Source organism: Musca autumnalis, unplaced genomic scaffold (assembly GCF_047663935.1).
Source record: "Musca autumnalis isolate F117 unplaced genomic scaffold, ASM4766393v1 scaffold_31, whole genome shotgun sequence".
In the NCBI taxonomy this organism is placed as follows: domain Eukaryota; kingdom Metazoa; phylum Arthropoda; class Insecta; order Diptera; family Muscidae; genus Musca; species Musca autumnalis.
Window position 1 is genome coordinate 154,076 of NW_027411878.1, and position 72,089 is coordinate 226,164.

Consider the following 72,089-nt stretch of genomic DNA (forward strand, 5'->3'; position numbering starts at 1 on the left):
TTCCCAATACAAAAGTTCACCGGGCATGACTTTCCCAATACAAAAGTTCACCGGGCATGACTTTCCCAATACAAAAGTTCACCGGGCATGACTTTCCCAATACAAAAGTTCACCGGGCATGACTTTTCCCATACAAAAGTTCACCGGGCATGACTTTCCCAATACAAAAGTTCACCGGGCATGACTTTCCCAATACAAAAGTTCACCGGGCATGACTTTCCCAGTACAAAAGATCACCGGGCATGAATTTTCAAATACAAAAGTTCACCGGGCATGACTTTCCCAGTACAAAAGATCACCGGGCATGACTTTCCCAATACAAAAGTTCACCGGGCATGACTTTCCCAATACAAAAGTTGACCGGGCATGACTTTCCCAGTACAAAAGATCACCGGGCATGACTTTCCCAATACAAAAGTTGACCGGGCATGACTTTCCCATACAAAAGTTCCCCGGGCATGACTTTTCCCATACAAGGGCATGACTTTTCCCATACAAAAGTTCACCGGGCATGACTTTCCCAATACAAAAGTTCACCGGGCATGACTTTCCCAATACAAAAGTTCACCGGGCACGACTTTCCCAATACAAAAGATCACCGGGCATGACTTTCCCAATACAAAAGTTCACCGGGCATGACTTTTTCCATACAAAAGTTGACCGGGCATGACTTTCCCAGTACAAAAGTTCACCGGGCATGACTTTCCCAGTACAAAAGTTGACCGGGCATGACTTTCCCAGTACAAAAGTTCACCGGGCATGACTTTTCCAGTACAAAAGTTCACCGGGCATGACTTTCCCAATACAAAAGTTCACCGGGCATGACTTTCCCAATACAAAAGTTCACCGGGCATGACTTTCCCAGTACAAAAGATCACCGGGCATGACTTTCCTAATACAAAAGTTGACCGGGCATGACTTTCCCAATACAAAAGTTCACCGGGCATGACTTTTCCCATACAAAAATTCACCGGGCATGACTTTTCCCATACAAAAGTTGACCGGGCATGACTTTCCCAATACAAAAGTTCACCGGGCATGACTTTTCCCATACAAAAGTTGACCGGGCATGACTTTCCCAATACAAAAGTTCACCGGGCAATACTTTCCCAATACAAAAGTTCACCGGGCATGACTTTTCCCATACAAAAGTTCACCGGGCATGACTTTCCTAATACAAAAGTTGACCGGGCATGACTTTCCCAATACAAAAGATCACCGGGCATGACTTTCCTAATACAAAAGTTCACCGGGCATGACTTTCCCAGTACAAAAGATCACCGGGCATGATTTTCCCAATACAAAAGTGGACCGGGCATGACTTTCCCAGTACAAAAGATCACCGGGCATGACTTTCCCAATACAAAAGTTGACCGGGCATGACTTTCCCAATACAAAAGATCACCGGGCATGACTTTCCCATTACAAAAGATCACCGGGCATGACTTTCCCAATACAAAAGTTGACCGGGCATGACTTTCCCAATACAAAAGTTCACCGGGCATGACTTTCCCATACAAAAGTTCACCGGGCATGACTTTCCCAATACAAAAGTTCACCGGGCATGACTTTTCCCATACAAAAGTTCACCGGGCATGACTTTTCCCATACAAAAGTTCACCGGGCATGACTTTCCCAATACAAAAGTTCACCGGGCATGGCTTTCCCAATACAAAAGTTCACCGGGCATGACTTTCCCAGTACAAAAGTTCACCGGGCATGACTTTCCCAATACAAAAGTTCACCGGGCATGACTTTCCCAATACAAAAGTTCACCGGGCATGACTTTCCCAGTACAAAAGATCACCGGGCATGACTTTCCCAATACAAAAGTTGACCGGGCATGACTTTCCCAATACAAAAGTTCACCGGGCATGACTTTCCCAGTACAAAAGTTCACCGGGCATGACTTTCCCAGTACAAAAGTTGACCGGGCATGACTTTCCCAATACAAAAGTTGACCGGGCATGACTTTCCCAATACAAAAGTTCACCGGGCATGACTTTCCCAATACAAAAGTTCACCGGGCATGACTTTCCCAATACAAAAGTTGACCGGGCATGACTTTCCCAATACAAAAGTTCACCGGGCATGACTTTCCCAATACAAAAGTTCACCGGGCATGACTTTCCCAGTACAAAAGTTCACCGGGCATGACTTTGCCAATACAAAAGTTCACCGGGCATGACTTTCCCAATACAAAAGTTCACCGGGCATGACTTTCCCAGTACAAAAGTTCACCGGGCATGACTTTCCCAATACAAAAGTTCACCGGGCATGACTTTCCCAATACAAAAGTTCACCGGGCATGACTTTCCCAGTACAAAAGATCACCGGGCATGACTTTCCCAATACAAAAGTTGAGCGGGCATGACTTTCCCAATACAAAAGTTGACCGGGCATGACTTTCCCAATACAAAAGTTGACCGGGCATGACTTTCCCAGTACAAAAGTTCACCGGGCATGACTTTCCCAATACAAAAGTTCACCGGGCATGACTTTCCCAATACAAAAGTTGACCGGGCATGACTTTCCCAATACAAAAGTTCACCGGGCATGACTTTCCCAATACAAAAGTTCACCGGGCATGACTTTCCCAGTACAAAAGATCACCGGGCATGACTTTCCCAATACAAAAGTTCACCGGGCATGACTTTCCCAATACAAAAGTTCACCGGGCATGACTTTCCCGGTACAAAAGATCACCGGGCATGACTTTCCCAATACAAAAGTTCACCGGGCATGACTTTCCCAATACAAAAGTTGACCGGGCATGACTTTCCCAGTACAAAAGATCACCGGGCATGACTTTCCCAATACAAAAGTTCACCGGGCATGACTTTCCCATACAAAAGTTCACCGGGCATGACTTTCCCAATACAAAAGTTCACCGGGCATGACTTTCCCAATACAAAAGTTCACCGGGTATGACTTTCCCAATACAAAAGTTCACCGGGCATGACTTTTCCCATACAAAAGTTCACCGGGCATGACTTTTCCCATACAAAAATTCACCGGGCATGACTTTTCCCATACAAAAGTTGACCGGGCATGACTTTCCCAATACAAAAGTTCACCGGGCATGACTTTCCCAATACAAAAGTTCACCGGGTATGACTTTTCCACTACAAAAGATCACCGGGCATGACTTTCCCAATACAAAAGTTCACCGGGCATGACTTTCCCAATACAAAAGATCACCGGGCATGACTTTCCCAATACAAAAGTTCACCGGGCATGACTTTCCCAATACAAAAGTTCACCGGGCATGACTTTTCCCATACAAAAGTTCACCGGGCATGACTTTTCCCATACAAAAATTCACCGGGCATGACTTTTCCCATACAAAAGTTGACCGGGCATGACTTTCCCAATACAAAAGTTCACCGGGCATGACTTTTCCCATACAAAAGTTGACCGGGCATGACCTTCCCAATACAAAAGTTCACCGGGCAATACTTTCCCAATACAAAAGTTCACCGGGCATGACTTTTCCCATACAAAAGTTCACCGGGCATGACTTTCCCAATACAAAAGTTCACCGGGCATGACTTTCCCAGTACAAAAGATCACCGGGCATGACTTTCCCAATACAAAAGTTCACCGGGCATGACTTTCCCAATACAAAAGTTCACCGGGCATGACTTTCCCGGTACAAAAGATCACCGGGCATGACTTTCCCAATACAAAAGTTCACCGGGCATGACTTTCCCAATACAAAAGTTGACCGGGCATGACTTTCCCAGTACAAAAGATCACCGGGCATGACTTTCCCAATACAAAAGTTCACCGGGCATGACTTTCCCATACAAAAGTTCACCGGGCATGACTTTCCCAATACAAAAGTTCACCGGGCATGACTTTCCCAATACAAAAGTTCACCGGGTATGACTTTCCCACTACAAAAGATCACCGGGCATGACTTTCCCAATACAAAAGTTCACCGGGCATGACTTTCCCAATACAAAAGATCACCGGGCATGACTTTCCCAATACAAAAGTTCACCGGGCATGACTTTCCCAATACAAAAGTTCACCGGGCATGACTTTTCCCATACAAAAGTTCACCGGGCATGACTTTTCCCATACAAAAGTTCACCGGGCATGACTTTCCCAATACAAAAGTTGACCGGGCATGACTTTCCCAGTACCAAAGATCACCGGGCATGACTTTCCCAATACAAAAGTTGACGGGCATGACTTTTCCAATACAAAAGTTCACCGGGCATGACTTTCCCAATACAAAAGATCACCGGGCTGACTTTCCCAATACAAAAGTTGACCGGGCATGACTTTCCCAGTACAAAAGTTCACCGGGCATGACTTTCCCAATACAAAAGTTCACCGGGCATGACTTTCCCAATACAAAAGATCACCGGGCATGACTTTCCCAATACAAAAGATCACCGGGCATGACTTTCCCAATACAAAAGTTCACCGGGCATGACTTTTCCCATACAAAAGTTCACCGGGCATGACTTTTCCAATACAAAAGTTCACGGGGCATGACTTTTCCCATACAAAAGTTCACCGGGCATGACTTTCCCAGTACAAAAGATCACCGGGCATGACTTTCCCAGTACAAAAGATCACCGGGCATGACTTTCCCAATACAAAAGTTCACCGGGCATGACTTTCCCAGTACAAAAGTTCACCGGGCATGACTTTCCCAATACAAAAGATCACCGGGCATGACTTTCCCAATACAAAAGTTCACCGGGCATGACTTTCCCAATACAAAAGTTCACCGGGCATGACTTTCCCAATACAAAAGTTCACCGGGCATGACTTTCCCAATACAAAAGTTCACCGGACATGACTTTCCCAATACAAAAGTTCACCGGGCATGACTTTCCCAATACAAAAGTTCACCGGGCATGACTTTCCCAATACAAAAGTTCACCGGGCATGACTTTCCCAATACAAAAGTTCACCGGGCATGACTTTCCCAATACAAAAGTTCACCGGGCATGACTTTTCCCATACAAAAGTTCACCGGGCATGACTTTCCCAATACAAAAGTTGACCGGGCATGACTTTCCCAGTACAAAAGATCACCGGGCATGACTTTCCCAATACAAAAGTTGACGGGCATGACTTTTCCAATACAAAAGTTCACCGGGCATGACTTTCCCAATACAAAAGATCACCGGGCTGACTTTCCCAATACAAAAGTTGACCGGGCATGACTTTCCCAGTACAAAAGTTCACCGGGCATGACTTTCCCAATACAAAAGATCACCGGGCATGACTTTCCCAATACAAAAGTTCACCGGGCATGACTTTCCCAATACAAAAGTTCACCGGGCATGACTTTTCCCATACAAAAGTTCACCGGGCATGACTTTTCCCATACAAAAGTTCACCGGGCATGACTTTTCCCATACAAAAGTTCACCGGGCATGACTTTCCCAGTACAAAAGATCACCGGGCATGACTTTCCCAGTACAAAAGATCACCGGGCATGACTTTCCCAATACAAAAGTTGACGGGCATGACTTTTCCAATACAAAAGTTCACCGGGCATGACTTTCCCAATACAAAAGATCACCGGGCTGACTTTCCCAATACAAAAGTTGACCGGGCATGACTTTCCCAGTACAAAAGTTCACCGGGCATGACTTTCCCAATACAAAAGATCACCGGGCATGACTTTCCCAATACAAAAGTTCACCGGGCATGACTTTCCCAATACAAAAGTTCACCGGGCATGACTTTTCCCATACAAAAGTTCACCGGGCATGACTTTTCCCATACAAAAGTTCACCGGGCATGACTTTTCCCATACAAAAGTTCACCGGGCATGACTTTCCCAGTACAAAAGATCACCGGGCATGACTTTCCCAGTACAAAAGATCACCGGGCATGACTTTCCCAATACAAAAGTTCACCGGGCATGACTTTCCCAATACAAAAGTTCACCGGGCATGACTTTCCCAATACAAAAGTTCACCGGGCATGACTTTCCCAATACAAAAGTTCACCGGGCATGACTTTCCCAATACAAAAGTTCACCGGGCATGACTTTTCCCATACAAAAGTTCACCGGGCATGACTTTCCCAGTACAAAAGATCACCGGGCATGACTTTCCCAGTACAAAAGATCACCGGGCATGACTTTCCCAATACAAAAGTTCACCGGGCATGACTTTTCCCATACAAAAGTTCACCGGGCATGACTTTCCCAGTACAAAAGTTGACCGGGCATGACTTTCCCAGTACAAAAGTTCACCGGGCATGACTTTTCCAGTACAAAAGTTCACCGGGCATGACTTTCCCAATACAAAAGTTGACCGGGCATGACTTTCCCATACAAAAGTTCCCCGGGCATGACTTTTCCCATACAAAAGATCACCGGGCATGACTTTCCCAATACAAAAGTTGACCGGGCATGACTTTCCCATACAAAAGTTCCCCGGGCATGACTTTTCCCATACAAGGGCATGACTTTTCCCATACAAAAGTTCACCGGGCATGACTTTCCCAATACAAAAGTTCACCGGGCATGACTTTCCCAATACAAAAGTTCACCGGGCACGACTTTCCCAATACAAAAGTTCACCGGGCATGACTTTCCCAATACAAAAGTTCACCGGGCATGACTTTTTCCATACAAAAGTTGACCGGGCATGACTTTCCCAGTACAAAAGTTCACCGGGCATGACTTTCCCAGTACAAAAGTTCACCGGGCATGACTTTTCCAGTACAAAAGTTCACCGGGCATGACTTTCCCAATACAAAAGTTCACCGGGCATGACTTTCCCAATACAAAAGTTCACCGGGCATGACTTTCCCAGTACAAAAGATCACCGGGCATGACTTTCCTAATACAAAAGTTGGCCGGGCATGACTTTCCCAATACAAAAGTTCACCGGGCTTGACTTTTCCCATACAAAAATTCACCGGGCATGACTTTTCCCATACAAAAGTTGACCGGGAATGACTTTCCCAATACAAAAGTTCACCGGGCATGACTTTTCCCATACAAAAGTTGACCGGGCATGACTTTCCCAATACAAAAGTTCACCGGGCATGACTTTCCCAATACAAAAGTTTACCGGGCATGACTTTTCCCATACAAAAGTTCACCGGGCATGACTTTCCTAATACAAAAGTTGACCGGGCATGACTTTCCCAATACAAAAGATCACCGGGCATGACTTTCCTAACACAAAAGTTCACCGGGCATGACTTTCCCAGTACAAAAGATCACCGGGCATGACTTTCCCAATACAAAAGTGGACCGGGCATGACTTTCCCAGTACAAAAGATCACCGGGCATGACTTTCCCAATACAAAAGTTGACCGGGCATGACTTTCCCAATACAAAAGATCACCGGGCATGATTTTCCCATTACAAAAGATCACCGGGCATGACTTTCCCAATACAAAAGTTGACCGGGCATGACTTTCCCAATACAAAAGTTCACCGGGCATGACTTTCCCATACAAAAGTTCACCGGGCATGACTTTCCCAATACAAAAGTTCACCGGGCATGACTTTTCCCATACAAAAGTTCACCGGGCATGACTTTTCCCATACAAAAGTTCACCGGGCATGACTTTCCCAATACAAAAGTTCACCGGGCATGGCTTTCCCAATACAAAAGTTCACCGGGCATGACTTTCCCAGTACAAAAGTTCACCGGGCATGACTTTCCCAATACAAAAGTTCACCGGGCATGACTTTCCCAATACAAAAGTTCACCGGGCATGACTTTCCCAGTACAAAAGATCACCGGGCATGACTTTCCCAATACAAAAGTTGACCGGGCATGACTTTCCCATACAAAAGTTCCCCGGGCATGACTTTTCCCATACAAAAGATCACCGGGCATGACTTTCCCAATACAAAAGTTGACCGGGCATGACTTTCCCATACAAAAGTTCCCCGGGCATGACTTTCCCAATACAAAAGTTCACCGGGCATGACTTTCCCAGTACAAAAGATCACCGGGCATGACTTTCCCAATACAAAAGTTGACCGGGCATGACTTTCCCAATACAAAAGTTCACCGGGCATGACTTTCCCATACAAAAGTTCACCGGGCATGACTTTCCCAATACAAAAGATCACCGGGCATGACTTTCCCAATACAAAAGTTCACCGGGCATGACTTTCCCAATACAAAAGTTCACCGGGCATGACTTTCCCAATACAAAAGTTCACCGGGCATGACTTTCCCAATACAAAAGTTCACCGGGCATGACTTTTCCCATACAAAAGTTCACCGGGCATGACTTTCCCAGTACAAAAGATCACCGGGCATGACTTTCCCAGTACAAAAGATCACCGGGCATGACTTTCCCAATACAAAAGTTCACCGGGCATGACTTTTCCCATACAAAAGTTCACCGGGCATGACTTTCCCAGTACAAAAGTTGACCGGGCATGACTTTCCCAGTACAAAAGTTCACCGGGCATGACTTTTCCAGTACAAAAGTTCACCGGGCATGACTTTCCCAATACAAAAGTTGACCGGGCATGACTTTCCCATACAAAAGTTCCCCGGGCATGACTTTTCCCATACAAAAGATCACCGGGCATGACTTTCCCAATACAAAAGTTGACCGGGCATGACTTTCCCATACAAAAGTTCCCCGGGCATGACTTTTCCCATACAAGGGCATGACTTTTCCCATACAAAAGTTCACCGGGCATGACTTTCCCAATACAAAAGTTCACCGGGCATGACTTTCCCAATACAAAAGTTCACCGGGCACGACTTTCCCAATACAAAAGTTCACCGGGCATGACTTTCCCAATACAAAAGTTCACCGGGCATGACTTTTTCCATACAAAAGTTGACCGGGCATGACTTTCCCAGTACAAAAGTTCACCGGGCATGACTTTCCCAGTACAAAAGTTCACCGGGCATGACTTTTCCAGTACAAAAGTTCACCGGGCATGACTTTCCCAATACAAAAGTTCACCGGGCATGACTTTCCCAATACAAAAGTTCACCGGGCATGACTTTCCCAGTACAAAAGATCACCGGGCATGACTTTCCTAATACAAAAGTTGGCCGGGCATGACTTTCCCAATACAAAAGTTCACCGGGCATGACTTTTCCCATACAAAAATTCACCGGGCATGACTTTTCCCATACAAAAGTTGACCGGGCATGACTTTCCCAATACAAAAGTTCACCGGGCATGACTTTTCCCATACAAAAGTTGACCGGGCATGACTTTCCCAATACAAAAGTTCACCGGGCATGACTTTCCCAATACAAAAGTTTACCGGGCATGACTTTTCCCATACAAAAGTTCACCGGGCATGACTTTCCTAATACAAAAGTTGACCGGGCATGACTTTCCCAATACAAAAGATCACCGGGCATGACTTTCCTAACACAAAAGTTCACCGGGCATGACTTTCCCAGTACAAAAGATCACCGGGCATGACTTTCCCAATACAAAAGTGGACCGGGCATGACTTTCCCAGTACAAAAGATCACCGGGCATGACTTTCCCAATACAAAAGTTGACCGGGCATGACTTTCCCAATACAAAAGATCACCGGGCATGATTTTCCCATTACAAAAGATCACCGGGCATGACTTTCCCAATACAAAAGTTGACCGGGCATGACTTTCCCAATACAAAAGTTCACCGGGCATGACTTTCCCATACAAAAGTTCACCGGGCATGACTTTCCCAATACAAAAGTTCACCGGGCATGACTTTTCCCATACAAAAGTTCACCGGGCATGACTTTTCCCATACAAAAGTTCACCGGGCATGACTTTCCCAATACAAAAGTTCACCGGGCATGGCTTTCCCAATACAAAAGTTCACCGGGCATGACTTTCCCAGTACAAAAGTTCACCGGGCATGACTTTCCCAATACAAAAGTTCACCGGGCATGACTTTCCCAATACAAAAGTTCACCGGGCATGACTTTCCCAGTACAAAAGATCACCGGGCATGACTTACCCAATACAAAAGTTGACCGGGCATGACTTTCCCAATACAAAAGTTGACCGGGCATGACTTTCCCAATACAAAAGTTCACCGGGCATGACTTTCCCAGTACAAAAGTTCACCGGGCATGACTTTCCCAGTACAAAAGTTGACCGGGCATGACTTTCCCAATACAAAAGTTGACCGGGCATGACTTTCCCAATACAAAAGTTCACCGGGCATGACTTTCCCAGTACAAAAGTTCACCGGGCATGACTTTCCCAGTACAAAAGATCACCGGGCATGACTTTCCTAACACAAAAGTTCACCGGGCATGACTTTCCCAGTACAAAAGATCACCGGGCATGACTTTCCCAATACAAAAGTGGACCGGGCATGACTTTCCCAGTACAAAAGATCACCGGGCATGACTTTCCCAATACAAAAGTTGACCGGGCATGACTTTCCCAATACAAAAGATCACCGGGCATGATTTTCCCATTACAAAAGATCACCGGGCATGACTTTCCCAATACAAAAGTTGACCGGGCATGACTTTCCCAATACAAAAGTTCACCGGGCATGACTTTCCCATACAAAAGTTCACCGGGCATGACTTTCCCAATACAAAAGTTCACCGGGCATGACTTTTCCCATACAAAAGTTCACCGGGCATGACTTTTCCCATACAAAAGTTCACCGGGCATGACTTTCCCAATACAAAAGTTCACCGGGCATGACTTTCCCAGTACAAAAGTTCACCGGGCATGACTTTGCCAATACAAAAGTTCACCGGGCATGACTTTCCCAATACAAAAGTTCACCGGGCATGACTTTCCCAGTACAAAAGTTCACCGGGCATGACTTTCCCAATACAAAAGTTCACCGGGCATGACTTTCCCAATACAAAAGTTCACCGGGCATGACTTTCCCAGTACAAAAGATCACCGGGCATGACTTTCCCAATACAAAAGTTGAGCGGGCATGACTTTCCCAATACAAAAGTTGACCGGGCATGACTTTCCCAGTACAAAAGTTGACCGGGCATGACTTTCCCAGTACAAAAGTTCACCGGGCATGACTTTCCCAATACAAAAGTTCACCGGGCATGACTTTCCCAATACAAAAGTTGACCGGGCATGACTTTCCCAATACAAAAGTTCACCGGGCATGACTTTCCCAGTACAAAAGATCACCGGGCATGACTTTCCCAATACAAAAGTTCACCGGGCATGACTTTCCCAATACAAAAGTTCACCGGGCATGACTTTCCCAGTACAAAAGATCACCGGGCATGACTTTCCCAATACAAAAGTTCACCGGGCATGACTTTCCCAATACAAAAGTTGACCGGGCATGACTTTCCCAGTACAAAAGATCACCGGGCATGACTTTCCCAATACAAAAGTTCACCGGGCATGACTTTCCCATACAAAAGTTCACCGGGCATGACTTTCCCAATACAAAAGTTCACCGGGCATGACTTTCCCAATACAAAAGTTCACCGGGCATGACTTTCCCACTACAAAAGATCACCGGGCATGACTTTCCCAATACAAAAGTTCACCGGGCATGACTTCCCAATACAAAAGATCACCGGGCATGACTTTCCCAATACAAAAGTTCACCGGGCATGACTTTCCCAATACAAAAGTTCACCGGGCATGACTTTTCCCATACAAAAGTTCACCGGGCATGACTTTTCCCATACAAAAGTTCACCGGGCATGACTTTCCCAATACAAAAGTTGACCGGGCATGACTTTCCCAGTACAAAAGATCACCGGGCATGACTTTCCCAATACAAAAGTTGACGGGCATGACTTTTCCCATACAAAAGTTCACCGGGCATGACTTTTCCCATACAAAAGTTCACCGGGCATGACTTTCCCAATACAAAAGTTGACCGGGCATGACTTTCCCAGTACAAAAGATCACCGGGCATGACTTTCCCAATACAAAAGTTGACGGGCATGACTTTTCCAATACAAAAGTTCACCGGGCATGACTTTCCCAATACAAAAGATCACCGGACTGACTTTCCCAATACAAAAGTTGACCGGGCATGACTTTCCCAGTACAAAAGTTCACCGGGCATGACTTTCCCAATACAAAAGTTCACCGGGCATGACTTTCCCATACAAAAGTTCACCGGGCATGACTTTCCCATTACAAAAGATCACCGGGCATGACTTTCCCAATACAAAAGATCACCGGGCATGACTTTCCCAATACAAAAGTTCACCGGGCATGACTTTCCCAATACAAAAGTTCACCGGGCATGACTTTCCCAATACAAAAGTTCACCGGGCATGACTTTCCCAATACAAAAGTTCACCGGGCATGACTTTCCCAATACAAAAGTTCACCGGGCATGACTTTTCCCATACAAAAGTTCACCGGGCATGACTTTCCCAGTACAAAAGATCACCGGGCATGACTTTCCCAGTACAAAAGATCACCGGGCATGACTTTCCCAATACAAAAGTTCACCGGGCATGACTTTCCCAATACAAAAGTTCACCGGGCATGACTTTCCCAATACAAAAGTTCACCGGGCATGACTTTCCCAATACAAAAGTTCACCGGACATGACTTTCCCAATACAAAAGTTCACCGGGCATGACTTTCCCAATACAAAAGTTCACCGGGCATGACTTTCCCAGTACAAAAGATCACCGGGCATGACTTTCCCAATACAAAAGTTGAGCGGGCATGACTTTCCCAATACAAACGTTGACCGGGCATGACTTTCCCAATACAAAATATGACCGGGCATGACTTTCCCAGTACAAAAGTTCACCGGGCATGACTTTCCCAATACAAAAGTTCACCGGGCATGACTTTTCCCATACAAAAGTTCACCGGGCATGACTTTCCCAATACAAAAGTTGACCGGGCATGACTTTCCCAATACAAAAGTTGACCGGGCATGACTTTCCCAGTACAAAAGATCACCGGGCATGACTTTCCCAGTACAAAAGATCACCGGGCATGACTTTCCCAATACAAAAGTTCACCGGGCATGACTTTCCCAATACAAAAGTTCACCGGGCATGACTTTCCCAATACAAAAGTTCACCGGGCATGACTTTCCCAATACAAAAGTTCACCGGGCATGACTTTCCCAATACAAAAGTTCACCGGGCATGACTTTCCCAATGACTTTCCCAATACAAAAGTTCACCGGGCATGACTTTCCCAGTACAAAAGATCACCGGGCATGACTTTCCCAATACAAAAGTTGAGCGGGCATGACTTTCCCAATACAAACGTTGACCGGGCATGACTTTCCCAATACAAAATATGACCGGGCATGACTTTCCCAGTACAAAAGTTCACCGGGCATGACTTTCCCAATACAAAAGTTCACCGGGCATGACTTTTCCCATACAAAAGTTCACCGGGCATGACTTTCCCAACACAAAAGTTGACCGGGCATGACTTTCCCAGTACAAAAGATCACCGGGCATGACTTTCCCAATACAAAAGTTGACGGGCATGACTTTTCCAATACAAAAGTTCACCGGGCATGACTTTCCCAATACAAAAGATCACCGGGCTGACTTTCCCAATACAAAAGTTGACCGGGCATGACTTTCCCAGTACAAAAGTTCACCGGGCATGACTTTCCCAATACAAAAGTTCACCGGGCATGACTTTCCCAATACAAAAGATCACCGGGCATGACTTTCCCAATACAAAAGTTCACCGGGCATGACTTTCCCAATACAAAAGTTCACCGGGCATGACTTTTCCCATACAAAAGTTCACCGGGCATGACTTTTCCCATACAAAAGTTCACCGGGCATGACTTTTCCCATACAAAAGTTCACCGGGCATGACTTTCCCAGTACAAAAGATCACCGGGCATGACTTTCCCAGTACAAAAGATCACCGGGCATGACTTTCCCAATACAAAAGTTCACCGGGCATGACTTTCCCAATACAAAAGTTCACCGGGCATGACTTTCCCAATACAAAAGTTCACCGGGCATGACTTTCCCAATACAAAAGTTCACCGGGCATGACTTTCCCAATACAAAAGTTCACCGGGCATGACTTTTCCCATACAAAAGTTCACCGGGCATGACTTTCCCAGTACAAAAGATCACCGGGCATGACTTTCCCAGTACAAAAGATCACCGGGCATGACTTTCCCAATACAAAAGTTCACCGGGCATGACTTTCCCAATACAAAAGTTCACCGGGCATGACTTTCCCAATACAAAAGTTCACCGGGCATGACTTTCCCAATACAAAAGTTCACCGGGCATGACTTTCCCAATACAAAAGTTCACCGGGCATGACTTTCCCAGTACAAAAGATCACCGGGCATGACTTTCCCAATACAAAAGTTGAGCGGGCATGACTTTCCCAATACAAACGTTGACCGGGCATGACTTTCCCAATACAAAATATGACCGGGCATGTCTTTCCCAGTACAAAAGTTCACCGGGCATGACTTTCCCAATACAAAAGTTCACCGGGCATGACTTTCCCAATACAAAAGTTGACCGGGCATGACTTTCCCAATACAAAAGTTCACCGGTCATGACTTTCCCAATACAAAAGTTCACCGGGCATGACTTTCCCATTACAAAAGATCACCGGGCATGACTTTCCCAATACAAAAGATCACCGGGCATGACTTTCCCAATACAAAAGTTCACCGGGCATGACTTTCCCAATACAAAAGTTGAGCGGGCATGACTTTCCCAATACAAACGTTGACCGGGCATGACTTTCCCAATACAAAATATGACCGGGCATGTCTTTCCCAGTACAAAAGTTCACCGGGCATGACTTTCCCAATACAAAAGTTCACCGGGCATGACTTTCCCAATACAAAAGTTGACCGGGCATGACTTTCCCAATACAAAAGTTCACCGGTCATGACTTTCCCAATACAAAAGTTCACCGGGCATGACTTTCCCAGTACAAAAGATCACCGGGCATGACTTTCCCAATACAAAAGTTCACCGGGCATGACTTTCCCAATACAAAAGTTCACCGGGCATGACTTTCCCAATACAAAAGTTCACCGGGCATGACTTTCCCAGTACAAAAGATCACCGGGCATGACTTTCCCAATACAAAAGTTCACCGGGCATGACTTTCCCAATACAAAAGTTGACCGGGCATGACTTTCCCAGTACAAAAGATCACCGGGCATGACTTTCCCAATACAAAAGTTCACCGGGCATGACTTTCCCATACAAAAGTTTACCGGGCATGACTTTCCCAATACAAAAGTTCACCGGGCATGACTTTCCCAATACAAAAGTTCACCGGGCATGACTTTCCCAGTACAAAAGATCACCGGGCATGACTTTCCCAATACAAAAGTTCACCGGGCATGACTTTCCCAATACAAAAGATCACCGGGCATGACTTTCCCAATACAAAAGTTCACCGGGCATGACTTTCCCAATACAAAAGATCACCGGGCATGACTTTCCCAATACAAAAGTTCACCGGGCATGACTTTCCCAATACAAAAGTTCACCGGGCATGACTTTTCCCATACAAAAGTTCACCGGGCATGACTTTTCCCATACAAAAGTTCACCGGGCATGACTTTCCCAATACAAAAGTTGACCGGGCATGACTTTCCCAGTACAAAAGATCACCGGGCATGACTTTCCCAATACAAAAGATCACCGGGCATGACTTTCCCAATACAAAAGTTGACGGGCATGACTTTTCCAATACAAAAGTTCACCGGGCATGACTTTCTCAATACAAAAGATCACCGCATGACTTTCCCAATACAAAAGTTCACCGGGCATGACTTTCCCAATACAATAGTTCACCGGGCATGACTTTCCCAATACAAAAGATCACCGGGCATGACTTTCCCAATACAAAAGTTCACCGGGCATGACTTTCCCAATACAAAAGTTCACCGGGCATGACTTTCCCAGTACAAAAGATCACCGGGCATGACTTTCCCAATACAAAAGTTCACCGGGCATGACTTTCCCATACAAAAGTTTACCGGGCATGACTTTCCCAATACAAAAGTTCACCGGGCATGACTTTCCCAATACAAAAGTTCACCGGGCATGACTTTCCCAGTACAAAAGATCACCGGGCATGACTTTCCCAATACAAAAGTTCACCGGGCATGACTTTCCCAATACAAAAGATCACCGGGCATGACTTTCCCAATACAAAAGTTCACCGGGCATGACTTTCCCAATACAAAAGTTCACCGGGCATGACTTTTCCCATACAAAAGTTCACCGGGCATGACTTTTCCCATACAAAAGTTCACCGGGCATGACTTTCCCAATACAAAAGTTGACCGGGCATGACTTTCCCAGTACAAAATATCACCGGGCATGACTTTCCCAATACAAAAGATCACCGGCATGACTTTCCCAATACAAAAGTTGACGGGCATGACTTTTCCAATACAAAAGTTCACCGGGCATGACTTTCCCAATACAAAAGTTGACCGGGCATGACTTTCCCAATACAAAAGTTGACCGGGCATGACTTTCCCAATACAAAAGATCACCGGGCATGACTTTCCCAATACAAAATTTGACCGGGCATGACTTTCCCAGTACAAAAGTTGACCGGGCATGACTTTCCCAATACAAAAGTTCACCGGGCATGACTTTCCCAATACAAAAGATCACCGGGCATGACTTTCCCAATACAAAAGTTCACCGGGCATGACTTTCCCAATACAAAAGTTCACCGGGCATGACTTTTCCCATACAAAAGTTCATCGGGCATGACTTTTCCCATACAAAAGTTCACCGGGCATGACTTTCCCAGTACAAAAGATCACCGGGCATGACTTCCCCAATACAAAAGTTCACCGGGCATGACTTTCCCAATACAAAAGTTCACCGGGCATGACTTTCCCAATACAAAAGTTCACCGGGCATGACTTTCCCAATACAAAAGTTCACCGGGCATGACTTTTCCCATACAAAAGTTCACCGGGCATGACTTTCCCAGTACAAAAGATCACCGGGCATGACTTTCCCAGTACAAAAGATCACCGGGCATGACTTTCCCAATACAAAAGTTCACCGGGCATGACTTTCCCAATACAAAAGTTCACCGGGCATGACTTTCCCAATACAAAAGTTCACCGGGCATGACTTTCCCAATACAAAAGTTCACCGGGCATGACTTTCCCAATACAAAAGTTCACCGGGCATGACTTTCCCAATACAAAAGTTCACCGGGCATGACTTTCCCAATACAAAAGTTCACCGGGCATGACTTTCCCAATACAAAAGTTCACCGGGCATGACTTTTCCCATACAAAAGTTCACCGGGCATGACTTTCCCAGTACAAAAGATCACCGGGCATGACTTTCCTAATACAAAAGTTCACCGGGCATGACTTTCCCAATACAAAAGTTCACCGGGCATGACTTTCCCAGTACAAAAGATCACCGGGCATGACTTTCCCAATACAAAAGTTGACCGGGCATGACTTTTCCAGTACAAATGTTCACCGGGCATGACTTTCCCAATACAAAAGTTCACCGGGCATGACTTTCCCAATACAAAAGTTCACCGGGCATGACTTTCCCAGTACAAAAGATCACCGGGCATGACTTTCCCAGTACAAATGTTCACCGGGCATGACTTTCCCAATACAAAAGTTCACCGGGCATGACTTTCCCAATATAAAAGTTCACCGGGCATGACTTTCCCAGTACAAAAGATCACCGGGCATGACTTTCCCAATACAAAAGTTGACGGACATGACTTTTCCAATACAAAAGTTCACCGGGCATGACTTTCCCAATACAAAAGTTCACCGGGCATGACTTTCCCAATACAAAAGTTCACCGGGCATGACTTTCCCAATACAAAAGTTCACCGGGCATGACTTTCCCAATACAAAAGTTCACCGGGCATGGCTTTTCCCATACAAAAGTTCACCGGGCATGACTTTCCCAATACAAAAGTTGACCGGGCATGACTTTCCCAGTACAAAAGATCACCGGGCATGACTTTCCCAATACAAAAGTTGACGGGCATGACTTTTCCAATACAAAAGTTCACCGGGCATGACTTTCCCAATACAAAAGATCACCGGGCATGACTTTCCCAATACAAAAGTTGACCGGGCATGACTTTCCCAGTACAAAAGTTCACCGGGCATGACTTTCCCAATACAAAAGTTCACCGGGCATGACTTTTCCCATACAAAAGTTCACCGGGCATTACTTTCCCAGTACAAAAGATCACCGGGCATGACTTTCCCAGTACAAAAGTTCACCGGGCATGACTTTCCTAATACAAAAGTTCACCGGGCATGACTTTCCCTGTACAAAAGTTCACCGGGCATGACTTTCCTAATACAAAAGTTGACCGGGCATGACTTTCCCAATACAAAAGTTCACCGGGCATGACTTTCCCAGTACAAAAGTTCTCCGGGCATGACTTTCCCAATACAAAAGATCACCGGGCATGACTTTCCCAATACAAAAGTTGACCGGGCATGAATTTCCCAATACAAAAGTTCACCGGGCATGACTTTCCCAGTACAAAAGTTCACCGGGCATGACTTTCCTAATACAAAAGTTCACCGGGCATGACTTTCCCAATACAAAAGTTCACCGGGCATGACTTTCCCAATACAAAAGTTCACCGGGCATGACTTTCCCAGTACAAAAGTTCACCGGGCATGACTTTCCCAATACAAAAGTTCACCGGGCATGACTTTCCAAATACAAAAGTTCACCGGGTATGACTTTCCCAATACAAAAGTTCACCGGGCATGACTTTCCCAATACAAAAGTTCACCGGGCATGACTTTCCCAATACAAAAGTTGACCGGGCATGACTTTCCCAATACAAAAGTTGACCGGGCATGACTTTCCCAATACAAAAGTTCACCGGGCATGACTTTTCCCATACAAAAGTTCACCGGGCATGACTTTCCCAATACAAAAGTTCACCGGGCATGACTTTCCCAATACAAAAGTTCACCGGGCATGACTTTCCCAATACAAAAGTTCACCGGGCATGACTTTTCCAATACAAAAGTTCACCGGGCATGACTTTCCCAATACAAAAGTTGACCGGGCATGACTTTCCCAATACAAAAGTTCACCGGGCATGACTTTCCCAATACAAAAGTTCACCGGGCATGACTTTTCCCATGCAAAATTTCACCGGGCATGACTTTCCCAATACAAAAGTTCACCGGGCATGACTTTCCCAATACAAAAGTTCACCGGGCATGACTTTCCTATACAAAAGTTCACCGGGCATGACTTTCCCAATACAAAAGTTCACCGGGCATGACTTTCCCAGTACAAAAGATCACCGGGCATGACTTTCCCAATACAAAAGTTGACCGGGCATGAATTTCCCAATACAAAAGTTCACCGGGCATGACTTTCCCAATACAAAAGTTCACCGGGCATGACTTTCCCAGTACAAAAGATCACCGGGCATGACTTTCCCAATACAAAAGTTGACCGGGCATGACTTTCCCAATACAAAAGTTGACCGGGCATGACTTTCCCAATACAAAAGTTCACCGGGCATGACTTTCCCAATACAAAAGTTCACCGGGCATGACTTTCCCAGTACAAAAGTTCACCGGGCATGACTTTCCCAATACAAAAGTTGACCGGGCATGACTTTCCCAGTACAAAAGATCACCGGGCATGACTTTTCCCATACAAAAGTTCACCGGGCATGACTTTCCCAGTAAAAAAGATCACCGGGCATGACTTTCCCAATACAAAAGTTCACCGGGCATGACTTTCCCAATACAAAAGTTGACCGGGCATGACTTTTCCCATACAAAAGTTCACCGGGCATGACTTTCCCAATACAAAAGATCACCGGGCATGACTTTCCCAATACAAAAGTTCACCGGGCATGACTTTCCCAATACAAAAGTTCACCGGGCATGACTTTCCCAGTACAAAAGATCACCGGGCATGACTTTCCCAATACAAAAGTTCACCAGGCATGACTTTTCCCATACAAAAGTTGACCGGGCATGACTTTTCCCATACAAAAGTTGACCGGGCATGACTTTCCCAGTACAAAATTTCACCGGGCATGACTTTCCCAATACAAAAGTTCACCGGGCATGACTTTCCCAGTACAAAAGTTCACCGGGCATGACTTTCCCACTACAAAAGTTCACCGGGCATGACTTTCCCAATACAAAAGTTCACCGGGCATGACTTTCCCAGTACAAAAGTTCACCCGGCATGACTTTCCCAATACAAAAGTTCACCGGGCATGACTTTCCCAGTACAAAAGTTCACCGGGCATGACTTTCCCACTACAAAAGTTCACCGGGCATGACTTTCCCAATACAAAAGTTCACCGGGCATGACTTTCCCAATACAAAAGTTGACCGGGCATGACTTTCCCAGTACAAATGTTCACCGGGCATGACTTTCCCAATACAAAAGTTCACCGGACATGACTTTCCCAATACAAAAGTTCACCGGGCATGACTTTCCCAGTACAAAAGATCACCGGACATGACTTTCCCAATGCAAAAGTTCACCGGGCATGACTTTCCCAATACAAAAGTTCACCGGGCATGACTTTCCCAATACAAAAGTTCACCGGGCATGACTTTCCCAGTACAAAAGTTCACCCGGCATGACTTTCCCAATACAAAAGTTCACCGGGCATGACTTTCCCAGTACAAAAGTTCACCGGGCATGACTTTCCCAATACAAAAGTTCACCGGGCATGACTTTCCCAATACAAAAGTTCACCGGGCATGACTTTCCCAATACAAAAGTTCACCGACCATGACTTTCCCAGTACAAAAGTTCACCGGGCATGACTTTCCCAATACAAAAGTTCACCGGGCATGACTTTCCCAATACAAAAGTTCACCGGGCATGACTTTCCCATACAAAAGTTCACCGGGCATGACTTTTCCCATACAAAAGTTCACAGGGCATGACTTTCCCAATACAAAAGTTCACCGGGCATGACTTTCCCAGTACAAAAGATCACCGGGCATGACTTTCCCAATACAAAAGTTCACCGGGCATGACTTTCCCAGTACAAAAGTTCACCGGGCATGACTTTCCCAATACAAAAGTTGACCGGGCATGACTTTTCCCATACAAAAGTTCACCGGGCATGACTTTTCCCATACAAAAGTTCACCGGGCATGACTTTCCCAATACAAAAGTTCACCGGGCATGACTTTCCCAATACAAAAGTTCACCGGGCATGACTTTCCCAATACAAAAGTTCACCGGGCATGACTTTTCCCATACAAAAGTTGACCGGGCATGACTTTCCCAATACAAAAGATCACCGGGCATGACTTTCCCAATACAAAAGTTCACCAGGCATGACTTTTCCCATACAAAAGTTGACCGGGCATGACTTTTCCCATACAAAAGTTGACCGGGCATGACTTTCCCAGTACAAAATTTCACCGGGCATGACTTTCCCAATACAAAAGTTCACCGGGCATGACTTTCCCAGTACAAAAGTTCACCGGGCATGACTTTCCCACTACAAAAGTTCACCGGGCATGACTTTCCCAATACAAAAGTTCACCGGGCATGACTTTCCCATACAAAAGTTCAACGGGCATGACTTTTCCCATACAAAAGTTCACCGGGCATGACTTTCCCAATACAAAAGTTCACCGGGCATGACTTTCCCAGTACAAAAGATCACCGGGCATGACTTTCCCAATACAAAAGTTCACCGGGCATGACTTTCCCAGTACAAAAGTTCACCGGGCATGACTTTCCCAATACAAGAGTTGACCGGGCATGACTTTTCCCATACAAAAGTTCACCGGGCATGACTTTTCCCATACAAAAGTTCACCGGGCATGACTTTCCCAATACAAAAGTTCACCGGGCATGACTTTCCCAATCCAAAGTTCACCGGGCATGACTTTCCCAATACAAAAGTTCACCGGGCATGACTTTTCCCATACAAAAGTTGACCGGGCATGACTTTCCCAATACAAAAGTTCACCGGGCATGACTTTCCCAATACAAAAGTTCACCGCGCATGACTTTTCCCATACAAAAGTTCCCCGGGCATGACTTTCCCAATACAAAAGTTCACCGGGCATGACTTTCCCAATACAAAAGTTCACCGGGCATGATTTTCCCAGTACAAAAGTTCACCGGGCATGACTTTCCCAATACAAAAGTTCACCGGGCATGACTTTCCCAATACAAAAGTTCACGGGGCATGACTTTCCCAGTACAAAAGTTCACCGGGCATGACTTTCCCAATACAAAAGTTCACCGGGCATGACTTTCCCAGTACAAAAGTTCACCGGGCATGACTTTCCCAGTACAAAAGTTCACCGGGCATGACTTTCCCAATACGATAGTTCACCGGGCATGACTTTCCCAGTACAAAAGTTCACCGGGCATGACTTTCCCAATACAAAAGTTCACCGGGCATGACTTTCCCAATACAAAAGTTCACCGGGCATGACTTTCCCAGTACAAAAGATCACCGGGCATGACTTTCCCAATACAAAAGTTGACCGGGCATGACTTTCCCAATACAAAAGTTGACCGGGCATGACTTTCCCAATACAAAAGTTCACCGGGCATGACTTTCCCAGTACAAAAGATCACCGGGCATGACTTTTCCAATACAAAAGTTCACCGGGCATGACTTTCCCAATACAAAAGTTCACCGGGCATGACTTTCCCAATACAAAAGTTGACCGGGCATGACTTTCCCAATACAAAAGTTGACCGGGCATGACTTTCCCAATACAAAAGTTCACCGGGCATGACTTTTCCCATACAAAAGTTGACCGGGCATGACTTTCCCAATACAAAAGTTGACCGGGCATGACTTTTCCCATACAAAAGTTCACCGGGCATGACTTTCCCAATACAAAAGTTGACCGGGCATGACTTTCCCAGTACAAAAGATCACCGGGCATGACTTTCCCAATACAAAAGTTCACCGGTCATGACTTTCCCAATACAAAAGTTTACCGGGCATGACTTTCCCAATACAAAAGTTCACCGGGCATGACTTTCCCAATACAAAAGTTCATCGGTCATGACTTTCCCAGTACAAAAGTTCACCGGGCATGACTTTCCCAATACAAAAGTTCACCGGGCATGACTTTCCCAATACAAAAGTTCACCGGGCATGACTTTCCCAATACAAAAGATCACCGGGCATGACTTTCCCAGTACAAAAGTTCACCGGGCATGACTTTCCCAATACAAAAGTTGACCGGGCATGACTTTCCCAACACAAAAGTTCACCGGGCATGACTTTCCCAATACAAAAGTTCACCGGGCATGACTTTCCCAATACAAAAGTTCACCGGGCATGACTTTCCCAATACAAAAGTTTACCGGGCATGACTTTCCCAATACAAAAGTTCACCGGGCATGACTTTCCCAATACAAAAGTTCACCGGGCATGACTTTCCCAGTACAAAAGTTCACCGGGCATGACTTTCCCAATACAAAAGTTCACCGGGCATGACTTTCCCAATACAAAAGTTCACCGGGCATGACTTTCCCAATACAAAAGTTCACCGGGCATGATTTTCCCAATACAAAAGTTCACCGGGCATGACTTTTCCCATACAAAAGTTCACCGGGCATGACTTTCCCAATACAAAAGTTCACCGGGCATGACTTTCCCAATACAAAAGTTCACCGGGCATGACTTTCCCAGTACAAAAGATCACCGGGCATGAATTTCCCAATACAAAAGTTGACCGGGCATGACTTTCCCAATACAAAAGTTCACCGGGCATGACTTTTCCAATACAAAAGTTCACCGGGCATGACTTTTCCCATACAAAAGTTCACCGGGCATGACTTTTCCCATTCAAAAGTTCACCGGGCATGACTTTCCCAATACAAAAGTTCACCGGGCATGACTTTTCCCATACAAAAGTTCACTGGGCATGACTTTCCCAATACAATAGATCACCGGGCATGACTTTCCCAATACAAAAGTTCACCGGGCATGACTTTCCCAATACAAAAGTTCACCGGGCATGACTTTCCCAATACAAAAGTTCACCGGGCATGACTTTTCCCTTACAAAAGTTCACCGGGCAAGACTTTCCCAATACAAAAGTTCACCGGGCATGACTTTCCCAATACAAAAGTTCACCGGGCATGACTTTCCCAATAGAAAAGTTCACCGGGCATGACTTTCCCAGTACAAAAGTTCACCGGGCATGACTTTCCCAATACAAAAGTTCACCGGGCATGACTTTCCCAGTACAAAAGATCACCGGACATGACTTTCCCAATACAAAAGTTGACCGGGCATGACTTTCCCAATACAAAAGTTGACCGGGCATGAATTTCCCAATACAAAAGTTCACCGGGCATGACTTTTCCCATACAAAAGTTCACCGGGCATGACTTTTCCCATACAAAAGTTCACCGGGCATGACTTTCCCAATACAAAAGTTCACCGGGCATGACTTTCCCAGTACAAAAGTTCACCGGGCATGACTTTCCCAATACAAAAGTTCACCGGGCATGACTTTCCCAATACAAAAGATCACCGGGCATGACTTTCCCAGTACAAAAGTTCACCGGGCATGACTTTCCCAATACAAAAGTTCACCGGGCATGACTTTCCCAATACAAAAGTTGACCGGGCATGACTTTCCCAATACAAAAGATCACCGGGCATGACTTTCCCAATACAAAAGTTCACCGGACATGACTTTCCCAATACAAAAGTTGACCGGGCATGACTTTCCCAATACAAAAGTTCACCGGGCATGACATTCCCAATACAAAAGTTCACCGGGCATGACTTTCCCAATACAAAAGTTCACCGGGCATGACTTTCCCAGTACAAAAGTTTACCGGGCATGACTTTCCCAGTACAAAAGTTCACCGTGCATGACTTTCCCAATACAAAAGTTCACCGGGCATGACTTTCCCAGTACAAAAGATCACCGGGCATGACTTTCCCAGTACAAAAGTTCACCGGGCATGACTTTCCCAATACAAAAGTTCACCGGGCATGACTTTCCCAATACAAAAGTTCACCGGGCATGACTTTCCCAGTACAAAAGATCACCGGGCATGACTTTCCCAATACAAAAGTTCGCCGGGCATGACTTTCCCAATACAAAAGTTGACCGGGCATGACTTTCCCAATACAAAAGATCACCGGGCATGACTTTCCCAATACAAAAGTTCACCGGGCATGACTTTGCCCATACAAAAGTTCACCGGGCATGACTTTCCCAATACAAAAGTTCACCGGGCATGACTTTTCCCATACAAAAGTTCACCGGGCATGACTTTTCCCATACAAAAGTTCACCGGGCATGACTTTCCCAATACAAAAGTTCACCGGGCATGACTTTCCCAGTACAAAAGTTCACCGGGCATGACTTTCCCAATACAAAAGTTCACCGGGCATGACTTTCCCAATACAAAAGATCACCGGGCATGACTTTCCCAGTACAAAAGTTCACCGGGCATGACTTTCCCAATACAAAAGTTCACCGGGCATGACTTTCCCAATACAAAAGTTGACCGGGCATGACTTTCCCAATACAAAAGATCACCGGGCATGACTTTCCCAATACAAAAGTTCACTGGACATGACTTTCCCAATACAAAAGTTGACCGGGCATGACTTTCCCAATACAAAAGTTCACCGGGCATGACATTCCCAATACAAAAGTTCACCGGGCATGACTTTCCCAATACAAAAGTTCACCGGGCATGACTTTCCCAGTACAAAAGTTCACCGGGCATGACTTTCCCAGTACAAAAGTTCACCGTGCATGACTTTCCCAATACAAAAGTTCACCGGGCATGACTTTCCCAGTAAAAAAGATCACCGGGCATGACTTTCCCAGTACAAAAGATCACCGGGCATGACTTTCCCAATACAAAAGTTCGCCGGGCATGACTTTCCCAATACAAAAGTTGACCGGGCATGACTTTCCCAATACAAAAGATCACCGGGCATGACTTTCCCAATACAAAAGTTCACCGGGCATGACTTTGCCCATACAAAAGTTCACCGGGCATGACTTTCCCAGTACAAAAGATCACCGGGCATGACTTTTCCCATACAAAAGTTCACCGGGCATGACTTTCCCAGTACAAAAGATCACCGGGCATGACTTTCCCAATACAAAAGTTGACCGGGCATGACTTTCCCAATACAAAAGTTCACCGGGCATGACTTTCCCAATACAAAAGTTCACCGGGCATGACTTTTCCCATACAAAAGTTCACCGGGCATGACTTTCCCAGTACAAAAGATCACCGGGCATGACTTTCCCAATACAAAAGTTGACCGGGCATGACTTTCCCAATACAAAAGTTCACCGGGCATGACTTTCCCAGTACAAAAGATCACCGGGCATGACTTTTCCCATACAAAAGTTCACCGGGCATGACTTTCCCAATACAAAAGTTCACCGGGCATGACTTTTCCCACACAAAAGTTCACCGGGCATGACTTTCCCAGTACAAAAGATCACCGGGCATGACTTTCCCAATACAAAAGTTCACCGGGCATGACTTTCCCAATACAAAAGTTCACCGGGCATGACTTTCCCAGTACAAAAGTTCACCGGGCATGACTTTCCCAATATAAAAGTTCAGCGGGCATGACTTTCCCAATACAAAAGTTCACCGGGCATGACTTTTCCCATACAAAAGTTCACCGGGCATGGCTTTCCCAATACAAAAGTTCACCGGGCATGACTTTCCCAATACAAAAGTTCACCGGGCATGACTTTCCCAGTACAAAAGTTCACCGGGCATGACTTTCCCAATACAAAAGTTCACCGGGCATGACTTTCCTAATACAAAAGTTGACCGGGCATGACTTTCCCAATACAAAAGTTCACCGGGCATGACTTTCCCAGTACAAAAGTTCACCGGGCATGACTTTCCCAATACAAAAGTTGACCGGGCATGACTTTTCCCATACAAAAGTTCACCGGGCATGACTTTCCCAATACAAAAGTTGACCGGGCATGACTTTCCCAGTACAAATGTTCACCGGGCATGACTTTCCCAGTACAAAAGTTCACCGGGCATGACTTTTCTAATACAAAAGTTGACCGGGCATGACTTTCCCAGTACAAAAGATCACCGGGCATGACTTTCCCAATACAAAAGTTCACCGGGCATGACTTTCCCAGTACAAAAGATCACCGGGCATGACTTTCCTAACACAAAAGTTGACCGGGCATGACTTTCCCAGTACAAAAGATCACCGGGCATGACTTTCCCAATACAAAAGTTCACCGGGCATGACTTTCCCAATACAAAAGTTCACCGGGCATGACTTTCCCAATACAAAAGTTCTTCGGGCATGACTTTCCCAATACAAAAGTTCACCGGGCATGACTTTCCCAATACAAAAGTTCACCGGGCATGACTTTCCCAATACAAAAGTTCACCGGGCATGACTTTTCCCATACAAAAGTTCACCGGGCATGACTTTTCCCATACAAAAGATCACCGGGCATGACTTTTCCCATACAAAAGTTCACCGGGCATGACTTTTCCTATACAAAAGTTCACCGGGCATGACTTTCCAAGTACAAAAGATCACCGGGCATGACTTTCCCAATACAAAAGTTCACCGGGCATGACTTTCCCAATACAAAAGTTGACCGGGCATGACTTTCCCAATACAAAAGTTCACCGGGCATGATTTTTCCCATACAAAAGTTCACCGGGCATGACTTTTCCCATACAAAAGTTCACCGGGCATGACTTTCCCAGTACAAAAGATCACCGGGCATGACTTTCCCAATACAAAAGTTCACCGGGCATGACTTTCCCAATACAAAAGTTGACCGGGCATGACTTTCCTAATACAAAAGTTGACCGGGCATGACTTTCCCAATACAAAAGTTCACCGGGCATGACTTTCCCAATACAAAAGTTGACCGGGCATGACTTTTCCCATACAAAAGTTCACCGGGCATGACTTTCCTAATACAAAAGTTGACCGGGCATGACTTTCCCAGTACAAAAGATCACCGGGCATGACTTTCCTAATACAAAAGTTGACCGGGCATGACTTTCCCAATACAAAAGTTCACAGGGCATGACTTTCCCAATACAAAAGTTCACCGGGCATGACTTTCCCAATACAAAAGATCACCGGGCATAACTTTCCCAATACAAAAGTTGACCGGGCATGACTTTCCCAGTACAAAAGATCACCGGGCATGACTTTCCCAATACAAAAGTTGACCGGGCATGACTTTTCCCATACAAAAGTTCACCGGGCATGACTTTCCCAATACAAAAGTTGACCGGGCATGACTTTCCCAGTACAAATGTTCACCGGGCATGACTTTCCCAGTACAAAAGTTCACCGGGCATGACTTTTCTAATACAAAAGTTGACCGGGCATGACTTTCCCAGTACAAAAGATCACCGGGCATGACTTTCCCAATACAAAAGTTCACCGGGCATGACTTTCCCAGTACAAAAGATCACCGGGCATGACTTTCCTAACACAAAAGTTGACCGGGCATGACTTTCCCAGTACAAAAGATCACCGGGCATGACTTTCCCAATACAAAAGTTCACCGGGCATGACTTACCCAATACAAAAGTTCACCGGGCATGACTTTCCCAATACAAAAGTTCTTCGGGCATGACTTTCCCAATACAAAAGTTCGCCAGGCATGACTTTCCCAATACAAAAGTTCACCGGGCATGACTTTCCCAATACAAAAGTTCACCGGGCATGACTTTTCCCATACAAAAGTTCACCGGGCATGACTTTTCCCATACAAAAGATCACCGGGCATGACTTTTCCCATACAAAAGTTCACCGGGCATGACTTTTCCTATACAAAAGTTCACCGGGCATGACTTTCCAAGTACAAAAGATCACCGGGCATGACTTTCCCAATACAAAAGTTCACCGGGCATGACTTTCCCAATACAAAAGTTGACCGGGCATGACTTTCCCAATACAAAAGTTCACCGGGCATGATTTTTCCCATACAAAAGTTCACCGGGCATGACTTTTCCCATACAAAAGTTCACCGGGCATGACTTTCCCAGTACAAAAGATCACCGGGCATGACTTTCCCAATACAAAAGTTCACCGGGCATGACTTTCCCAATACAAAAGTTGACCGGGCATGACTTTCCTAATACAAAAGTTGACCGGGCATGACTTTCCCAATACAAAAGTTCACCGGGCATGACTTTCCCAATACAAAAGTTGACCGGGCATGACTTTTCCCATACAAAAGTTCACCGGGCATGACTTTCCTAATACAAAAGTTGACCGGGCATGACTTTCCCAGTACAAAAGATCACCGGGCATGACTTTCCTAATACAAAAGTTGACCGGGCATGACTTTCCCAATACAAAAGTTCACAGGGCATGACTTTCCCAATACAAAAGTTCACCGGGCATGACTTTCCCAATACAAAAGATCACCGGGCATAACTTTCCCAATACAAAAGTTGACCGGGCATGACTTTCCCAGTACAAAAGATCACCGGGCATGACTTTCCCAATACAAAAGTTGACCGGGCATGATTTCCCAATACAAAAGTTCACCGGGCATGACTTTCCCAATACAAAAGTTCACCGGGCATGACTTTCCCAATACAAAAGTTCACCGGGCATGACTTTCCCAATACAAAAGTTCACCGGGCATGACTTTCCCAATACAAAAGTTCACCGGGCATGACTTTCCCAATACAAAAGTTCACCGGGCATGACTTTCCCAATACAAAAGTTCACCGGAGATGACTTTTCCCATACAAAAGTTCACCGGGCATGACTTTCCTAATACAAAAGTTGACCGGTCATGACTTTCCCAATACAAAAGTTCACCGGGCATGACTTTCCCAATACAAAAGATCACCGGGCATGACTTTTCCCATACAAAAGTTCACCGGAGATGACTTTCCCAATACAAAAGTTCACCGGGCATGACTTTTCCCATACAAAAGTTGACCGGGCATGACTATCCCAATACAAAAGTTCACCGGGCATGACTTTCGCAATACAAAAGTTCACCGGGCATGACTTTCCCAGTACAAAAGTTCACCGGGCATGACTTTCCCAATACAAAAGTTCACCGGGCATGACTTTCCCAATACAAAAGTTCACCGGGCATGACTTTCCCAATACAAAAGTTCACCGGGCATGACTTTCCCAATACAAAAGTTCACCGGGCATGACTTTCCCAATACAAAAGTTCACCGGGCATGACTTTCCCAATACAAAAGTTCACCGGGCATGATTTTCCCAATACAAAAGTTCACCGGGCATGACTTTCCCAATACAAAAGTTCACCGGGCATGACTTTCCCAATACAAAAGTTCACCGGGCATGACTTTCCCAGTACAAAAGTTCACCGGGCATGACTTTCCCAGTACAAAAGTTCACCGGGCATGATTTTCCCAATACAAAAGTTGACCGGGCATGACTTAACCAATACAAAAGTTCACCGGGCATGACTTTCCCAATACAAAAGTTCACCGGGCATGACTTTCCCAGTACAAAAGATCACCGGGCATGACTTTCCCAATACAAAAGTTGACCGGGCATGGCTTTCCCAGTACAAAAGTTCACCGGGCATGACTTTCCCAGTACAAAAGTTCACCGGGCATGACTTTCCCAATACAAAAGTTCACCGGGCATGACTTTCCCAGTACAAAAGTTCACCGGGCATGACTTTCCCAATACAAAAGTTCACCGGGCATGACTTTCCCAGTACAAAAGTTCACCGGGCATGACTTTCCCAGTACAAAAGTTCACCGGGCATGACTTTCCCAGTACAAAAGTTCACCGGGCATGACTTTCCCAATACAAAAGATCACCGGGCATGACTTTCCCAATACAAAAGTTGACCGGGCATGACTTTCCCAATACAAAAGTTCAGCGGGCATGACTTTCCCAATACAAAAGTTCACCGGGCATGACTTTCCCAATACAAAAGTTCACCGGGCATGACTTTCCCAATACAAAAGTTCACCGGGCATGACTTTCCCAGTACAAAAGTTCACCGGGCGTGACTTTCCCAGTACAAAAGATCACCGGGCATGACTTTCCCAATACAAAAGTTGACCGGGCATGACTTTCCCAATACAAAAGTTCACCGGGCATGACTTTCCCATACAAAAGTTCACCGGGCAAGACTTTCCCAATACAAAAGTTCACCGGGCATGACTTTCCCAATACAAAAGTTCACCGGGCATGACTTTTCCCATACAAAAGTTCACCGGGCATGACTTTTCCCATGCAAAAGTTCACCGGGCATGACTTCCCAATACAAAAGTTCACCGGGCATGATTTTCCCGTACAAAAGTTGACCGGGCATGGCTTTCCCAACACAAAAGTTCACCGGGCATGACTTTCCCAATACAAAAGTTCACCGGGCATGACTTTCCCAATACAAAAGTTGACCGGGCATGACTTTCCCAATACAAAAGTTCACCGGGCATGACTTTCCCAGTACAAAAGTTCACCGGGCATGACTTTCCTAATACAAAAGTTGACCGGGCATGACTTTCCCAATACAAAAGTTCACCGGGCATGACTTTCCCAGTACAAAAGTTCACCGGGCATGACTTTCCTAATACAAAAGTTGACCGGGCATGACTTTCCCAATACAAAAGTTCACCGGGCATGACTTTCCCAGTACAAAAGTTCACCGGGCATGACTTTCCTAATACTAAAGTTGACCGGGCATGACTTTCCCAATACAAAAGTTCACCGGGCATGACTTTCCCAATACAAAAGTTCACCGGGCATGACTTTCCCAATACAAAAGTTCACCGGGCATGACTTTTCCCATACAAAAGTTCACCGGGCATGACTTTCCCAATACAAAAGTTCACCGGGCATGACTTTCCCAGTACAAAAGATCACCGGGCATGACTTTCCCAATACAAAAGTTGACCGGGCATGACTTTCCCAGTACAAAAGTTCACCGGGCATGACTTTCACAATGCAAAAGTTGACCGGGCATGACTTTCCTAATACAAAAGTTCACCGGAGATGACTTTTCCCATACAAAAGTTCACCGGGCATGACTTTCCTAATACAAAAGTTGACCGGGCATGACTTTCCCAATACAAAAGTTCACCGGGCATGACTTTTCCCATACAAAAGTTGACCGGGCATGACTTTCCCAGTACAAAAGTTCACCGGGCATGACTTTCCCAATACAAAAGTTGACCGGGCATGATTTTCCCAATACAAAAGTTCACCGGGCATGACTTTCCCAGTACAAAAGTTCACCGGGCATGACTTTCCTAATACAAAAGTTGACCGGGCATGACTTTCCCAACACAAAAGTTCACCGGGCATGAATTTTCCCATACAAAAGTTCACCGGGCATGACTCTCCCAATACAAAAGTTCACCGGGCATGACTTTCCCAGTACAAAAGATCACCGGGCATGACTTTCCCAATACAAAAGTTGACCGGGCATGACTTTCCCAGTACAAAAGTTCACCGGGCATGACTTTCACAATACAAAAGTTGACCGGGCATGACTTTCCTAATACAAAAGTTCACCGGAGATGACTTTTCCCATACAAAAGTTCACCGGGCATGACTTTCCTAATACAAAAGTTGACCGGGCATGACTTTCCCAATACAAAAGTTCACCGGGCATGACTTTTCCCATACAAAAGTTGACCGGGCATGACTTTCCCAGTACAAAAGTTCACCGGGCATGACTTTCCCAATACAAAAGTTGACCGGGCATGACTTTCCCAGTACAAAAGATCACCGGGCATGACTTTCCCAATACAAAAGTTCACCGGGCATGACTTTCCCAATACAAAAGTTGACCGGGCATGACTTTCCCAATACAAAAGTTCACCGGGCATGACTTTCCCAGTACAAAAGTTCACCGGGCATGACTTTCCCAATACAAAAGTTCACCGGGCATGACTTTTCCCATACGAAAGTTCACCGGGCATGACTTTCCCAGTACAAAACATCACCGGGCATGACTTTCCCAATACAAAAGTTCACCGGGCATGACTTTCCCAGTACAAAAGATCACCGGGCATGACTTTCCCAATACAAAAGTTGACCGGGCATGACTTTCCCAACACAAAAGTTCACCGGGCATGACTTTCCCAATACAAAAGTTCACCGGGCATGACTTTCCCAGTACAAAAGTTGACCGGGCATGACTTTCCCAGTACAAATGTTCACCGGGCATGACTTTCCCAATACAAAAGTTCACCGGGCATGACTTTCCCAATACAAAAGTTCACCGGGCATGACTTTCCCAGTACAAAAGTTCACCGGGCATGACTTTCCCAGTACAAAAGTTCACCGGGCATGACTTTCCCAATACAAAAGTTCACCGGGCATGACTTTCCCAATACAAAAGTTCACCGGGCATGACTTTCCCAGTACAAAAGATCACCGGGCATGACTTTCCCAGTACAAAAGTACACCGGGCATGACTTTCCCAATACAAAAGTTCACCGGGCATGACTTTCCCAATACAAAAGTTCACCGGGCATGACTTTCCCAATACAAAAGTTGACCGGGCATGACTTTCCCAATACAAAAGTTCACCGGGCATGACTTTCCCAGTACAAAAGATCACCGGGCATGACTTTCCCAATACAAAAGTTGACCGGGCTTGACTTTCCCAGTACAAAAGTTCACCGGGCATGACTTTCCCAGTACAAAAGTTCACCGGGCATGACTTTCCCAATACAAAAGTTGACCGGGCATGACTTTCCCAGTACAAAAGATCACCGGGCATGACTTTCCCAATACAAAAGTTCACCGGGCATGACTTTCCCAATACAAAAGTTGACCGGGCATGACTTTCCCTATACAAAAGTTCACCGGGCATGACTTTCCCAATACAAAAGTTCACCGGGCATGACTTTCCCAGTACAAAAGTTCACCGGGCATGACTTTCCCAATACAAAAGTTGACCGGGCATGACTTTCCCAGTACAAAAGTTCACCGAGCGGGACTTTCCCAATACAAAAGTTCACCGGGCATGACTTTCCCAATACAAAAGTTCACCGGGCATGACTTTCCCAATACAAAAGTTCACCGGGCATGACTTTCCCAATACAAAAGTTCACCGGGCATGACTTTCCCAGTACAAAAGATCACCGGGCATGACTTTCCCAATACAAAAGTTGACCGGGCATGACTTTCCCAGTACAAATGTTCACCGGGCATGACTTTCCCAATACAAAAGTTCACCGGGCATGACTTTTTCCATACAAAAGTTCACCGGGCATGACTTTCCCAATACAAAAGATCACCGGGCATGACTTTCCCAATACAAAAGTTCACCGGGCATGACTTTCCCAATACAAAAGTTCACCGGGCATGACTTTCCCAATACAAAAGTTCACCGGGCATGACTTTCCCAATACAAAAGTTCACCGGGAATGACTTTCCCAATACAAAAGTTCACCGGGCATGACTTTCCCAATACAAAAGTTCACCGGGCATGACTTTTCCCATACAAAAGTTCACCGGGCATGACTTTCCCAATACAAAAGTTCACCGGGCATGACTTTCCCAATACAAAAGATCACCGGGCATGACTTTCCCAATACAAAAGTTCACCGGGCATGACTTTTCCCATACAAAAGTTCACCGGGCATGACTTTCCCAATACAAAAGTTGACCGGGCATGACTTTCCCAATACAAAAGTTGACCGGGCATGACTTTTCCCATACAAAAGTTCACCGGGCATGACTTTCCCAGTACAAAAGATCACCGGGCATGACTTTCCCAATACAAAAGTTGACCGGGCATGACTTTCCCAATACAAAAGTTCACCGGGCATGACTTTCCCAATACAAAAGTTCACCGGGCATGACTTTCCCAATACAAAAGTTCACCGGGCATGACTTTCCCAAAACAAAAGTTCACCGGGCATGACTTTCCCAATACAAAAGTTCACCGGGCATGACTTTCCCAATACAAAAGTTCACCGGGCATGACTTTCCCAATACAAAAGTTCACCGGGCATGAATTTCCCAATACAAAAGTTCACCGGGCATGACTTTCCCAGTACAAAAGTTCACCGGGCATGACTTTCCCAATACAAAAGTTCACCGGGCATGACTTTCCCAGTACAAAAGATCACCGGGCATGACTTTCCCAATACAAAAGTTGACCGGGCATGACTTTCCCAATACAAAAGTTCACCGGGCATGACTTTCCCAGTACAAAAGTTCACCGGGCATGACTTTCCTAATACAAAAGTTGACCGGGCATGACTTTCCCAATACAAAAGTTCACCGGGCATGACTTTCCCAGTACAAAAGTTCACCGGGCATGACTTTCCTAATACAAAAGTTGACCGGGCATGACTTTCCCAATACAAAAGTTCACCGGGCATGACTTTCCCAATACAAAAGTTCACCGGGCATGACTTTCCCAATACAAAAGTTCACCGGGCATGACTTTCCCAATACAAAAGTTCACCGGGCATGACTTTTCCCATACAAAAGTTCGCCGGGCATGACTTTCCCAATACAAAAGTTGACCGGGCATGACTTTCCCAATACAAAAGTTCACCGGGCATGACTTTCCCAGTACAAAAGTTCACCGGGCATGACTTTCCCAATACAAAAGTTGACCGGGCATGACTTTCCCAGTACAAAAGATCACCGGGCATGACTTTCCCAATACAAAAGTTGACCGGGCATGACTTTCCCAATACAAAAGTTGACCGGGCATGACTTTCCCAATACAAAAGTTCACCGGGCATGACTTTCCCAATACAAAAGTTCACCGGGCATGACTTTCCCAGTACAAAAGTTCACCGGGCATGACTTTCCCAATACAAAAGTTGACCGGGCATGACTTTCCCAGTACAAAAGTTCACCGAGCGGGACTTTCCCAGTACAAAAGATCACCGGGCATGACTTTCCCAATACAAAAGTTCACCGGGCATGACTTCCCAATACAAAAGTTGACCGGGCATGACTTTCCCAATACAAAAGTTCACCGGGCATGACTTTCCCAATACAAAAGTTCACCGGGCATGACTTTCCCAGTACAAAAGTTCACCGGGCATGACTTTCCCAATACAAAAGTTGACCGGGCATGACTTTCCCAGTACAAAAGTTCACCGAGCGGGACTTTCCCAATACAAAAGTTCACCGGGCATGACTTTCCCAATACAAAAGTTCACCGGGCATGACTTTCCCAATACAAAAGTTCACCGGGCATGACTTTCCCAATACAAAAGTTCACCGGGCATGACTTTCCCAGTACAAAAGATCACCGGGCATGACTTTCCCAATACAAAAGTTGACCGGGCATGACTTTCCCAGTACAAATGTTCACCGGGCATGACTTTCCCAATACAAAAGTTCACCGGGCATGACTCTCCCAGTACAAAAGATCACCGGGCATGACTTTCCCAATACAAATGTTCACCGGGCATGACTTTCCCAATACAAAAGTTCACCGGGCATGACTTTCCCAATACAAAAGTTCACCGGGCATGACTTTCCCAATACAAAAGTTCACCGGGCATGACTTTCCCAATACAAAACTTCACCGGGCATGACTTTCCCAATACAAAAGTTCACCGGGCATGACTTTTCCCATACAAAAGTTCACCGGGCATGACTTTCCCAATACAAAAGTTCACCGGGCATGACTTTCCCAATACAAACGATCACCGGGCATGACTTTCCCAATACAAAAGTTGACCGGGCATGACTTTCCCAATACAAAAGTTGACCGGGCATGACTTTTCCCATACAAAAGTTCACCGGGCATGACTTTCCCAGTACAAAAGATCACCGGGCATGACTTTCCCAATACAAAAGTTGACCGGGCATGACTTTCCCAATACAAAAGTTGACCGGGCATGACTTTTCCCATACAAAAGTTCACCGGGCATGACTTTCCCAATACAAAAGTTCACCGGGCATGACTTTCCTAATACAAAAGTTGACCGGGCATGACTTTCCCAATACAAAAGTTCACCGGGCATGACTTTCCCAATACAAAAGTTCACCGGGCATGACTTTTCCCATACAAAAGTTCACCGGGCATGACTTTCCCAATACAAAAGTTGACCGGGCATGACTTTCCCAATACAAAAGTTCACCGGGCATGACTTTCCCAGTACAAAAGTTCACCGGGCATGACTTTCCCAATACAAAAGTTGACCGGGCATGACTTTCCCAGTACAAAAGATCACCGGGCATGACTTTCCCAATACAAAAGTTCACCGGGCATGACTTTCCCAATACAAAAGTTCACCGGGCATGAATTTCCCAATACAAAAGTTCACCGGGCATGACTTTCCCAGTACAAAAGTTCACCGGGCATGACTTTCCCAATACAAAAGTTCACCGGGCATGACTTTCCCAGTACAAAAGATCACCGGGCATGACTTTCCTAATACAAAAGTTGACCGGGCATGACTTTCCCAATACAAAAGTTCACCGGGCATGACTTTCCCAGTACAAAAGTTCACCGGGCATGACTTTCCTAATACAAAAGTTGACCGGGCATGACTTTCCCAAGACAAAAGTTCACCGGGCATGACTTTCCCAGTACAAAAGTTCACCGGGCATGACTTTCCTAATACAAAAGTTGACCGGGCATGACTTTCCCAATACAAAAGTTCACCGGGCATGACTTTCCCAATACAAAAGTTCACCGGGCATGACTTTCCCAATACAAAAGTTCACCGGGCATGACTTTCCCAATACAAAAGTTCACCGGGCATGACTTTTCCCATACAAAAGTTCACCGGGCATGACTTTCCCAATACAAAAGTTGACCGGGCATGACTTTCCCAATACAAAAGTTGACCGGGCATGACTTTTCCCATACAAAAGTTCACCGGGCATGACTTTCCCAGTACAAAAGATCACCGGGCATGACTTTCCCAATACAAAAGTTGACCGGGCATGACTTTCCCAATACAAAAGTTGACCGGGCATGACTTTTCCCATACAAAAGTTCACCGGGCATGACTTTCCCAATACAAAAGTTCACCGGGCATGACTTTCCTAATACAAAAGTTGACCGGGCATGACTTTCCCAATACAAAAGTTCACCGGGCATGACTTTCCCAATACAAAAGTTCACCGGGCATGACTTTTCCCATACAAAAGTTCACCGGGCATGACTTTCCCAATACAAAAGTTGACCGGGCATGACTTTCCCAATACAAAAGTTCACCGGGCATGACTTTCCCAGTACAAAAGTTGACCGGGCATGACTTTCCCAATACAAAAGTTGACCGGGCATGACTTTCCCAGTACAAAAGATCACCGGGCATGACTTTCCCAATACAAAAGTTCACCGGGCATGACTTTCCCAATACAAAAGTTCACCGGGCATGAATTTCCCAATACAAAAGTTCACCGAGCATGACTTTCCCAGTACAAAAGTTCACCGGGCATGACTTTCCCAATACAAAAGTTCACCGGGCATGACTTTCCCAGTACAAAAGATCACCGGGCATGACTTTCCCAATACAAAAGTTGACCGGGCATGACTTTCCCAATACAAAAGTTCACCGGGCATGAATTTCCCAGTACAAAAGTTCACCGGGCATGACTTTCCTAATACAAAAGTTGACCGGGCATGACTTTCCCAAGACAAAAGTTCACCGGGCATGACTTTCCCAGTACAAAAGTTCACCGGGCATGACTTTCCTAATACAAAAGTTGACCGGGCATGACTTTCCCAATACAAAAGTTCACCGGGCATGACTTTCCCAATACAAAAGTTCACCGGGCATGACTTTCCCAATACAAAAGTTCACCGGGCATGACTTTCCCAATACAAAAGTTCACCGGGCATGACTTTTCCCATACAAAAGTTCACCGGGCATGACTTTCCCAATACAAAAGTTGACCGGGCATGACTTTCCCAATACAAAAGTTCACCGGGCATGACTTTCCCAGTACAAAAGATCACCGGGCATGACTTTCCTAATACAAAAGTTGACCGGTCAACTTTCCCAGTACAAAAGTTCACCGGGCATGACTTTCCTAATACAAAAGTTGACCGGGCATGACTTTCCCAATACAAAAGTTCACCGGGCATGACTTTCCCAATACAAAAGTTCACCGGGCATGACTTTCCCAGTACAAAAGTTCACCGGGCATGACTTTCCCAATACAAAAGTTCACCGGGCATGACTTTCCCAGTACAAAAGATCACCGGGCATGACTTTCCCAATACAAAAGTTGACCGGGCTTGACTTTCCCAGTACAAAAGTTCACCGGGCATGACTTTCCCAGTACAAAAGTTCACCGGGCATGACTTTCCCAATACAAAAGTTGACCGGGCATGACTTTCCCAGTACAAAAGATCACCGGGCATGACTTTCCCAATACAAAAGTTCACCGGGCATGACTTTCCCAATACAAAAGTTGACCGGGCATGACTTTCCCTATACAAAAGTTCACCGGGCATGACTTTCCCAATACAAAAGTTCACCGGGCATGACTTTCCCAGTACAAAAGTTCACCGGGCATGACTTTCCCAATACAAAAGTTGACCGGGCATGACTTTCCCAGTACAAAAGTTCACCGAGCGGGACTTTCCCAATACAAAAGTTCACCGGGCATGACTTTCCCAATACAAAAGTTCACCGGGCATGACTTTCCCAATACAAAAGTTCACCGGGCATGACTTTCCCAATACAAAAGTTCACCGGGCATGACTTTCCCACTACAAAAGATCACCGGGCATGACTTTCCCAATACAAAAGTTGACCGGGCATGACTTTCCCAGTACAAATGTTCACCGGGCATGACTTTCCCAATACAAAAGTTCACCGGGCATGACTTTTTCCATACAAAAGTTCACCGGGCATGACTTTCCCAATACAAAAGATCACCGGGCATGACTTTCCCAATACAAAAGTTCACCGGGCATGACTTTCCCAATACAAAAGTTCACCGGGCATGACTTTCCCAATACAAAAGTTCACCGGGCATGACTTTCCCAATACAAAAGTTCACCGGGAATGACTTTCCCAATACAAAAGTTCACCGGGCATGACTTTCCCAATACAAAAGTTCACCGGGCATGACTTTTCCCATACAAAAGTTCACCGAGCATGACTTTCCCAATACAAAAGTTCACCGGGCATGACTTTCCCAATACAAAAGATCACCGGGCATGACTTTCCCAATACAAAAGTTCACCGGGCATGACTTTTCCCATACAAAAGTTCACCGGGCATGACTTTCCCAATACAAAAGTTGACCGGGCATGACTTTCCCAATACAAAAGTTGACCGGGCATGACTTTTCCCATACAAAAGTTCACCGGGCATGACTTTCCCAGTACAAAAGATCACCGGGCATGACTTTCCCAATACAAAAGTTGACCGGGCATGACTTTCCCAATACAAAAGTTCACCGGGCATGACTTTCCCAATACAAAAGTTCACCGGGCATGACTTTCCCAATACAAAAGTTCACCGGGCATGACTTTCCCAAAACAAAAGTTCACCGGGCATGACTTTCCCAATACAAAAGTTCACCGGGCATGACTTTCCCAATACAAAAGTTCACCGGGCATGACTTTCCCAATACAAAAGTTCACCGGGCATGAATTTCCCAATACAAAAGTTCACCGGGCATGACTTTCCCAGTACAAAAGTTCACCGGGCATGACTTTCCCAATACAAAAGTTCACCGGGCATGACTTTCCCAGTACAAAAGATCACCGGGCATGACTTTCCCAATACAAAAGTTGACCGGGCATGACTTTCCCAATATAAAAGTTCACCGGGCATGACTTTCCCAGTACAAGAGTTCACCGGGCATGACTTTCCTAATACAAAAGTTGACCGGGCATGACTTTCCCAATACAAAAGTTCACCGGGCATGACTTTCCCAGTACAAAAGTTCACCGGGCATGACTTTCCTAATACAAAAGTTGACCGGGCATGACTTTCCCAATACAAAAGTTCACCGGGCATGACTTTCCCAATACAAAAGTTCACCGGGCATGACTTTCCCAATACAAAAGTTCACCGGGCATGACTTTCCCAATACAAAAGTTCACCGGGCATGACTTTTCCCATACAAAAGTTCGCCGGGCATGACTTTCCCAATACAAAAGTTGACCGGGCATGACTTTCCCAATACAAAAGTTCACCGGGCATGACTTTCCCAGTACAAAAGTTCACCGGGCATGACTTTCCCAATACAAAAGTTGACCGGGCATGACTTTCCCAGTACAAAAGATCACCGGGCATGACTTTCCCAATACAAAAGATCACCGGGCATGACTTTCCCAATACAAAAGTTGACCGGGCATGACTTTCCCAATACAAAAGTTCACCGGGCATGACTTTCCCAATACAAAAGTTCACCGGGCATGACTTTCCCAGTACAAAAGTTCACCGGGCATGACTTTCCCAATACAAAATTTGACCGGGCATGACTTTCCCAGTACAAAAGTTCACCGAGCGGGACTTTCCCAGTACAAAAGATCACCGGGCATGACTTTCCCAATACAAAAGTTCACCGGGCATGACTTTCCCAATACAAAAGTTGACCGGGCATGACTTTCCCAATACAAAAGTTCACCGGGCATGACTTTCCCAATACAAAAGTTCACCGGGCATGACTTTCCCAGTACAAAAGTTCACCGGGCATGACTTTCCCAATACAAAAGTTGACCGGGCATGACTTTCCCAGTACAAAAGTTCACCGAGCGGGACTTTCCCAATACAAAAGTTCACCGGGCATGACTTTCCCAATACAAAAGTTCACCGGGCATGACTTTCCCAATACAAAAGTTCACCGGGCATGACTTTCCCAGTACAAAAGATCACCGGGCATGACTTTCCCAATACAAAAGTTGACCGGGCATGACTTTCCCAGTACAAATGTTCACCGGGCATGACTTTCCCAATACAAAAGTTCACCGGGCATGACTCTCCCAGTACAAAAGATCACCGGGCATGACTTTCCCAATACAAAAGTTCACCGGGCATGACTTTCCCAATACAAAAGTTCACCGGGCATGACTTTCCCAATACAAAAGTTCACCGGGCATGACTTTCCCAATACAAAAGTTCACCGGGCATGACTTTCCCAATACAAAACTTCACCGGGCATGACTTTCCCAATACAAAAGTTCACCGGGCATGACTTTTCCCATACAAAAGTTCACCGGGCATGACTTTCCCAATACAAAAGTTCACCGGGCATGACTTTCCCAATACAAACGATCACCGGGCATGACTTTCCCAATACAAAAGTTGACCGGGCATGACTTTCCCAATACAAAAGTTGACCGGGCATGACTTTTCCCATACAAAAGTTCACCGGGCATGACTTTCCCAGTACAAAAGATCACCGGGCATGACTTTCCCAATACAAAAGTTGACCGGGCATGACTTTCCCAATACAAAAGTTGACCGGGCATGACTTTTCCCATACAAAAGTTCACCGGGCATGACTTTCCCAATACAAAAGTTCACCGGGCATGACTTTCCTAATACAAAAGTTGACCGGGCATGACTTTCCCAATACAAAAGTTCACCGGGCATGACTTTCCCAATACAAAAGTTCACCGGGCATGACTTTTCCCATACAAAAGTTCACCGGGCATGACTTTCCCAATACAAAAGTTGACCGGGCATGACTTTCCCAATACAAAAGTTCACCGGGCATGACTTTCCCAGTACAAAAGTTCACCGGGCATGACTTTCCCAATACAAAAGTTGACCGGGCATGACTTTCCCAGTACAAAAGATCACCGGGCATGACTTTCCCAATACAAAAGTTCACCGGGCATGACTTTCCCAATACAAAAGTTCACCGGGCATGAATTTCCCAATACAAAAGTTCACCGGGCATGACTTTCCCAGTACAAAAGTTCACCGGGCATGACTTTCCCAATACAAAAGTTCACCGGGCATGACTTTCCCAGTACAAAAGATCACCGGGCATGACTTTCCTAATACAAAAGTTGACCGGGCATGACTTTCCCAATACAAAAGTTCACCGGGCATGACTTTCCCAGTACAAAAGTTCACCGGGCATGACTTTCCTAATACAAAAGTTGACCGGGCATGACTTTCCCAAGACAAAAGTTCACCGGGCATGACTTTCCCAGTACAAAAGTTCACCGGGCATGACTTTCCTAATACAAAAGTTGACCGGGCATGACTTTCCCAATACAAAAGTTCACCGGGCATGACTTTCCCAATACAAAAGTTCACCGGGCATGACTTTTCCCATACAAAAGTTCACCGGGCATGACTTTCCCAATACAAAAGTTGACCGGGCATGACTTTCCCAATACAAAAGTTGACCGGGCATGACTTTTCCCATACAAAAGTTCACCGGGCATGACTTTCCCAGTACAAAAGATCACCGGGCATGACTTTCCCAATACAAAAGTTGACCGGGCATGACTTTCCCAATACAAAAGTTGACCGGGCATGACTTTTCCCATACAAAAGTTCACCGGGCATGACTTTCCCAATACAAAAGTTCACCGGGCATGACTTTCCTAATACAAAAGTTGACCGGGCATGACTTTCCCAATACAAAAGTTCACCGGGCATGACTTTCCCAATACAAAAGTTCACCGGGCATGACTTTTCCCATACAAAAGTTCACCGGGCATGACTTTCCCAATACAAAAGTTGACCGGGCATGACTTTCCCAATACAAAAGTTCACCGGGCATGACTTTCCCAGTACAAAAGTTCACCGGGCATGACTTTTGTATGGCATGACTTTTCCCATACAAAAGTTCACCGGGCATGACTTTCCCAGTACAAAAGATCACCGGGCATGACTTTCCCAATACAAAAGTTGACCGGGCATGACTTTCCCAATACAAAAGTTCACCGGGCATGACTTTCCCAATACAAAAGTTCACCGGGCATGACTTTCCCAATACAAAAGTTCACCGGGCATGACTTTCCCAATACAAAAGTTCACCGGGCATGACTTTCCCAATACAAAAGTTCACCGGGCATGACTTTCCCAATACAAAAGTTCACCGGGCATGACTTTCCCAATACAAAAGTTCACCGGGCATGAATTTCCCAATACAAAAGTTCACCGGGCATGACTTTCCCAGTACAAAAGTTCACCGGGCATGACTTTCCCAATACAAAAGTTCACCGGGCATGACTTTCCCAGTACAAAAGATCACCGGGCATGACTTTCCCAATACAAAAGTTGACCGGGCATGACTTTCCCAATACAAAAGTTCACCGGGCATGACTTTCCCAGTACAAAAGTTCACCGGGCATGACTTTCCTGATACAAAAGTTGACCGGGCATGACTTTCCCAATACAAAAGTTCACCGGGCATGACTTTCCCAGTACAAAAGTTCACCGGGCATGACTTTCCTAATACAAAAGTTGACCGGGCATGACTTTCCCAATACAAAAGTTCACCGGGCATGACTTTCCCAATACAAAAGTTCACCGGGCATGACTTTCCCAATACAAAAGTTCACCGGGCATGACTTTCCCAATACAAAAGTTCACCGGGCATGACTTTTCCCATACAAAAGTTCGCCGGGCATGACTTTCCCAATACAAAAGTTGACCGGGCATGACTTTCCCAATACAAAAGTTCACCGGGCATGACTTTCCCAGTACAAAAGTTCACCGGGCATGACTTTCCCAATACAAAAGTTGACCGGGCATGACTTTCCCAGTACAAAAGATCACCGGGCATGACTTTCCCAATACAAAAGTTCACCGGGCATGACTTTCCCAATACAAAAGTTCACCGGGCATGACTTTCCCAATACAAAAGTTCACCGGGCATGACTTTCCCAATACAAAAGTTCACCGGGCATGACTTTCCCAGTACAAAAGTTCACCGGGCATGACTTTCCCAATACAAAAGTTGACCGGGCATGACTTTCCCAGTACAAAAGTTCACCGAGCGGGACTTTCCCAGTACAAAAGATCACCGGGCATGACTTTCCCAATACAAAAGTTCACCGGGCATGACTTTCCCAATACAAAAGTTGACCGGGCATGACTTTCCCAATACAAAAGTTCACCGGGCATGACTTTCCCAATACAAAAGTTCACCGGGCATGACTTTCCCAGTACAAAAGTTCACCGGGCATGACTTTCCCAATACAAAAGTTGACCGGGCATGACTTTCCCAGTACAAAAGTTCACCGAGCGGGACTTTCCCAATACAAAAGTTCACCGGGCATGACTTTCCCAATACAAAAGTTCACCGGGCATGACTTTCCCAATACAAAAGATCACCGGGCATGACTTTCCCAATACAAAAGTTGACCGGGCATGACTTTCCCAGTACAAATGTTCACCGGGCATGACTTTCCCAGTACAAAAGTTCACCGGGCATGACTTTCCTAATACAAAAGTTCACCGGGCATGACTTTCCTAATACAAAAGTTGACCGGGCATGACTTTCCCAATACAAAAGTTCACCGGGCATGACTTTCCCAATACAAAAGTTCACCGGGCATGACTTTCCCAATACAAAAGTTCACCGGGCATGACTTTCCCAATACAAAAGTTCACCGGGCATGACTTTTCCCATACAAAAGTTCGCCGGGCATGACTTTCCCAATACAAAAGTTGACCGGGCATGACTTTCCCAATACAAAAGTTCACCGGGCATGACTTTCCCAGTACAAAAGTTCACCGGGCATGACTTTCCCAATACAAAAGTTGACCGGGCATGACTTTCCCAGTACAAAAGATCACCGGGCATGACTTTCCCAATACAAAAGTTCACCGGGCATGACTTTCCCAATACAAAAGTTGACCGGGCATGACTTTCCCAATACAAAAGTTCACCGGGCATGACTTTCCCAATACAAAAGTTCACCGGGCATGACTTTCCCAGTACAAAAGTTCACCGGGCATGACTTTCCCAATACAAAAGTTGACCGGGCATGACTTTCCCAGTACAAAAGTTCACCGAGCGGGACTTTCCCAGTACAAAAGATCACCGGGCATGACTTTCCCAATACAAAAGTTCACCGGGCATGACTTTCCTAATACAAAAGTTGACCGGGCATGACTTTCCCAATACAAAAGTTCACCGGGCATGACTTTCCCAATACAAAAGTTCACCGGGCATGACTTTCCCAGTACAAAAGTTCACCGGGCATGACTTTCCCAATACAAAAGTTGACCGGGCATGACTTTCCCAGTACAAAAGTTCACCGAGCGGGACTTTCCCAATACAAAAGTTCACCGGGCATGACTTTCCCAATACAAAAGTTCACCGGGCATGACTTTCCCAATACAAAAGATCACCGGGCATGACTTTCCCAATACAAAAGTTGACCGGGCATGACTTTCCCAGTACAAATGTTCACCGGGCATGACTTTCCCAATACAAAAGTTCACCGGGCATGACTCTCCCAGTACAAAAGATCACCGGGCATGACTTTCCCAATACAAAAGTTCACCGGGCATGACTTTCCCAATACAAAAGTTCACCGGGCATGACTTTCCCAATACAAAAGTTCACCGGGCATGACTTTCCCAATACAAAAGTTCACCGGGCATGACTTTCCCAATACAAAACTTCACCGGGCATGACTTTCCCAATACAAAAGTTCACCGGGCATGACTTTTCCCATACAAAAGTTCACCGGGCATGACTTTCCCAATACAAAAGTTCACCGGGCATGACTTTCCCAATACAAACGATCACCGGGCATGACTTTCCCAATACAAAAGTTGACCGGGCATGACTTTCCCAATACAAAAGTTGACCGGGCATGACTTTTCCCATACAAAAGTTCACCGGGCATGACTTTCCCAGTACAAAAGATCACCGGGCATGACTTTCCCAATACAAAAGTTGACCGGGCATGACTTTCCCAATACAAAAGTTGACCAGGCATGACTTTTCCCATACAAAAGTTCACCGGGCATGACTTTCCTAATACAAAAGTTCACCGGGCATGACTTTCCTAATACAAAAGTTGACCGGGCATGACTTTCCCAATACAAAAGTTCACCGGGCATGACTTTCCCAATACAAAAGTTCACCGGGCATGACTTTTCCCATACAAAAGTTCACCGGGCATGACTTTCCCAATACAAAAGTTGACCGGGCATGACTTTCCCAATACAAAAGTTCACCGGGCATGACTTTCCCAGTACAAAAGTTCACCGGGCATGACTTTCCCAATACAAAAGTTGACCGGGCATGACTTTCCCAGTACAAAAGATCACCGGGCATGACTTTCCCAATACAAAAGTTCACCGGGCATGACTTTCCCAATACAAAAGTTCACCGGGCATGAATTTCCCAATACAAAAGTTCACCGGGCATGACTTTCCCAGTACAAAAGTTCACCGGGCATGACTTTCCCAATACAAAAGTTCACCGGGCATGACTTTCCCAGTACAAAAGATCACCGGGCATGACTTTCCTAATACAAAAGTTGACCGGGCATGACTTTCCCAATACAAAAGTTCACCGGGCATGACTTTCCCAGTACAAAAGTTCACCGGGCATGACTTTCCTAATACAAAAGTTGACCGGGCATGACTTTCCCAAGACAAAAGTTCACCGGGCATGACTTTCCCAGTACAAAAGTTCACCGGGCATGACTTTCCTAATACAAAAGTTGACCGGGCATGACTTTCCCAATACAAAAGTTCACCGGGCATGACTTTCCCAATACAAAAGTTCACCGGGCATGACTTTCCCAATACAAAAGTTCACCGGGCATGACTTTCCCAATACAAAAGTTCACCGGGCATGACTTTTCCCATACAAAAGTTCACCGGGCATGACTTTCCCAATACAAAAGTTGACCGGGCATGACTTTTCCCATACAAAAGTTCACCGGGCATGACTTTCCCAGTACAAAAGATCACCGGGCATGACTTTCCCAATACAAAAGTTGACCGGGCATGACTTTCCCAATACAAAAGTTGACCGGGCATGACTTTTCCCATAAAAAAGTTCACCGGGCATGACTTTCCCAATACAAAAGTTCACCGGGCATGACTTTCCTAATACAAAAGTTGACCGGGCATGACTTTCCCAATACAAAAGTTCACCGGGCATGACTTTCCCAATACAAAAGTTCACCGGGCATGACTTTTCCCATACAAAAGTTCACCGGGCATGACTTTCCCAATACAAAAGTTGACCGGGCATGACTTTCCCAATACAAAAGTTCACCGGGCATGACTTTCCCAGTACAAAAGTTCACCGGGCATGACTTTCCCAATACAAAAGTTGACCGGGCATGACTTTCCCAGTACAAAAGATCACCGGGCATGACTTTCCCAATACAAAAGTTCACCGGGCATGACTTTCCCAATACAAAAGTTCACCGGGCATGAATTTCCCAATACAAAAGTTCACCGGGCATGACTTTCCCAGTACAAAAGTTCACCGGGCATGACTTTCCCAATACAAAAGTTCACCGGGCATGACTTTCCCAGTACAAAAGATCACCGGGCATGACTTTCCCAATACAAAAGTTGACCGGGCATGACTTTCCCAATACAAAAGTTCACCGGGCATGACTTTCCCAGTACAAAAGTTCACCGGGCATGACTTTCCTAATACAAAAGTTGACCGGGCATGACTTTCCCAAGACAAAAGTTCACCGGGCATGACTTTCCCAGTACAAAAGTTCACCGGGCATGACTTTCCTAATACAAAAGTTGACCGGGCATGACTTTCCCAATACAAAAGTTCACCGGGCATGACTTTCCCAATACAAAAGTTCACCGGGCATGACTTTCCCAATACAAAAGTTCACCGGGCATGACTTTCCCAATACAAAAGTTCACCGGGCATGACTTTCCCAATACAAAAGTTCACCGGGCATGACTTTCCCAATACAAAAGTTGACCGGGCATGACTTTCCCAATACAAAAGTTCACCGGGCATGACTTTCCCAGTACAAAAGATCACCGGGCATGACTTTCCTAATACAAAAGTTGACCGGTCAACTTTCCCAGTACAAAAGTTCACCGGGCATGACTTTCCTAATACAAAAGTTGACCGGGCATGACTTTCCCAATACAAAAGTTCACCGGGCATGACTTTCCCAATACAAAAGTTCACCGGGCATGACTTTCCCAGTACAAAAGTTCACCGGGCATGACTTTCCCAATACAAAAGTTGACCGGGCATGACTTTCCCAGTACAAAAGTTCACCGAGCGGGACTTTCCCAATACAAAAGTTCACCGGGCATGACTTTCCCAATACAAAAGTTCACCGGGCATGACTTTCCCAATACAAAAGTTCACCGGGCATGACTTTCCCAGTACAAAAGTTCACCGGGCATGACTTTCCTAATACAAAAGTTGACCGGGCATGACTTTCCCAATACAAAAGTTCACCGGGCATGACTTTCCCAATACAAAAGTTCACCGGGCATGACTTTCCCAATACAAAAGTTCACCGGGCATGACTTTCCCAATACAAAAGTTCACCGGGCATGACTTTCCCAATACAAAAGTTCACCGGGCATGACTTTTCCCATACAAAAGTTCACCGGGCATGACTTTCCCAATACAAAAGTTGACCGGGCATGACTTTCCCAATACAAAAGTTCACCGGGCATGACTTTCCCAGTACAAAAGTTCACCGGGCATGACTTTCCCAATACAAAAGTTGACCGGGCATGACTTTCCCAGTACAAAAGATCACCGGGCATGACTTTCCCAATACAAAAGTTCACCGGGCATGACTTTCCCAATACAAAAGTTGACCGGGCATGACTTTCCCAATACAAAAGTTCACCGGGCATGACTTTCCCAATACAAAAGTTCACCGGGCATGACTTTCCCAGTACAAAAGTTCACCGGGCATGACTTTCCCAATACAAAAGTTGACCGGGCATGACTTTCCCAGTACAAAAGTTCACCGAGCGGGACTTTCCCAATACAAAAGTTCACCGGGCATGACTTTCCCAATACAAAAGTTCACCGGGCATGACTTTCCCAATACAAAAGTTCACCGGGCATGACTTTTCCCATACAAAAGTTCACCGGGCATGACTTTCCCAATACAAAAGTTGACCGGGCATGACTTTCCCAATACAAAAGTTCACCGGGCATGACTTTCCCAATACAAAAGTTGACCGGGCATGACTTTCCCAATACAAAAGTTCACCGGGCATGACTTTCCCAATACAAAAGTTCACCGGGCATGACTTTCCCAGTACAAAAGTTCACCGGGCATGACTTTCCCAATACAAAAGTTGACCGGGCATGACTTTCCCAGTACAAAAGTTCACCGAGCGGGACTTTCCCAATACAAAAGTTCACCGGGCATGACTTTCCCAATACAAAAGTTCACCGGGCATGACTTTCCCAATACAAAAGTTCACCGGGCATGACTTTCCCAGTACAAAAGAACACCGGGCATGACTTTCCCAATACAAAAGTTGACCGGGCATGACTTTCCCAGTACAAATGTTCACCGGGCATGACTTTCCCAATACAAAAGTTCACCGGGCATGACTCTCCCAGTACAAAAGATCACCGGGCATGACTTTCCCAATACAAAAGTTCACCGGGCATGATTTTCCCAATACAAAAGTTCACCGGGCATGACTTTCCCAATACAAAAGTTCACCGGGCATGACTTTCCCAATACAAAAGTTCACCGGGCATGACTTTCCCAATACAAAACTTCACCGGGCATGACTTTCCCAATACAAAAGTTCACCGGGCATGACTTTTCCCATACAAAAGTTCACCGGGCATGACTTTCCCAATACAAAAGTTCACCGGGCATGACTTTCCCAATACAAACGATCACCGGGCATGACTTTCCCAATACAAAAGTTCACCGGGCATGAGTTTTCCCATACAAAAGTTCACCGGGCATGACTTTCCCCATACAAAAGTTGACCGGGCATGACTTTCCCAATACAAAAGTTGACCGGGCATGACTTTTCCCATACAAAAGTTCACCGGGCATGACTTTCCCAGTACAAAAGATCACCGGGCATGACTTTCCCAATACAAAAGTTGACCGGGCATGACTTTCCCAATACAAAAGTTGACCGGGCATGACTTTTCCCATACAAAAGTTCACCGGGCATGACTTTCCCAATACAAAAGTTCACCGGGCATGACTTTCCTAATACAAAAGTTGACCGGGCATGACTTTCCCAATACAAAAGTTCACCGGGCATGACTTTCCCAATACAAAAGTTCACCGGGCATGACTTTTCCCATACAAAAGTTCACCGGGCATGACTTTCCCAATACAAAAGTTGACCGGGCATGACTTTCCCAATACAAAAGTTCACCGGGCATGACTTTCCCAGTACAAAAGTTCACCGGGCATGACTTTCCCAATACAAAAGTTGACCGGGCATGACTTTCCCAGTACAAAAGATCACCGGGCATGACTTTCCCAATACAAAAGTTCACCGGGCATGACTTTCCCAATACAAAAGTTCACCGGGCATGAATTTCCCAATACAAAAGTTCACCGGGCATGACTTTCCCAGTACAAAAGTTCACCGGGCATGACTTTCCCAATACAAAAGTTCACCGGGCATGACTTTCCCAGTACAAAAGATCACCGGGCATGACTTTCCCAATACAAAAGTTGACCGGGCATGACTTTCCCAATACAAAAGTTCATCGGGCATGACTTTCCCAGTACAAAAGTTCACCGGGCATGACTTTCCTAATACAAAAGTTGACCGGGCATGACTTTCCCAAGACAAAAGTTCACCGGGCATGACTTTCCCAGTACAAAAGTTCACCGGGCATGACTTTCCTAATACAAAAGTTGACCGGGCATGACTTTCCCAATACAAAAGTTCACCGGGCATGACTTTCCCAATACAAAAGTTCACCGGGCATGACTTTCCCAATACAAAAGTTCACCGGACATGACTTTCCCAATACAAAAGTTCACCGGGCATGACTTTTCCCATACAAAAGTTCACCGGGCATGACTTTCCCAATACAAAAGTTGACCGGGCATGACTTTCCCAATACAAAAGTTCACCGGGCATGACTTTCCCAGTACAAAAGATCACCGGGCATGACTTTCCTAATACAAAAGTTGACCGGGCATGACTTTCCCAAGACAAAAGTTCACCGGGCATGACTTTCCCAGTACAAAAGTTCACCGGGCATGACTTTCCTAATACAAAAGTTGACCGGGCATGACTTTCCCAAGACAAAAGTTCACCGGGCATGACTTTCCCAGTACAAAAGTTCACCGGGCATGACTTTCCTAATACAAAAGTTGACCGGGCATGACTTTCCCAATACAAAAGTTCACCGGGCATGACTTTCCCAATACAAAAGTTCACCGGGCATGACTTTCCCAATACAAAAGTTCACCGGGCATGACTTTTCCCATACAAAAGTTCACCGGGCATGACTTTCCCAATACAAAAGTTGACCGGGCATGACTTTCCCAATACAAAAGTTCACCGGGCATGACTTTCCCAGTACAAAAGTTCACCGGGCATGACTTTCCCAATACAAAAGTTGACCGGGCATGACTTTCCCAGTACAAAAGATCACCGGGCATGACTTTCCCAATACAAAAGTTCACCGGGCATGACTTTCCCAATACAAAAGTTGACCGGGCATGACTTTCCCAATACAAAAGTTCACCGGGCATGACTTTCCCAATACAAAAGTTCACCGGGCATGACTTTCCCAGTACAAAAGTTCACCGGGCATGACTTTCCCAATACAAAAGTTGACCGGGCATGACTTTCCCAGTACAAAAGTTCACCGAGCGGGACTTTCCCAATACAAAAGTTCACCGGGCATGACTTTCCCAATACAAAAGTTCACCGGGCATGACTTTCCCAATACAAAAGTTCACCGGGCATGACTTTCCCAATACAAAAGTTCACCGGGCATGACTTTCCCAGTACAAAAGATCACCGGGCATGACTATCCCAATACAAATGTTGACCGGGCATGACTTTCCCAGTACAAATGTTCACCGGGCATGACTTTCCCAATACAAAAGTTCACCGGGCATGACTTTTCCCATACAAAAGTTCACCGGGCATGACTTTCCCAGTACAAAAGATCACCGGGCATGACTTTCCCAATACAAAAGTTCACCGGGCATGACTTTCCCAATACAAAAGTTCACCGGGCATGACTTTCCCAATACAAAAGTTCACCGGGCATGACTTTCCCAATACAAAAGTTCACCGGGCATGACTTTCCCAATACAAAAGTTCACCGGGCATGACTTTCCCAATACAAAAGTTCACCGGGCATGACTTTTCCCATACAAAAGTTCACCGGGCATGACTTTCCCAATACAAAAGTTCACCGGGCATGACTTTCCCAATACAAACGATCACCGGGCATGACTTTCCCAATACAAAAGTTCACCGGGCATGACTTTTCCCATACAAAAGTTCACCGGGCATGACTTTCCCAATACAAAAGTTGACCGGGCATGACTTTCCCAATACAAAAGTTGACCGGGCATGACTTTTCCCATACAAAAGTTCACCGGACATGACTTTCCCAGTACAAAAGATCACCGGGCATGACTTTCCCAATACAAAAGTTGACCGGGCATGACTTTCCCAATACAAAAGTTCACCGGGCATGACTTTCCCAATACAAAAGTTGACCGGGCATGACTTTCCCAATACAAAAGTTCACCGGGCATGACTTTCCCAATACAAAAGTTCACCGGGCATGACTTTCCCAATACAAAAGTTCACCGGGCATGACTTTCCCAATACAAAAGTTCACCGGGCATGACTTTCCCAATACAAAAGTTCACCGGGCATGACTTTCCCAATACAAAAGTTCACCGGGCATGACTTTCCCAGTACAAAAGTTCACCGGGCATGACTTTCCCAATACAAAAGTTCACCGGGCATGACTTTCCCAGTACAAAAGATCACCGGGCATGACTTTCCCAATACAAAAGTTTACCGGGCATGACTTTCCCAATACAAAAGTTCACCGGGCATGACTTTCCCAGTACAAAAGTTCACCGGGCATGACTTTCCTAATACAAAAGTTGACCGGGCATGACTTTCCCAATACAAAAGTTCACCGGGCATGACTTTCCCAGTACAAAAGTTCACCGGGCATGACTTTCCTAATACAAAAGTTGACCGGGCATGACTTTCCCAATACAAAAGTTCACCGGGCATGACTTTCCCAATACAAAAGTTCACCGGGCATGACTTTCCCAATACAAAAGTTCACCGGGCATGACTTTTCCCATACAAAAGTTCACCGGGCATGACTTTCCCAATACAAAAGTTGACCGGGCATGACTTTCCCAATACAAAAGTTCACCGGGCATGACTTTCCCAATACAAAAGTTCACCGGGCATGACTTTCCCAATACAAAAGTTCACCGGGCATGACTTTCCCAATACAAAAGTTCACCGGGCATGACTTTTCCCATACAAAAGTTCACCGGGCATGACTTTCCCAATACAAAAGTTGACCGGGCATGACTTTCCCAATACAAAAGTTCACCGGGCATGACTTTCCCAATACAAAAGTTCACCGGGCATGACTTTCCCAATACAAAAGTTCACCGGGCATGACTTTCCCAATACAAAAGTTGACCGGGCATGACTTTCCCAATACAAAAGTTCACCGGGCATGACTTTTCCCATACAAAAGTTCACCAGGCATGACTTTCCCAATACAAAAGTTCACCGGGCATGACTTTCCCAATACAAAAGTTCACCGGGCATGACTTTCCCAATACAAAAGTTCACCGGGCATGACTTTCCCAGTACAAAAGTTCACCGGGCATGACTTTCCTAATACAAAAGTTGACCGGGCATGACTTTCCCAATACAAAAGTTCACCAGGCATGACTTTCCCAATACAAAAGTTTACCGGGCATGACTTTCCCAATACAAAAGTTCACCGGGCATGACTTTCCCAGTACAAAAGTTCACCGGGCATGACTTTCCTAATACAAAAGTTGACCGGGCATGACTTTCCCAATACAAAAGTTCACCGGGCATGACTTTCCCAGTACAAAAGTTCACCGGGCATGACTTTCCTAATACAAAAGTTGACCGGGCATGACTTTCCCAATACAAAAGTTCACCGGGCATGACTTTCCCAATACAAAAGTTCACCGGGCATGACTTTCCCAATACAAAAGTTCACCGGGCATGACTTTTCCCATACAAAAGTTCACCGGGCATGACTTTCCCAATACAAAAGTTGACCGGGCATGACTTTCCCAATACAAAAGTTCACCGGGCATGACTTTCCCAATACAAAAGTTCACCGGGCATGACTTTCCCAATACAAAAGTTCACCGGGCATGACTTTCCCAATACAAAAGTTCACCGGGCATGACTTTTCCCATACAAAAGTTCACCGGGCATGACTTTCCAAATACAAAAGTTGACCGGGCATGACTTTCCCAATACAAAAGTTCACCGGGCATGACTTTCCCAATACAAAAGTTCACCGGGCATGACTTTCCCAATACAAAAGTTCACCGGGCATGACTTTCCCAATACAAAAGTTGACCGGGCATGACTTTCCCAATACAAAAGTTCACCGGGCATGACTTTTCCCATACAAAAGTTCACCAGGCATGACTTTCCCAATACAAAAGTTCACCGGGCATGACTTTCCCAATACAAAAGTTCACCGGGCATGACTTTCCCAATACAAAAGTTCACCGGGCATGACTTTCCCAGTACAAAAGTTCACCGGGCATGACTTTCCTAATACAAAAGTTGACCGGGCATGACTTTCCCAATACAAAAGTTCACCGGGCATGACTTTCCCAATACAAAAGTTCACCGGGCATGACTTTCCCAATACAAAAGTTCACCGGGCATGACTTTTCCCATACAAAAGTTCACCGGGCATGACTTTCCCAATACAAAAGTTCACCGGGCATGACTTTCCCAATACAAAAGTTCACCGGGCATGACTTTTCCCATACAAAAGTTCACCAGGCATGACTTTTCCCATACAAAAGTTCACCGGGCATGACTTTCCCAATACAAAAGTTCACCGGGCATGACTTTCCCAATACAAAAGTTCACCGGGCATGACTTTCCCAATACAAAAGTTCACCGGGCATGACTTTCCCAATAGAAAAGTTCACCGGGCATGACTTTCCCAATACAAAAGTTCACCGGGCATGACTTTCCCAATACAAAAGTTGAACGGGCATGACTTTCCCAATACAAAAGTTCACCGGGCATGACTTTCCCAATACAAAAGTTCACCGGGCATGACTTTCCCAATACAAAAGTTCACCGGGCATGACTTTCCCAGTACAAAAGTTCACCGGGCATGACTTTCCTAATACAAAAGTTCACCGGGCATGACTTTCCCAATACAATAGTTCACCGGGCATGACTTTCCCAGTACAAAAGATCACCGGGCATGACTTTCCCAATACAAAAGTTGACCGGGCATGTCTTTCCCAATACAAAAGTTCACCGGGCATGACTTTTCCAGTACAAAAGATCACCGGGCATGACTTTCCCAGTACAAAAGATCACCGGGCATGACTTTCCCAATACAAAAGTTCACCGGGCATGACTATCCCAATACAAAAGTTGACCGGGAATGACTTTCCCAATACAAAAGTTCACCGGGCATGACTTTCCCAGTACAAAAGATCACCGGGCATGACTTTCCCAATACAAAAGTTGACCGGGCATGACTTTCCCAATACAAAAGTTCACCGGGCATGACTTTCCCAGTACAAAAGATCACCGGGCATGACTTTCCCAGTACAAAAGATCACCGGGCATGACTTTCCCAATACAAAAGTTCACCGGGCATGACTTTCCCAATACAAAAGTTCACCGGGCATGACTTTCCCAATACAAAAGTTCACCGGGCATGACTTTCCCAATACAAAAGTTCACCGGGCATGACTTTCCCAATACAAAAGTTCACCGGGCATGACTTTTCCCATACAAAAGTTCACCGGGCATGACTTTCCCAATACAAAAGTTGACCGGGCATGACTTTCCCAGTACAAAAGATCACCGGGCATGACTTTCCCAATACAAAAGTTGACGGGCATGACTTTTCCAATACAAAAGTTCACCGGGCATGACTTTCCCAATACAAAAGATCACCGGGCATGACTTTCCCAATACAAAAGTTGACCGGGCATGACTTTCCCAGTACAAAAGTTCACCGGGCATGACTTTCCCAATACAAAAGTTCACCGGGCATGACTTTCCCAATACAAAAGTTCACCGGGCATGACTTTCCCAATACAAAAGTTCACCGGGCATGACTTTCCCAATACAAAAGTTCACCGGGCATGACTTTCCCAGTACAAAAGTTCACCGGGCATGACTTTCCTAATACAAAAGTTCACCGGGCATGACTTTCCCAGTACAAAAGTTCACCGGGCATGACTTTCCTAATACAAAAGTTGACCGGGCATGACTTTCCCAATACAAAAGTTCACCGGGCATGACTTTCCCAATACAAAAGTTCACCGGGCATGACTTTCCCAATACAAAAGTTGACCGGGCATGACTTTCCCAGTACAAATGTTCACCGGGCATGACTTTCCCAATACAAAAGTTCACCGGGCATGACTTTCCCAATACAAAAGTTCACCGGGCATGACTTTCCCAGTACAAAAGATCACCGGGCATGACTTTCCCAATACAAAAGTTGACCGGGCATGACTTTCCCAATACAAAAGTTCACCGGGCATGACTTTCCCAATACAAAAGATCACCGGGCATGACTTTCCCAGTACAAAAGATCACCGGGCATGACTTTCCCAATACAAAAGTTCACCGGGCATGACTTTCCCAATACAAAAGTTCACCGGGCATGACTTTCCCAATACAAAAGTTCACCGGGCATGACTTTCCCAATACAAAAGTTCACCGGGCATGACTTTCCCAATACAAAAGTTCACCGGGCATGACTTTCCCAATACAAAAGTTCACCGGGCATGACTTTTCCCATACAAAAGTTCACCGGGCATGACTTTCCCAATACAAAAGTTGACCGGGCATGACTTTCCCAGTACAAAAGATCACCGGGCATGACTTTCCCAATACAAAAGTTGACGGGCATGACTTTTCCAATACAAAAGTTCACCGGGCATGACTTTCCCAATACAAAAGATCACCGGGCATGACTTTCCCAATACAGCAGTTGACCGGGCATGACTTTCCCAGTACAAAAGTTCACCGGGCATGACTTTCCCAATACAAAAGTTCACCGGGCATGACTTTCCCAATACAAAAGTTCACCGGGCATGACTTTCCCAATACAAAAGTTCACCGGGCATGACTTTCCCAATACAAAAGTTCACCGGGCATGACTTTCCCAGTACAAAAGTTCACCGGGCATGACTTTCCTAATACAAAAGTTCACCGGGCATGACTTTCCCAGTACAAAAGTTCACCGGGCATGACTTTCCTAATACAAAAGTTGACCGGGCATGACTTTCCCAATACAAAAGATCACCGGGCATGACTTTCCCAGTACAAAAGATCACCGGGCATGACTTTCCCAGTACAAAAGATCACCGGGCATGACTTTCCCAATACAAAAGTTCACCGGGCATGACTTTCCCAATACAAAAGTTCACCGGGCATGACTTTCCCAATACAAAAGTTCACCGGGCATGACTTTCCCAATACAAAAGTTCACCGGGCATGACTTTCCCAATACAAAAGTTCACCGGGCATGACTTTCCCAATACAAAAGTTCACCGGGCATGACTTTTCCCATACAAAAGTTCACCGGGCATGACTTTCCCAATACAAAAGTTGACCGGGCATGACTTTCCCAGTACAAAAGATCACCGGGCATGACTTTCCCAATACAAAAGTTGACGGGCATGACTTTTCCAATACAAAAGTTCACCGGGCATGACTTTCCCAATACAAAAGATCACCGGGCATGACTTTCCCAATACAAAAGTTGACCGGGCATGACTTTCCCAGTACAAAAGTTCACCGGGCATGACTTTCCCAATACAAAAGTTCACCGGGCATGACTTTCCCAATACAAAAGTTCACCGGGCATGACTTTCCCAATACAAAAGTTCACCGGGCATGACTTTCCCAATACAAAAGTTCACCGGGCATGACTTTCCCAGTACAAAAGTTCACCGGGCATGACTTTCCTAATACAAAAGTTCACCGGGCATGACTTTCCCAGTACAAAAGTTCACCGGGCATGACTTTCCTAATACAAAAGTTGACCGGGCATGACTTTCCCAATAGAAAAGATCACCGGGCATGACTTTCCCAGTACAAAAGATCACCGGGCATGACTTTCCCAATACAAAAGTTCACCGGGCATGACTTTCCCAATACAAAAGTTCACCGGGCATGACTTTCCCAATACAAAAGTTCACCTTGCATGACTTTCCCAATACAAAAGTTCACCGGGCATGACTTTCCCAATACAAAAGTTCACCGGGCATGACTTTCCCAATACAAAAGTTCACCGGGCATGACTTTTCCCATACAAAAGTTCACCGGGCATGACTTTCCCAATACAAAAGTTGACCGGGCATGACTTTCCCAGTACAAAAGATCACCGGGCATGACTTTCCCAATACAAAAGTTGACGGGCATGACTTTTCCAATACAAAAGTTCACCGGGCATGACTTTCCCAATACAAAAGATCACCGGGCATGACTTTCCCAATACAAAAGTTCACCGGGCATGACTTTCCCAGTACAAAAGTTCACCGGGCATGACTTTCCCAATACAAAAGTTCACCGGGCATGACTTTCCCAATACAAAAGTTCACCGGGCATGACTTTCCCAATACAAAAGTTCACCGGGCATGACTTTCCCAATACAAAAGTTCACCGGGCATGACTTTCCCAGTACAAAAGTTCACCGGGCATGACTTTCCTAATACAAAAGTTCACCGGGCATGACTTTCCCAGTACAAAAGTTCACCGGGCATGACTTTCCCAATACAAAAGTTCACCGGGCATGACTTTCCCAATACAAAAGTTCACCGGGCATGACTTTCCCAATACAAAAGTTCACCGGGCATGACTTTCCCAATACAAAAGTTCACCGGGCATGACTTTCCCAATACAAAAGTTCACCGGGCATGACTTTCCCAATACAAAAGTTCACCGGGCATGACTTTTCCCATACAAAAGTTCACCGGGCATGACTTTCCCAATACAAAAGTTGACCGGGCATGACTTTCCCAGTACAAAAGATCACCGGGCATGACTTTCCCAATACAAAAGTTGACGGGCATGACTTTTCCAATACAAAAGTTCACCGGGCATGACTTTCCCAATACAAAAGATCACCGGGCATGACTTTCCCAATACAAAAGTTCACCGGGCATGACTTTCCCAGTACAAAAGTTCACCGGGCATGACTTTCCCAATACAAAAGTTCACCGGGCATGACTTTCCCAATACAAAAGTTCACCGGGCATGACTTTCCCAATACAAAAGTTCACCGGGCATGACTTTCCCAATACAAAAGTTCACCGGGCATGACTTTCCCAGTACAAAAGTTCACCGGGCATGACTTTCCTAATACAAAAGTTCACCGGGCATGACTTTCCCAGTACAAAAGTTCACCGGGCATGACTTTCCTAATACAAAAGTTGACCGGGCATGACTTTCCCAATACAAAAGTTCACCGGGCATGACTTTCCCAATACAAAAGTTCACCGGGCATGACTTTCCCAATACAAAAGTTGACCGGGAATGACTTTCCCAGTACAAATTTTCACCGGGCATGACTTTCCCAATACAAAAGTTCACCGGGCATGACTTTCCCAATACAAAAGTTCACCGGGCATGACTTTCCCAGTACAAAAGATCACCGGGCATGACTTTCCCAATACAAAAGTTGACCGGGCATGACTTTCCCAATACAAAAGTTCACCGGGCATGACTTTCCCAATACAAAAGTTCACCGGGCATGACTTTCCCAGTACAAAAGTTCACCGGGCATGACTTTCCCAATACAAAAGTTCACCGGGCATGACTTTCCCAATATAAAAGTTCACCGGGCATGACTTTCCCAATACAAAAGTTCACCGGGCATGACTTTCCCAATACAAAAGTTCACCGGGCATGACTTTCCCAATACAAAAGTTCACCGGGCATGACTTTCCCAATACAAAAGTTCACCGGGCATGACTTTCCCAATACAAAAGTTCACCGGGCATGACTTTCCCAGTACAAAAGTTCACCGGGCATGACTTTCCCAATACAAAAGTTCACCGGGCATGACTTTCCCAATACAAAAGTTCACCGGGCATGACTTTCCCAATACAAAAGTTCACCGGGCATGACTTTCCCAATACAAAAGTTCACCGGGCATGACTTTCCCAATACAAAAGTTCACCGGGCATGACTTTCCCAGTACAAAAGTTCACCGGGCATGACTTTCCCAGTACAAAAGTTCACCGGGCATGACTTTCCCAATACAAAAGATCACCGGGTATGACTTTTCCCATACAAAAGTTCACCGGGCATGACTTTTCCCATACAAAAGTTCACCGGGCATGACTTTCCCAGTACAAAAGATCACCGGGCATGACTTTTCCCATACAAAAGTTCACCGGGCATGACTTTCCCAGTACAAAAGATCACCGGGCATGATTTTCCCAATACAAAAGTTCACCGGGCATGACTTTCCCAATACAAAAGTTCACCGGGCATGACTTTCCCAATACAAAAGTTCACCGGGCATGACTTTCCCAATACAAAAGTTGACCGGGCATGACTTTCCCAATACAAAAGTTGACCGGGCATGACTTTCCCAGTACAAAAGATCACCGGGCATGACTTTTCCCATACAAAAGTTCACCGGGCATGACTTTCCCAGTACAAAAGATCACCGGGCATGACTTTCCCAATACAAAAGTTCACCGGGCATGACTTTCCCAATACAAAAGTTGACCGGGCATGACTTTCCCAATACAAAAGTTCACCGGGCATGACTTTCCCAGTACAAAAGATCACCGGGCATGACTTTTCCCATACAAAAGTTCACCGGGCATGACTTTCCCAATACAAAAGTTCACCGGGCATGACTTTCCCAGTACAAAAGTTCACCGGGCATGACTTTCCCAATACAAAAGTTCACCGGGCATGACTTTCCCAATACAAAAGTTCACCGGGCATGACTTTTCCCATACAAAAGTTGACCGGGCATGACTTTCCCAATACAAAAGTTCACCGGGCATGACTTTCCCAATACAAAAGTTCACCGGGCATGACTTTCCCAGTACAAAAGTTCACCGGGCATGACTTTCCCAATACAAAAGTTCACCGGGCTTGACTTTCCCAATACAAAAGTTCACCGGGCATGACTTTTCCCATACAAAAGTTCACCGGGCATGACTTTCCCAATACAAAAGTTCACCGGGCATGACTTTCCCAATACAAAAGTTCACCGGGCATGACTTTCCCATACAAAAGTTCACCGGGCATGACTTTCCCAATACAAAAGTTCACCGGGCATGACTTTCCCAGTACAAAAGATCACCGGGCATGACTTTCCCAATACAAAAGTTGACCGGGCATGACTTTCCCAATACAAAAGTTCACCCGGCATGACTTTCCCAATACAAAAGTTCACCGGGCATGACTTTCCCAATACAAGGGCATGAATTTCCCAATACAAAAGTTGACCGGGCATGACTTTCCCAATACAAAAGTTCACCGGGCATGACTTTCCCAGTACAAAAGATCACCGGGCATGACTTTCCCAATACAAAAGTTGACCGGGCATGACTTTCCCAATACAAAAGTTCACCGGGCATGACTTTTCCCATACAAAAGTTCACCGGGCATGACTTTTCCCATACAAAAGTTCACCGGGCATGACTTTCCCAGTACAAAAGATCACCGGGCATGACTTTTCCCATACAAAAGTTCACCGGGCATGACTTTCCCAGTACAAAAGATCACCGGGCATGACTTTCCCAATACAAAAGTTCACCGGGCATGACTTTCCCAATACAAAAGTTCACCGGGCATGACTTTCCCAATACAAAAGTTCACCGGGCATGACTTTCCCAGTACAAAAGTTCACCGGGCATGACTTTCCCAATACAAAAGTTCACCGGGCATGACTTTCCCAATACAAAAGTTCACCGGGCATGACTTTCCCAATACAAAAGTTCACCGGGCATGACTTTCCCAATACAAAAGTTCACCGGGCATAACTTTCCCAATACAAAAGTTCACCGGGCATGACTTTCCCAGTACAAAAGTTCACCGGGCATGACTTTCCCAGTACAAAAGATCACCGGGCATGACTTTCCCAATACAAAAGTTGACCGGGCATGACTTTCCCAGTACAAAAGTTCACCGGGCATGACTTTCCCAGTACAAAAGTTCACCGGGCATGACTTTCCCAGTACAAAAGATCACCGGGCATGACTTTCCCAATACAAAAGTTGACCGGGCATGACTTTCCCAATACAAAAGTTCACCGGGCATGACTTTCCCAATACAAAAGTTCACCGGGCATGACTTTCCCAATACAAAAGTTCACCGGGCATGACTTTCCCAATACAAAAGTTCACCGGGCATGACTTTCCCAGTACAAAAGATCACCGGGCATGACTTTTCCCATACAAAAGTTGACCGGGCATGACTTTCCCAGTACAAAAGATCACCGGGCATGACTTTCCCAATACAAAAGTTCACCGGGCATGACTTTCCCAATACAAAAGTTCACCGGGCATGACTTTCCCAGTACAAAAGTTCACCGAGCATGCCTTTCCCAATACAAAAGTTCACCGGGCATGACTTTCCCAATACAAAAGTTCACCGGGCATGACTTTCCCAGTACAAGGGCATGAATTTCCCAATACAAAAGTTGACCGGGCATGACTTTCCCAATACAAAAGTTCACCGGGCATGACTTTCCCAGTACAAAAGATCAACGGGCATGACTTTCCCAATACAAAAGTTGACCGGGCATGACTTTCCCAATACAAAAGTTCACCGGGCATGACTTTTCCCATACAAAAGTTCACCGGGCATGACTTTTCCCATACAAAAGTTCACCGGGCATGACTTTCCCAGTACAAAAGATCACCGGGCATGACTTTTCCCATACAAAAGTTCACCGGGCATGACTTTCCCAGTACAAAAGATCACCGGGCATGACTTTCCCAATACAAAAGTTCACCGGGCATGACTTTCCCAATACAAAAGTTCACCGGGCATGACTTTCCCAATACAAAAGTTCACCGGGCATGACTTTCCCAGTACAAAAGTTCACCGGGCATGACTTTCCCAATACAAAAGATCACCGGGCATGACTTTCCCAATACAAAAGTTCACCGGGCATGACTTTCCCAATACAAAAGTTCACCGGGCATGACTTTCCCAATACAAAAGTTCACCGGGCATAACTTTCCCAATACAAAAGTTCACCGGGCATGACTTTCCCAGTACAAAAGTTCACCGGGCATGACTTTCCCAGTACAAAAGATCACCGGGCATGACTTTCCCAATACAAAAGTTGACCGGGCATGACTTTCCCAGTACAAAAGTTCACCGGGCATGACTTTCCCAGTACAAAAGTTCACCGGGCATGACTTTCCCAGTACAAAAGATCACCGGGCATGACTTTCCCAATACAAAAGTTGACCGGGCATGACTTTCCCAATACAAAAGTTCACCGGGCATGACTTTCCCAATACAAAAGTTCACCGGGCATGACTTTCCCAATACAAAAGTTCACCGGGCATGACTTTCCCAATACAAAAGTTCACCGGGCATGACTTTCCCAGTACAAAAGATCACCGGGCATGACTTTTCCCATACAAAAGTTGACCGGGCATGACTTTCCCAGTACAAAAGATCACCGGGCATGACTTTCCCAATATAAAAGTTCACCGGGCATGACTTTCCCAATACAAAAGTTCACCGGGCATGACTTTCCCAGTACAAAAGTTCACCGAGCATGCCTTTCCCAATACGAAAGTTCACCGGGCATGACTTTCCCAATACAAAAGTTCACCGGGCATGACTTTCCCAGTACAAAAGTTCACCGGGCATGACTTTCCCAATACAAAAGTTCACCGGGCATGACTTTCCCAATACAAAAGTTCACCGGGCATGACTTTCCCAGTACAAAAGTTCACCGGCAATGACTTTCCCAATACAAAAGTTCACCGGGCATGACTTTCCCAGTACAAAAGTTCACCGGGCATGACTTTCCCAATACAAAAGTTCACCGGGCATGACTTTCCCAGTACAAAAGTTCACCGGGCTTGACTTTCCCAATACAAAAGTTCACCGGGCATGACTTTCCCAATACAAAAGTTCACCGGGCATGACTTTTCCCATACAAAAGTTCACCGGGCATGACTTTCCCAGTACAAAAGATCACCGGGCATGACTTTCCCAATACAAAAGTTGACCGGGCATGACTTTCCCAATACAAACGTTCACCGGGCATGACATTCCCAGTACAAAAGTTCACCGGGCATGACTTTCCCAATACAAAAGTTCACCGGGCATGACTTTCCCAGTACAAAAGTTCACCGGGCATGACTTTCCCAATACAAAAGTTCACCGGGCATGACTTTCCCAGTACAAAAGTTCACCGGGCATGACTTTCCCAATACAAAAGTTCACCGGGCATGACTTTCCCAATACAAAAGTTCACCGGGCATGACTTTCCCAGTACAAAAGATCACCGGGCATGACTTTCCCAATACAAAAGTTCACCGGGCATGACTTTCCCAATACAAAAGTTCACCGGGCATGACTTTCCCAGTACAAAAGTTCACCGGGCATGACTTTCCCAATACAAAAGTTCACCGGGCATGACTTTCCAAATACAAAAGTTCACCGGGCATGACTTTCCCAGTACAAAAGTTCACCGGGCATGACTTTCCCAATACAAAAGTTCACCGGGCATGACTTTCCCAATACAAAAGTTCACCGGGCATGACTTTCCCAGTACAAAAGTTCACCGGGCATGACTTTCCCAATACAAAAGTTCACCGGGCATGACTTTCCCAATACAAAAGTTCACCGGGCATGACTTTTCCCATACAAAAGTTCACCGGGCATGACTTTCCCAATACAAAAGTTCACCGGGCATGACTTTCCCAATACAAAAGTTCACCGGGCATGACTTTCCCAGTACAAAAGATCACCGGGCATGACTTTCCCAATACAAAAGTTCACCGGGCATGACTTTCCCAGTACAAAAGATCACCAGGCATGACTTTCCCAATACAAAAGTTCACCGGGCATGACTTTCCCAATACAAAAGTTCACCGGGCATGAATTTTCCCATACAAAAGTTCACCGGGCATGACTTTCCCAATACAAAAGTTTACCGGGCATGACTTTTCCCATACAAAAGTTCACCGGGCATGACTTTCCCAGTACAAAAGATCACCGGGCATGACTTTCCCAATACAAAAGTTCACCGGGCATGACTTTCCCAATACAAAAGTTCACCGGGCATGACATTCCCAATACAAAAGTTCACCGGGCATGACTTTCACAATACAAAAGTTCACCGGGCATGACTTTCCCAATACAAAAGTTCACCGGGCATGACTTTTCCCATACAAAAGTTCACCGGGCATGACTTTCCCAATACAAAAGTTGACCGGGCATGACTTTCCCAGTACAAAAGATCACCGGGCATGACTTTCGTAATACAAAAGTTGACGGGCATGAATTTTCCAATACAAAAGTTCACCGGGCATGACTTTCCCAATACAAAAGTTCACCGGGCATGACTTTCTCAATACAAAAGTTGACCGGGCATGACTTTCCCAGTACCAAAGATCACCGGGCATGACTTTCCCAATACAAAAGTTGACCGGGCATGACTTTCACAGTACAAAAGTTCACCGGGCATGACTTTCCCAGTACAAAAGTTCACCGGGCATGACTTTCCCAATACAAAAGTTCACCGGGCATGACTTTCCCAATACAAATGTTCACCGGGCATGACTTTTCCCATACAAAAGTTCACCGGGCATGACTTTCCCAATACAAAAGTTCACCGGGCATGACTTTCCCAATACAAAAGTTGACCGGGCATGACTTTCCCAGTACCAAAGATCACCGGGCATGACTTTCCCAATACAAAAGTTGACCGGGCATGACTTTCACAGTACAAAAGTTCACCGGGCATGACTTTCCCAATACAAAAGTTCACCGGGCATGACTTTCCCAATACAAAAGTTCACCGGGCATGACTTTCCCAGTACAAAAGATCACCGGGCATGACTTTCCCAATACAAAAGTTGACCGGGCATGACTTTCCCAATACAAAAGTTCACCGGTCATAACTTTCCCAATACAAAAGTTCACCGGGCATGACTTTCCCAGCACAAAAGTTCACCGGGCATGACTTTCCCAATACAAATGTTCACCGGGCATGACTTTCCCAATACAAAAGTTCACAGGGCATGACTTTCCCAGTACAAAAGATCACCGGGCATGACTTTCCCAATACAAAAGTTCACCGGGCATGACTTTCCCAATACAAAAGTTCACCGGGCATGACTTTCCCAATACAAAAGTTCACCGGGCATGACTTTCCCAATACAAAAGTTCACCGGGCATGACTTTCCCAATACAAAAGTTCACCGGGCATGACTTTCCCAGTACAAAATATCACCGGGCATGACTTTCCTAATACAAAAGTTGACCGGGCATGACTTTCCCAATACAAAAGTTCACCGGGCATGACTTTCCCAATACAAAAGTTCACCGGGCATGACTTTTCCCATACAAAAGTTCATCGGGCATGACTTTCCCAATACAAAAGTTCACCGGGCATGACTTTCCCAATACAAAAGTTCACCGGGCATGACTTTCCCAGTACAAAAGTTCACCGGGCATGACTTTCCCAATACAAAAGTTCACCGGGCTTGCCTTTCCCAATACAAAAGTTCACCGGGCATGACTTTTCCCATACAAAAGTTCACCGGGCATGACTTTCCCAATACAAAAGTTCACCGGGCATGACTTTCCCAATACAAAAGTTCACCGGGCATGACTTTCCCATACAAAAGTTCACCGGGCATGACTTTCCCAATACAAAAGTTCACCGGGCATGACTTTCCCAGTACAAAAGATCACCGGGCATGACTTTCCCAATACAAAAGTTGACCGGGCATGACTTTCACAATACGAAAGTTCACCGGGCATGACTTTCCCAATACAAAAGTTCACCGGGCATGACTTTCCCAATACAAAAGTTCACCGGGCATGACTTTCCCAGTACAAAAGATCACCGGGCATGACTTTCCCAATACAAAAGTTGACCGGGCATGACTTTCCCAATACAAAAGTTCACCGGGCATGACTTTTCCCATACAAAAGTTCACCGGGCATGACTTTTCCCATACAAAAGTTCACCGGGCATGACTTTCCCAGTACAAAAGATCACCGGGCATGACTTTTCCCATACAAAAGTTCAGCGGGCATGACTTTCCCAGTACAAAAGATCACCGGGCATGACTTTCCCAATACAAAAGTTCACCGGGCATGACTTTCCCAATACAAAAGTTCACCGGGCATGGCTTTCCCAATACAAAAGTTCACCGGGCATGACTTTCCCAGTACAAAAGTTCACCGGGCATGACTTTCCCAATACAAAAGTTCACCGGGCATGACTTTCCCAGTACAAAAGATCACCGGGCATGACTTTCCCAATACAAAAGTTGACCGGGCATGACTTTCCCAATACAAAAGTTGACCGGGCATGACTTTCACAGTACAAAAGTTCACCGGGCATGACTTTCCCAGTACAAAAGTTCACCGGGCATGACTTTCCCAATACAAAAGTTCACCGGGCATGACTTTCCCAATACAAAAGTTCACCGGGCATGACTTTTCCCATACAAAAGTTCACCGGGCATGACTTTCCCAATACAAAAGTTCACCGGGCATGACTTTCCCAATACAAAAATTGACCGGGCATGACTTTCCCAGTACCAAAGATCACCGGGCATGACTTTCCCAATACAAAAGTTGACCGGGCATGCCCGGTGAACTTTTGTATTGGGAAAAGTCATGCCCGGTGAACTTTTGTATGGGAAAAGTCATGCCCGGTGAACTTTTGTATTGGGAAAGTCATGCCCGGTCAACTTTTGTATTGGGAAAGTCATGCCCGGTGATCTTTTGTACTGGGAAAGTCATGCCCGGTGAACTTTTGTATGGGAAAAGTCATGCCCGGTGAACTTTTGTATGGGAAAAGTCATGCCCGGTGAACTTTTGTATTGGGAAAGTCATGCCCGGTCAACTTTTGTACTGGGAAAGTCATGCCCGGTGATCTTTTGTACTGGGAAAGTCATGCCCGGTGAACTTTTGTATTGGGAAAGTCATGCCCGGTGAACTTTTGTATGGGAAAGTCATGCCCGGTGAACTTTTGTACTGGGAAAGTCATGACCGGTGAACTTTTGTATTGGGAAAGTCATGCCCGGTGAACTTTTGTATTGGGAAAGTCATGCCCGGTGAACTTTTGTATTGGGAAAGTCATGCCCGGTGAACTTTTGTATTTTGTGAAAGTCATGCCCGGTGAACTTTTGTATTGGGAAAGTCATGCCCGGTGAACTTTTGTACTGGGAAAGTCATGCCCGGTGAACTTTTGTATTGGGAAAGCCATGCCCGGTGAACTTTTGTATTGGGAAAGTCATGCCCGGTGAACTTTTGTATTGGGAAAGTCATGCCCGGTGAACTTTTGTACTGGGAAAGTCATGCCCGGTGAACATTTGTATGGGAAAAGTCATGCCCGGTGATCTTTTGTACTGGGAAAGTCATGCCCGGTGAACTTTTGTATGGGAAAAGTCATGCCCGGTGAACTTTTGTATGGGAAAAGTCATGCCCGGTGAACTTTTGTATTGGGAAAGTCATGCCCGGTCAACTTTTGTATTGGGAAAGTCATGCCCGGTGATCTTTTGTACTGGGAAAGTCATGCCCGGTGAACTTTTGTATTGGGAAAGTCATGCCCGGTCACCTTTTGTATTGGGAAAGTCATGCCCTTGTATTGGGAAAGTCATGCCCGGTGAACTTTTGTATTGGGAAAGTCATGCCCGGTGAACTTTTGTATTGGGAAAGTCATGCCCGGTCAACTTTTGTATTGGGAAAGTCATGCCCGGTGATCTTTTGTACTGGGAAAGTCATGCCCGGTGAACTTTTGTATTGGGAAAGTCATGCCCGGTGAACTTTTGTATTGGGAAAGTCATGCCCGGTGAACTTTTGTATTGGGAAAGTCATGCCCGGTGAACTTTTGTATTGGGAAAGTCATGCCCGGTGAACTTTTGTATTGGGAAAGTCATGCCCGGTGAACTTTTGTATTGGGAAAGTCATGCCCGGTGAACTTTTGTATTGGGAAAGTCATGCCCGGTGATCTTTTGTACTGGGAAAGTCATGCCCGGTGAACTTTTGTATGGGAAAAGTCATGCCCGGTGAACATTTGTATTGGGAAAGTCATGCCCGGTGAACTTTTGTACTGGGAAAGTCATGCCCGGAGAACTTTTGTATTGGGAAAGTTATGCCCGGTGAAAGTCATGCCTTTCATGACTTTCCCAGTACAAAAGTTCACCGGGCATGACTTCCCCAATACAAAAGTTCACCGGGCATGACTTTCCCAATACAAAAGTTCACCGGGCATGACTTTTCCCATACAAAAGTTCACCGGGCATGACTTTCCCAATACAAAAGTTCACCGGGCATGACTTTCCCAATACAAAAATTGACCGGGCATGACTTTCCCAGTACCAAAGATCACCGGTCATGACTTTCCCAATACAAAAGTTGACAGGGCATGACTTTCACAGTACAAAAGTTCACCGGGCATGACTTTCCCAATACAAAAGTTCACCGGGCATGACTTTCCCAATACAAAAGTTCACCGGGCATGACTTTCCCAGTACAAAAGATCACCGGGCATGACTTTCCCAATACAAAAGTTGACCGGGCATGACTTTCCCAATACAAAAGTTCACCGGGCATAACCTTCCCAATACAAAAGTTCTCCGGGCATGACTTTCCCAATACAAAAGTTCACCGGGCATGACTTTCCCAATACAAAAGTTCACCGGGCATGACTTTCCCAATACAAAAGTTCACCGGGCATGACTTTCCCAGTACAAAAGATCACCGGGCATGACTTTCCCAATACAAAAGTTGACCGGGCATGACTTTCCCAATACAAAAGTTCACCCTGCATGACTTTCCCAATACAAAAGTTCACCGGGCATGACTTTTCCCATACAAAAGTTCATCGGGCATGACTTTCCCAATACAAAAGTTCACCGGGCATGACTTTCCCAATACAAAAGTTCACCGGGCATGACTTTCCCAGTACAAAAGTTCACCGGGCATGACTTTCCCAATACAAAAGTTCACCGGGCTTGACTTTCCCAATACAAAAGTTCACCGGGCATGACTTTTCCCATACAAAAGTTCACCGGGCATGACTTTCCCAATACAAAAGTTCACCGGGCATGACTTTCCCAATACAAAAGTTCACCGGGCATGACTTTCCCATACAAAAGTTCACCGGGCATGACTTTCCCAATACAAAAGTTCACCGGGCATGACTTTCCCAGTACAAAAGATCACCGGGCATGACTTTCCCAATACAAAAGTTGACCGGGCATGACTTTCCCAATACAAAAGTTCACCGGGCATGACTTTCCCAATACAAGGGCATGACTTTCCCAATACAAAAGGTGACCGGGCATGACTTTCCCAATACAAAAGTTCACCGGGCATGACTTTCCCAGTACAAAAGATCACCGGGCATGACTTTCCCAATACAAAAGTTGACCGGGCATGACTTTCCCAATACAAAAGTTCACCGGGCATGACTTTTCCCATACAAAAGTTCACCGGGCATGACTTTCCCAGTACAAAAGATCACCGGGCATGACTTTCCCAATACAAAAGTTCACCGGGCATGACTTTCCCAATACAAAAGTTCAACGGGCATGGCTTTCCCAATACAAAAGTTCACCGGGCATGACTTTCCCAGTACAAAAGTTCACCGGGCATGACTTTCCCAATACAAAAGTTCACCGGGCATGACTTTCCCAATACAAAAGTTCACCGGGCATGACTTTCCCAATACAAAAGTTCACCGGGCATGACTTTCCCAATACAAAAGTTCACCGGGCATGACTTTCCCAATACAAAAGTTCACCGGTCATGACTTTCCCAGTACAAAAGTTCACCGGGCATGACTTTCCCAGTACATAAGATCACCGGGCATGACTTTCCCAATACAAAAGTTGACCGGGCATGACTTTCCCAGTACAAAAGTTCA